The sequence below is a fragment of the Arctopsyche grandis genome, chromosome 10 (assembly GCF_051622035.1).
Source record: "Arctopsyche grandis isolate Sample6627 chromosome 10, ASM5162203v2, whole genome shotgun sequence".
Taxonomy (NCBI): Eukaryota; Metazoa; Arthropoda; class Insecta; order Trichoptera; family Hydropsychidae; genus Arctopsyche; species Arctopsyche grandis.
Window position 1 is genome coordinate 5,994,711 of NC_135364.1, and position 60,948 is coordinate 6,055,658.

A 60,948-nucleotide genomic window follows, 5' to 3' on the forward strand; every position below is an offset into this window, starting at 1 on the left:
TGACGATTCCAAATTATTTAATGCTAGATTGATGTCTTTTTGTAGTAGCCACACTGCGTGAGCGTTGGCCTGTTTGGGAAATTTATCTTTGAAGTATATGAGACACTCGTGAGCTTCTTTCGCCTTCTTCAGCTCCATCAAAGCCTTAGCTAGCCGGAAGTGGGACTTCACGTGATAGGGATCGTAGTGGATGGCCGTGTAACAATCTCTTATAGCAGCGTAAACGTCTCCAGCCCTGTCGAAAAAAGTTTCATAACACATTTTTTTTTAATACATACATACCGAGAAGGTATTTACAGGTAAATCCAATGTGCCTTTCTGGCCAATTACACCACAAGCATTACGAATACAATTATATTTATACAATATCATAGAGACATCTATGGAAAAATTCGATATCCAGCATATTTTTATAATAATCAACAAATTCGAGTTTTGCGAGAAACAGAATAGGTTGCCAATTTGGTGGAACCGTTTCAACAATGAATCCGATAAATTGGCAAACTTTGACCTAGAGTCACATATATCCAAGGTCTGGCCAGGGAATGAAACCATGACCTCTCAGTTGAAAGCATTACACGCTCACCACTGAGCTATGTTGCTGGTTGTATATTGTTTATGTAATAACTAGATATAGAACATCACATCGACTATTCACAATCTGATTGACAGTAAATTTATTTTCAGCGTTCGAGTAAAGTTTATGTTGGGCCCCTCAACCCATTGTACGCCAGCGTCTCACAGGTGAGTCGCAATGATTTCTCTTCCGAAACGTACAGTATTTAACGTTTAAATATCGTTTTACAAGCACCATCTATAGTCGAAAAAAAATCGACAATTTGAAGTTTTCGGAATTTTTTTTGAAAAGACTTCTGATCAGGGCTGCCATTTAATAAGTTACAACGAGGAATCTGAAACGTCAATCATCACACACACATTCGAAGTCATACTAAACCTCTGGGAGCCACACATTATGTAAGTCAAATCATTTTTTTTCTTTTGTATATTCAACTGTTTTAAAAATTGATGGGAGTACAGGCTATGTAATGCAATGTAAAAGCGGAAGTTCCATTTAAGATGATGCTTTCTATACATACATATTTTGATTATACGACATCTAGTTCACCGACAACTTGCTCACAGCGGCTTGTTCACCGACATATCACTCACTGACGCTTCGTTTACGGACGGTTCGTTCAAGACCGTTGGTTCACAGTAGGGGTCCCAAACCCGAATATTCGAATACTTTTTATATAAACTTATTTTTTTAGTTTCAATCTATAGCACATTTAGTTCTATTTGATGTTCCGGATAATGATTCTCTTAAAATTTTAATAATATCTTGAACTTCTTGAAACTAAAAATAAATAATTTAAGCTACTATTCGATATTCGAATATTTGGGATCCCTAGTTCACAGACATGTTAACAGATATTTCATTAACCGATATTTTGTTCATGGATATTTCGTTCAAACGTTTAGTTCGTAAATATAAAATAGCTCATTCACGGAGCTCGTAAGTGAACAGAGGAGGTTCGTTATCGAATCATTTTTTCAGGCTATTTTCATAATTAAATTATTATATCATGTACGATTGGCAAAGGCAATTCTTGAAAAAAAAATTCGCTTTTTAAAGCAATTTCAAAGCTAACCACATTAAATAGAATCTCCCGTTCAATAGTAATTGTTGAAAATTGTGTTTTTTAAATAATTATTTACCTTTTTGAATAAAATATCTGTGATCGACATATCTATGAACATGTCGTGAGCGAGTTGTCGTGAACGAACTGTCTGTGACACCATATATTTTGTATCTGAGTGTCTGAAGGGGGGAAGGGAGTGCTGTTTACCCTTGCTACACCATTGGTTAATGCCAACCACCGAGAGGTTGCCAGGTTCCGGCCCTGGGTTATTCTCAATGGAAAATAATTTATTCCGAGTATTTCTGCAGTGCTGCTAGTCAGACTTGAATATTTGTAACCTATCAGAGTTTGCCAATTTGTCTAATTTCATTGTTGAAGCGGTTTTTTATCAAATTGGCAAAAACCATCCTACCTACATACTATTTGATAATGATTTCAAATTTATAATCTATAAATTTATATATGTACAAGTTTAATACCATAGGTGTCACTTTGGGACAACCCGTAATGTCATCATGATATAAAATACACATTTGTACATATTTTTTTTAATAACTCACCAATTTCTTCTCATAAGTGCAGCGGCTCTATTTGAATATAAAACGGCACAATCAGAACACAGTGATATAGCTTGATTGTATAAATGTACAGCTGCCGTATAATTATTATCGTGGACTTCTTTATTCGCCTGTAAATAAATAGTTCATATAGTTAATATTTTACAATAATAATCAAGGATAATCCTTAAAGTCAAGTCAAGTCAGTCAATACCTTTTCTTTGATATCTTTGACATTCTTTGGTAGTATATATTCTTTGGAGACATTGGCGTCGGTGCTCACTGTACCGTTCTTGGTCTCCACTTCAGGTTTACCGACGTCGGAGTTTCCAGCAGCGTTGAATCCGTTCGTATTGTTAGCCATGATTTTTTCGTAGCTGTGATTGTGCTGAATTATAAAACTTTCTAACAACGTCGCTCTGCGGTTCGTATTTATATCGAAAAGATACACCTGCTCCGAGCCGAGGTTCACAAGCAATTCATTCCCGTCGGAGCTGAATGTTAAATAAGTGGTAGCCTTCTTTTGATGAGTCGAATCGTTGTCTTGCGTCGAAAGATGACCTGAAAGAATATATTTATTATATTGATCGATATTTTTGCTAATGTTTAAATCTTAAATGAAAGATGCGTTTAGTATATACCGGGTGCGAAATATTGAACACAACCACGAGGTATGTTGTTATCCGTATCCATTTGACTCGAACGGCAAAAGAGATTCCTTTCTAGGCCAGACATTGTAGGATTTTCGCTAGGACTAGAACTCTATTAACAAACATACACATTAGAATTGATTAAAATATATGTGTATGATATCATCAAATTGGGCTCACATTCTGTAATTTTGACAGCTTTATCATTCTTCTATCGTATAGTCTAACATAAAAATCATTTGCACCGACGGCTAGCTGTTCCGGACGCCTCGGATTGATAGCGAGGCATTTGGCTTCAGCATATCGGCCTACTTGATTCAGAAGATTCACTAATACGATCGGAGAGTCCGATTTGCACGTATGAGACGTTCGGATGTCGTGTTGTCTAAAAAAATAAGCCAAAAAATCGTAAAACAAGATGCAATGTGGAACTTATTTTTGATTTGTATGGCAATCTTACAAAATTAAGCCGTCTTCGCCGGCAGACCACACCAAGTTGGGGCATTCTGGGGTAGTGGTGAGACGTTTGACACGTCCGTAGTGACACGAGCATTCCGAGCCTATGTACGTGTTGTCCCGAGGTTCACCGACGACTTGCACTCGGACTGTGAAGTCGGCAGCGCAAGTCGCTAGAACGTGCGGCGTGATAAACTGAAAATGGCAAACGTTCCAAATGAGTAAGCGTATTTTTAATAAATAAAACTGGGGTTTGTATACCTTTACGGAACATATGTATACCTTTACGGAAAATATGTTTCCGTTGTGTCCTGTAGTTATGATGTTTTTCGTTTTGTATCGGAACGGGTCCCAAAGAATTATGCGGAGATCGTCGGAAGCGGATGCCAATATTCTGCAATGATAATGCCAAACCGTTATCAATTGTATTTCAAGCATAAAGAACAATGAAAGGCCATAGGTAAAATAATCGTGGATTCAGTGTTTTATTTTCATACAGTTTCGGTCATAAATGAGCTCCGTCATTATGAGACTATTTTCTTATATAGATTATTATTGTTAGTTGAGTTAGTATAGTCCTTGCCACATAACTTTGCCAAAAGCTGTAGATGCACAGAGTTGGTGCATTATGACGACATCAGTCAAAGCCAGTGGCTCATTAGACATTGAATTAATGGATTAATGTAGTAAATTAAGACAAGGAAGAGCGTTTTCGGGGCAAATCAAATAAGTGATTTTAAATGTATATGGATATTTGAAAAATATATATAAAGAATATATGACGGGCTGAAAACCAGACTGATACAAGTGACATTTTTAAAAAAATCTGGTTTAAGTGCTAAAATAATAGCATATATGAAAACCAGATTTTTTTAAAAATGTCACTTATACCAGTCGGGTTTTCAGCTCGTCATATAAACTAGATTTTTTCAAAATAATAATATAGGAATCTGCGTATTTTAGGTAGACTTGTTGCCACAAAGAGCTAACTTATGAGGCAGGTAGCTGAAGCGACAAAAGTTTCGGTAAAAAAATAAGAACAATCGTTCAGGACTTTGATAATAATGGGAAAAAGATAGCCATGAGTCCTCCGAGAAAACGAGGAATCGTATAAGGAAGTTTACTGTTGACGACTTTGACAAATCGGATAAAAGAAGATGTATATATGATTTCCATACTACACAAAAATTACTACCGACTATGAATAAAACGTATCCATTTATTGAGGATTCCATTAGATTTACTGGTTCCGAAATAACATTTTTTGTAGAATTGTCAATGAAAATTGTAATTTATATTATTTATTTTATGTTTATTGTAAGTTTTTAAAATAAAATAAGTTAATAATTTAACATTGCTTTTTGTATTTAATATTTATTAACCCTTTAAATGCTGACCAACGTCAAATTAAACAAGAATACTACCCGCTAAGCCTTTCCAGGAAGCATTAAAAAAAAAAAATGCATTGAACATGGGTTGTATAATCCGTATCATTCATTTGCCAACGTTTATAAAGACTAGTTTACACTGGAATTTCAGAATCTATAACTATAGCAGAATTACCCGATGGAAATCACTAACTGCTTAGTATTTTAAATTGTGGCTTGGTATTTAGATTGTGAGCATTACATTTTAACAACAATGAAGAAGATGGAACTAGTTTTGGAAAAATACATTCATTAATAGACTTTTTATGTCTATTTTATATTGTTGCAAGATACATTAGAGAGTCTAAATACACCTTTACAAAATTCGAAATCCTTGGCTGAAGTTATCTAGCTACATTTTTTATAACTGCTTTCTATTGAATTTCTAAATAATTCCAGTTGCAAATGTTGGCGAAATTTTCAGTGTAGCGGGCTTTCAACAGAAAAGACATCAGCACTCAAAGGGTGAATCAAATCATATTTATCAAACTTGAATAGTAATTAATTATAATATTTTTAGTTTGGTTTAAATTACATCAGTAACTATTACTGAAAATAGATTAAATTAAATAAATTAAACATTAAAAAAATGTAAACATTTCACAAACAAATGGTAGACGTTTGGCAAAATTACGTGACGAGAACTCAATATAGTAAATTTTCATTATAATGAATAACAAAATATGGAAATTTCCGTCATGATGAATTAATTCCAACGGCCAGAACAGAAACCGAATTAATTTCCAACTGCATCACAATGAATATATTCAGTATGACGAAATAATTGAATAGAGTCGATATAACAAGATTTGACTGTATACATGTGGAGTGATTGCTTGAAGAAATATTTGAACCAAATTTATCAATATCGCTCATCCAAAGTCCGATGATTCGTTTGAATGTTTAGAAGGTGATTGATTTTTTTTTTCTGAAATCTGAATGGAATCAATAGTATCAATTATTATCATAAGTGGGGAAGAAGATATGTAGTATGGAAGAAGAGGTGAGTGAGTGAGGAGTGTGGTCTCACGTTCCGTCTGTGTTCCACTCGAGGCAGTTGACGCATCCGTAGTGGCCTTTGAGATCGGTCTCGAGGCCGAGCCTGGAGACGAGATGAGTGGTGAAGTGCAGTCGCCGCTGCAGCCGACGGGTGGCCCCCAGAGTCTCGCGGTGGAGGAGACATCGCACCGACACCAGGTTGTCGGGGACTCCGCCCGCCCCCGCACCCACCCCCGCCCCCACCCCCACCCCCACCCCCACCCCCACCATCCCTAGCGCGCTCCTGCCCTCTCCAGCGTCCGTCCGGCCTCCAGGTGTGCGAGCTGTCAAACTGTGATGGACATGAACAAGCACAAGCACATGCACCTGCACCTGCACCGGCACCAGCACTGAACGTGTACCGACAGGCCAACACCACCAGCTGACAGCACCCCCACCCCGCCCCTCGTCTTCGTCTTCGTCTCTTGACAACAGCACTGCCAACTGTATCACTTCATGGCACTTGCTCTTGATTTCGGTTTTGACTCCTCTGTCGGTGGAAGAATCTCGATGAATCTAAACAATCGTCAAAGAAGAGACGAACTCGTCGCTAGACATTGCCCGAATATGTTTTCATCCGATTCAATTATGTTCCCCTTTCAGATTTTACTTCGAAAAGTTAATATCGATTTTAGTTTTATTTTATTTTATTACATTTTATAGGGCGGGTGATAGGTTTCGACCGATTCCCGGCCTATGGAAACACTGTTTGTGTTTGTAAGAGGATCGTTTATTCATGTTCAGTTGTTACAATGATAAATTCAGCCATTCATTTTTTGTGGTCGCTCTTGGGGTTTGGGTTTCCATGAAAAACGCTTGGTATACGATGCTGTGTTTATGAACTCTTTGACGTATGCATCTAGCATTTGGGGTCATCGTGTCGAATTAAAGACGGTCCGTCGTACATTAAATAGTGGTCAGCGTTTTCCTCTGATCGCTCTTACCCAGGCTTATCGCACTGCATCTACAGACTCACTACAGATTCTTGCGGGTACATTGCCACTTGACTTGGTCGTCCAAATAAGAGCTGCTCGAGAAAAACTTCGTGGTGGGTTAGATGCTTCCGTCTCAGGCGTTCTTTTCCGTGCTCCTAATCAGTCACAGTGCGATGATCCTCGATTCTGGCGAAGTTTGAAGTCTGTCATTTTAAATTGTGCTATTTCGGCTTGGCAACTTAGATGGGATTGTTCCTCTAAAGGTAGACAAACCTATTTGTTTTTTCCGAGGATCACTTCACACCTTGAGCGTGATTGGCTGTCGCCTAGTTTTTGGAGCAGTCAATTTTTAACTGGTCATGGCCACTTTAACGGCAAGCTCGCATCTTCGCAAGCTCATGGACTTGGTATCTGAGTCCTTTTGTCCGTGTTCTTTTCCGGAGCAGGATGCAGATCATATTCTGTGGTCCTGTCCTGGGATGGAGGCTGAGAGGAGGGTTCTGCTGGACAGCGTCAGGGGTTCTCTCATTGGCCCCCTACATCATGGGGATCTAATAATGAGTAAAGCATCGAAAAATTCGCGGAATGCTTTGGGAAGCTGTGTTCCCCTGGATGCTAATACTCCTCTTAATTGCAAAAGCATTTATGTGTTGATTAATTTTTTATTTTTTTTATTTTTTATATTATATTCTGTGAATGTGTGTGTGTGTGTGTGTGTGTGTGTGTGTGTGTGTGTGTGTGTGTGTGTGTGTGTGTGTGTGTGTGTGTGTGTGTGTGTGTGTGTGTGTGTGTGTGTGTGTGTGTGTGTGTGTGTGTGTGTGTGTGTGTGTGTGTGTGTGTGTGTGTGTGTGTGTGTGTGTGCGTGCTTATGCACGCATAATCATGCGTACATGTATGTTTACTTGAGGTGTGCGTGCATTCGCACGGCACATCTCAGGTTTTGTTTCCTACCGCATGCGCGCTTTATGTGTTCATGCGTTGTTGTTAATTTTGTACTTGGTTATGTACAGTGTGGTTTTTTTATTAGAACAGTGATGTGCGGTTGTTCTTGTGCGATATTCATGAACAACCGTCTCGTTCTCCGACGAAAGGGTCTCTTGGACTGTATTCGTCGGGGGGGTGGTGGCCTCATGTTGAGGGCTTTAAGGGTCAAATTCCGTGACCTTTAAAGGGGGCTTAGATAAATTCAGCCAGCAGCATAGAGGTCTGTTCATACCTAGTCAGCACGTACCGACTTCAGCAGGTATCCGGCCGTACGAAAAGTATTCTTTGGTACATTTTGTATGGGTATATTCATACCAACCGTCACGTTTACGCCACGGCAGGCTTACAGCAGTACCCGACATTTCCTGTTCATACCTTACATCAACATCCGTCAACGTATCGTATCCGTTTTTTTGGCCATCGTGGAAATATACATGCGAATTACGTGCCATGAGTCTGCCGCTTTGCTTTTTTGGACCAATTATCGATAGTAACAGTTGACAGCTGTTCAATCTTTCAACATGGTTTTGGCGCAAATATTAAAAAACAAAAAAAAAAAAATTTATAGAAATATTTAAAAAAATTTTGTCCATCATCCACAAGCTACTTATACAGTGTCCAAAACTCTCCTTCGGTTTTTATATTTTTTAACATGGGATGCACATCAAAACGCCTCCGTGCTTTTTTATTGCCTTCTTGAGCTTCTTCTTCCAACAAAAAAACAATTATACATAATTTTTCGTTCGATAAACGCTGAAACATTTTTGCTGACTTGTATTCTGACGCGTAGCTACGAATGCACGTGTATGTATTCATATTGTAAGTACTCGACAATACAACGTAAGCAATATTGCGCCGTATCGTCATAGCCTGTAATGTATAAGTAAGCCGATTTTGCCTTGCACTCCGCCAAAATGATGTAAGCGTGACGTGACCGCGACGTGTGGGTAGATATGAATAGAAATGTAATAGAATGATATATTTTAAACGAAGCCGTGAAGTACTGTTAATTATGAACAGACCTTTACTGGGCTGGAAAGATCACGTTCTGGAAGATTCCAGCGGGGTCGAGGTATTCTTTGTGTTCTATGTTTGATGCGTAGTTGCGTAGCTCCTTAGGAATTCCCGTTTACTCGTGATTGCGTATCTGGAGCGAGTTTATGGGTAAGCTGGACGAAGTATTTCGGCCACGGCTGACTTTCGTGTACTTGAACAGGACACGATGATGTCATTTGTACAGATTAAGTTCGATGAGGGAAATAGGTGATATCATCGACCTAATTTCGTATGGTACAAGTCGTGCTATATCCCTACAGTTTATTTATGTTCAGTTGTTACAATGATAAATTCAGCCAGCAGCATAGCTCGGTCGTTAACATAGAAGTAGAATGCATAGAATGGTCATTGTTAAAAAAAGTACCGTCTAAAAGCGAGCCATCGAAGAGAGAGGCAGAAAGTTAGTAGAGAGACAAGAGAGAGAGAGACGAAGTTTAGCAAACAATGAGCAAACAATGAACAAACTCTGCTGCGCAGAGTTTTTGTAGCAAAATTTTTGGAGGCTGAGAGCGATTCTATGCATTCCACTTTTATGGTCGTTAAGCTTCTGCTTAGCGTCGAGAGGCGCCGGGTTCGATCCCATGAGTTGACCTCGATTGAAAAGAATTTTTCTGATTATATCTGTAGTGCTGCTGGTCACACCTGGATATTTGTGACTCCAGGTCGATCGTTTCCTATCAGAGTTTGCCAATTTTCTCTGATTTCATTGTTGAAACGGTTCCCGGTAAAATTGGCTAAATATCCTTCCTACCTACTATGTCACCACTATTTGAGATTGATTAATGTACAATAAAATTTATGTACAATTCATGGTTGTCTCGTTAATTTGCGAGTTTTTCAGTGTCTCGTAATTCAGCGACTTTTATAATAAAATAAAAAAAATGCTGCACTGCTTGTAATTGGCCAGGAAGGCGCAATGGGGTTACCTGTAAGATCTTCTTGGTATATATGTAAAAAAAATGTATTTACGAAGAAGTTGAGCTTCGGAGGAGTGAGCTGGCTGAACTCCAAAGGTTCTTTCTGGCGTCTGGAGCTGATGCGTTGGTTTATATACGTTGTGGCTCGATGCGTGCCATGTGCAGATGTTTAACCAGTAGTTTAATCAATTTCAGTACCGTGCATTGAAATCGCATCGCAATAAAATTGTCGAAGAAGAGACGAACTCGAACTCGAACATGTTTTCTTTCGATTCAATGATGTTCCCCTTTCAAATTTTACTTCTCCTGAAAAGACGCACTTCGAAAAGTCAATATCGATTTATTTTTCAATGCTGAAATGAATAATAATAACCATGTTGCTTTTCCTTTCCGATATACTTTTGCTGAAAATAAGTACTTCGAAAGGTCGCGTACTATTAGGCAATGTAACGAACGGATTTACGCGCGCTTATCTGATCTCGCGATGGAAGATCTAGAGGGCGTTTATGTCGTTCTTTCAAGGGTCGGGTTATATGGAAACGTGGACTAACCTTGGGATAGTGTTATATTTATAGTCGGGGAGGTTCCTGACTGCAAATCGTCTTCGTTTATAACAGCTTCCTCGTGGCTGGGAGCTGGCTCTGCGGTCGTCTTCTCGTTGAAGCACCGCTGGTCGGGTCACAGCAGCGGGAGGAGGAGGCAGGAGACAAACTCCGTACTGCCTCGTGGCGTGGTGGACACAAGATGGCGATCTCTGGGCGTCTCTGAAGACGCTCGGCGGAGATGCTGGATAGGGAGGTCCTTCCCGGTTGCCGGCTGGTGGTAGAGAGAGAATCGCTCTCGATACTGCTCGAGAGGAGTATGGTGTTGGCGCGGTAAAGTCACTGGTGCCACCTTAACTATTCCTACCGCTACCAACTGAAGGGACACTCGGGGGAACATCGCGTTACAGCAACAAATTAAATGGCCATTAGTTTAATCCAGAGAATTGGAGCGGAGCAGGAGCACGGAGCACGGAGCAGTGGAGCGATGAGATTTTTCCCGGAGGAGCGGAGCGGAGCACGTAAAATATTCCGCGCTCCGAATATATTTTTATATTTTCCGAATATAAACATTTTATATTTTCCGAATATAAACATTTTATATTTTCCGAATATAAACATTTTATATTTTCCGAATATAAACACGCTCCGAATATATTTTTATATTTTCAACCTGGTAAACGGGTAACATCCCAAATGTGAATCGCTACCAGGATTACCGCCGCTACGAAAATCTCTAGCACGAAAATTCGGTAACCTGTCGCACGAAAATTCATCGCACAGGAAAATTGCCTTACAGAAAACTGACGAAATATTGCTCAGCAAATGCTTTTTTTTACGAGATTTGGGCAGTTCTGAACAATACAAAGCTTTTCTATATTTCCCTTCGCTTATTGGTCTGACACTATTCCTACATTCTTCCGATCGTTTTCAAACTTTGCCATTTTTTATTTATACTGACCATTTGTACATATACTGAACGATGGATACTGGCCGTTTAATATAAATACTGGCCATTTAATATACCTTCATGACGAACATCTTTACGTGTGAAAAATGGGCCCCACGTTGAAATAAATGTACACGTACAGGTATTTGGATACACCACGTGTTTGGCACAGGGCCGGCCCTGTTGTTTAGCGCCCCAACCATTTTTTTTGTCATGCACTAAACCCTCCAAATAATTTATTTTTTAATACTAAGGTAAACTTCTTTTAGATTCACTTCTCTTGAAAAGGCTAAATTAACTAAAATCTTTTGAATGATTGATTTTTGAGATAGATAAATTTTTTTCGGCTGGCAACTTTTAAACGTCAATCTGACAACTGCCGTCGGTGATTGCAGTACGTATTGGTAAAAAATATAGTTTTCGATACTTTTGCATTATCTAAAACCATATTAAAAATATAAAATTAAAAATTTCATTCATTTCTTTATATATTTAGAGTAAAGTGACCTTTTTTCAAATTTAAAACCAAAACATTTAAAATAACCTGCATGAGTAATAGTCCCTGTCGTAGGATATAAACTGAAAAAATTTTGCGGAGTATGATATCTTTTTTTTCCCTTTAAGTGAAATAATATAATAAAGTGCACTTATTTTATTCGTATGTTAACTTGGAGATTAGACGATCAGTGCTCGTCTGAATATCGATCGGAACTCAACGGAATGAGAGTGAGCTCAACAGCCGATGATGTCTCGCGACCGATCGAGCAATAGACGTCACTGCATTGAGTTTGTTTTAGTATAAAAGATCAGCAGATTAGCCTGTAGATTCGTTCGAAGTTGGCCGTCAGAAGTATTAGAGACGATGACAACTCATGGCCAGTAGCCTTGCTTGTTTGACTTTCCGCCCCCCACTCGTTTTTTATTTTTATTTTTTATGAACGTATCTTGTGTTTGAGCATAATTTTATAATTGATGTACATATATAATTGTTACAGGTGATCTCAATTAAAGGGAATAATTCTTGAGAAAAAATGGGTGAACGAAAGGGTCAGAACTTGTACTATCCCCCCGACTATGATCCACGAGTTGGGGGGCTCAACAAATTCAAAGGCACTCATGCCTTACGAGAGCGTGCCCGGAAACTCCATCTCGGCATTCTCATCATTCGTTTTGAAATGCCGTATAATATATGGTGCGACGGCTGCAATAACCACATCGGTATGGGAGTCAGATACAACGCTGAAAAGACAAAAATCGGAATGTATTACACCACACCCGTATATCAATTTAAGATGAAGTGCCATCTATGCAATAACCATTACGAAATAAAAACAGATCCAGGGGTAAGCGAAGCTTTTGGAGATATTTTTTTAATTAAATTCTATCAAACTCTAACACCATTGTTTTGATACTTTTCAGAACCTCGATTATGTTATAGTATCGGGTGCTAGACGACAAGAAAACAGATGGGACCCCACGGAAAACGGTCAGATTGTAGCAGACACGAAAGAAACGCAAAAGCGTCTTTTCGATGATCCTATGTTTAAGTTGGAACACAAATCGGGAGATGTTCAAGTTTCAAAAGAAGCCAAATCACGTTTGAACAAACTGTTTAACCGAAATGAAGATTTATGGAAAGACAGCTATGAAGCTAATTGTATGCTAAGAAAAAATTTCAGGGTAAAATTATTTAATACATATCATATATAATATATAATATCGCTATTCTGTCTGTGTGTATGTGTATCTGAGATAACGCTCGCCGTACTATAATAGTCATTTTCGATTCGACATATGTACATACATATGTACGTACATTACAGCTAAACCACTGCCAAAACGTATCTACGAATACAATAACAATACAACAACAAAACTTCTATATATACTGATCGCTAGTAATATTTCCGCTTGGCAGAGAATTTACCGCCATCTATTTGAATTTTTTTAATTAATTAATTTTTCTATCGTTTTTTTTTACATATATTGTTTATATGTAGTTAGTTTTTACCATTTTAAAAAATTATGTAAATATAAATATTAAATTAAATATATTTAAAAGGTATTTGAAAAAAATTCGACTGCGTGGGGATCGAACACATAACCGACGACACATTTCTTTTAATTTTTCTTATTTAATAACTTAATATACCAACACCAATGCGATGATATGTCATCAGGTACAACACTAGTACGAATATACATAATTACGAAATAAATAAACTTCTATATATATATGTATATATGTATGTATGTGGTAATGATCCTGGCAGATGACTTTGTTCAGGACCACGGTTGGGAGGTAGCGGGCGAGGTGAAGACCAAACACGTGCGTTTTCATTCATATTGTTTATTATGATGATGATACATGCGGTGGTTTGATGACCGGCCGCTCGAAGTACAGGTCTAACTTCTAATGGCGGTTACATCTCTGTCCCTTCCATCCCTCACCCCAAAATCAGTCTTAACATACTCCTTCTAACTCAGAGAAATGTAATAACAATAGAAGGGCCCTTGCGAATAAATAATTGCTGTCAATTTTACGCGGTACGTCTCTATAAATACGCTATCAATTTACTTATAAAAATGTATCTCATGTTTTTTATTGTGTATTTTTGAATGCATGGTGCAATTTTTACCGATGCTTGCCCATCTTGCGAGTAATATAAACAAACACAGAAGTTTTTATTGGACATATGTACGTCGAGCACCAAGCATCATATACGACTTTTGCTAAAATTATTTAGGATTGTCTGTGGACAATCGTCACCCGACAACAATCTGACGCCTAAAGTCACTTCTATTGATATAACATTTCTCTATTCTAACCCATAGCCCATACATCAGCCTTTTGTTCAATTCCAACCCTACATATCTATACTGTTTGTTACCAATGTTTCCTCTAGGAAAATTAGTTTCTGAGCATTTAGCCATCTATTGAAAATTTATTTAATTAATTCAGTTTTCTATTGGTGTTTTATATTGTTTATACATATGTAGATAGGTAGGTAGTTTTTACTATTTTATTAAACAATTAAATATAAATATTAAATTAAATATATTTAATAGTTATTTGTTAAAAATTCGACCGCGTGCGGATCGAACACAGGACTTACACATTTCTATTAATTTTTTTTTATTTAATAACTTAATATGCCAACATCCATGCGATGATATTCCACCGGGTACAACACTAGTATATTATATAAGATTATTATTCAATTTCTATTTTATAATTTGTTTTTTTTTTGTTAACAGGGTAAAAGTAAAGAACTTCAAAAGTCAGCTTTAAGGGATAAAATGCTGTTATCAAAATCTTCGTTGGATATACCTCTTCTTCCAGAATCCCTAGAAGATTCCAATATGGCTGCTTTGTTAGCTTTAAAACCTGCTGTAGATATAAATGAAAGACAGAGTGTACTTCGGCGTGATATAATCAATAGTTCTGCGTTGCCAAGTTCTACTGGATTGATAACGTCTTTTGGTGGTCTCAAAAAAGAAAAACTTCTACAAAGTAAACCACTCAGTCGGAATTCATTAGGAATAGCGTTAAAAATTCCAAAACCATTCAATGAACCTGAAGAAATTCAAAATATCGAATCAAAGGAAAGTTTAGATGATACTAAGGAATCTATACGAGATAATAAAAAAAGAGTTGCCGAGGACGATTGTAATGTTGAAAATAAAAAATCTTTGATTGCTCTGTGCGACTATGATTCTACATCTAGTTCGGACTGATAAATGTTTTTTTTTTAAATATGGTAATAAAAAACTGTTGCTTTTGAACAAAATATTTTATTGAATTTTTCCTTAAAGCTCTTATCATAACATTCATTTTTAATAGTTATACATAAACACTTTAAAAATATAATGAAGCATAAAGATCTGGAGTACATACATAATAGTAGTTTCAGTACAATTGTATTGTACAAAATAGAAATAGCGTTTATCAAAATATATTGCTGGGATTAGTAATGATACTGATCAAACGAAACAGCTGTTTTTTTTTTAATTGCTCGTATGTGTTTTTATTTCTTGCTAAATATTTATGAAAGTAATCAAATTTCATATTGCTCACAAAATCCTGTATTTTTTTGTTCAAAGGTCCATATTATTTATATTTTAATTAATCAACTTTTACATGCATATACGTATACAATTATTTATTGTATTACATTTCTGATTAATTTGTAAGCACTATTTTATTGTTTTGATCATTTATTATCAATACATGATAATTTTTGCTCAATTTTTTTCATATCTTTAAATTTATGTATGTATAGTTTTTTTTTTAAATATTTATCTCCAAAATTCTCGCTCATATATGTATGTTGGCTGAATGATATCAATAAATTATTTGCGAGTACCAAACTTTTTGTTCAAATTTATTTTAATATCATAAAATATAAATAAATATCTTGATGTGTACATATATATTTTTTTATTATAGTCTTGTTTGTTTGAAGATGACTGAAAATATATTATATATACGGAGTAATTTTCTATCAATTATATTTTGTCAAACGCACAATGATTGTGCCGTTGTAGGGAAACAAGTATTGATTATTTTTTTATACTCTTAATTACTACAAATCTATATTCATCAAAGAATTTCTATTTAATTTGACTAGATTGACAGTTTAGAACAGCATTTCCCAGCTCTGCATATTATAGAGTTTGTCCACAGGCGAAGCTTTCGAACCAAAAGTGCACAGGCATTAAATAGCAAGTGAAATGCCATACGTGGTGCAAAGTGTATAGTATGCCTCGTTGGGAAGCGCCGATATAAGATCAATTTTTTTTTTTTGTTCTGTACGACAAACATTTATTATACATACATATATATGACAACAGCGGCGTAATAATAATGCCATGGACCTCGATCTTGCAGTAAATTTCCAATCTATACATCACAATTGTTGGATTTCTTAAGGTAAGTTTTCAGCCTTCCAAATCAATCAAACAAAAAATAATGAAGATATGGTTCCCATTACTTCGAGTCCAATCACGGTGATACCGTTCAAAAAATAATTTCTTAAATATACATTTTGTGCTTCAGCTTACACTTGAGATGGACAATGCTTGTCCTCCATGTTAAGAATCAAAGCTGACTCCACTTTCAATTGCAACCATTTCAATACCTCAACATCGTCACATTCTATAACTCGTTCATTGTTTGTAAAATAGTTAACATTGTCGTCCTGCCAAGAAATAAAAATAGCATTAAACACACGATATAATTTAAATTAAGATTAAATGCTTTGAAAACAATCAACATGGTTTTTATATTCAACTTTGTTTGAAACAAAAAAGTTGTTTTTTTAGTCATGAAGCAAGTCAAAGCCAAACTTTAACATATTACAGACCTGTTTCACAGTGAAAATCAATTTGTTTTCAATGATGTTTGGCACCCCTATAACATCATCTGTTCGTATAACCCATTCCACTTGCCATGGTCCGCCTGAATTGCTCGTTCTGATCAAAAATACGTGCCTATAAACATGAAAAATAGATTAATTTTATGCTATTCGATTATTTGTATTGTTATCAAATGGCCGAATGATTTGAGGTGGGTCTTTTCTCCTCTTTCTATATTTTAGACCTATATATATTTCTTGCAAGCACTGGATATTTTTAGATATCTGATGGTAAAGTCCAGCCACTGTAACATAGGTATTTGTTCAGACTAATTGTCTGATAGTCGGCTTTCGTGGCCTTACGACCCACGATCTGGCCGATGTTTGCTTGTGTTAACCGCTCTGACAGCGGCTAGCCCACGACTTGCGGACCAACTGTCGCCGCGTAAACCAGCTCGAGACTGGTGATGTTTGACGATACTTGGAGAACAGCTCCAGTATCCGTCCGGTGTGCACCAGAGGAACCCTGGTCTGTCTTCGTCCCGAAGGCAGACAACTCAGATACGCGTGGGACCACCTAACCTCAAAGCACGCGTGGTTCTTTGTTAACTCCCCCCCCCTTTCCCCCCTGTTTGCTCTATGTACATTCAACGTGAAAATATAATCATTATGATCAGATTTACGACCTGTTTCATTGGTTTATAATCTCCCGCCACTGTCCCGTATCACACTCACACTCACACACTGAACGAAAGAGGGATACATAGAGCAGAGCCGATATCAGCAGAGACCAGACCGCAGACGACGAAGGCAGGCACCTTGGAGGAAAACCGCACCGAGCTTTACCACGAGCTCTACACTTCACGACATCAGGTGGCATCTCGATTGAGAACCCCTGGCGTCCGTACAGTATTATTGACCGGTAACCACTTGGTATACAGTCCAAGATACTGTAACGTGGGAACATAATGAGGATTATCTGCGCCTAAAGTTCATTCGGGGATGGAGGCTGTTTTGAGGCTGCTGTACAATGCTCTAGTTAGGAGTATCTTGGAATACGCTTCTATGATCTGGAATCCTTCCACTAAATCTCTATCTATGAAACTTGAACTTATCCAAAGACGCTTTCTCTGACTGCTTTATAAGGAGCAATATGGGATTTACCCATATCTATTTCCTTCACAATTCGTCATGGGTATGATCGGCTACACTTCTAAAAATAAAAATAAAATAAAAACAATGGAGACCGTCGGATTAGGCCGAACGGCACTTCCCGCTAGTTCTCAGAATCCGGACAAGAGCATGAGACTGTAAAACTGTACAAAATGGATAAACGAACGGATCGGAGAAGCTGTAGTGAGCACCATGCCCTTTAAAAGGAGGTACACTTGGTACATGGGGTATTCTGGAACGAGCGCTGGCTGCGCGTGGACTTCCTGAATCATTCAATAAATCCTGTGTAGTGACTTTGGCCTTTCATTTGGATCCTCAAAACCCTAGGCAACAATACTTATCCTTGTTACATGCTTGCCCATTCTTCTTGGAGTAATGATTATGTATTGATAAACTACATTATACTCACTGGATAGTTAGAAGGAGGGTGATTCTAGCATTTGGCGTCAACGCTGCATGTGCAAGATACAAATCTGTATCAGCAAAGTGACCACGTCCCAGTGAGGATAAGAGTCTCAGTCCGAGAGCTTGATATGGAGAGTACGGTTTAATTCCCTAAAGACACGTATATGAAGATTAGAATACGCACATAGTGTTAACCACACAACTTTTCAATGATTTTAGTGCACCTCATATGGATGACAGTATCTTGGGAGACGAGCTCTTAGTACAATCGGTCTTCCCCGTTCGGCAGCTCGGCGTAGGGTATCCAAAGCTAATGCCGTTCCACCGGCACCTCCAGCTTTTACTCCCATGGCTGCTACTGTACCACCACATCCTTTGACGACTCCTTCCACGCAATCGTTTCTACTTCCTGTAAAGATTGTACATTCGATGTTATTGACACAAATGTATCATAATTAAGGCAAACATCATTCATTGTTATAGTGTCTATGAAGTAGATAGAGCTACATGCATGTATAATTACCTTCATTCGGTACAAAGTCTTCATCAGCTGGAGTGTGGTATGATATTGACATGAAAAATTGTAAAATTTATAGAGAAATTACTAAAATGATATGATTTCAAGCAGTTTTATGAGAAATGTAAGCTATTGAACAGTTCACATGGATTCACATGCACATTCACATTCAATAAGATAGTTATTTTAATTATTCAATATTTAAATATTAAATTGGGAAGAAAATTTAATCATATTTTTAAACACTAAACATCAAAATCATACAAATCATGCTTTCCATTTAAAAATAATTCATATATATATATTTTTAATTATTGTTTTATAGAATCAAAAATATAAAATATTTGGGTTTGGTGCAAACGATCGACAAGCGCCAGACAGACTGAACTACAGATTAACTGGATGGCTGCTTTAAACGCAATTCTCGACTTCACGAATGATAGATTGCACATCAGATGACGTGTAACCTTTCGATGTGCACAGATGCAATTATTAAAATGGTAATTATTAAAATTGAGTTGGATCTTTCTGGCGAGTTTAATAAGGCAAAATTCGGAACTAAAGTATCAAAAGCACAGAACGTATACAGGGTAGGTGTATGTCGGGACTTCGGGTAGATTTCGCTTAGTGTAAGTGCGAGCAGTGCGCACGCATAAGGTACACGTACCGTTAATCTGTGGTTCAGTCTGTCTGACGCTTGTCGATCGTTTGCACCACATCGAAAATATTTAGCTTCGAATCTTACCTCAAATTTGTTTGAAGAAAAATTTCAATAATAATATACAAACAAAAAAAAGTGCACAAATCTACTAATAAATTAAATACATACATGTATTATAAAATAAAAAAACATTTCATTCACATTTAGTTAACGAATTTAAATATTTTCAATACATTTACCAAATATTGGTTTCATTATGATTCCACTTAAGCCGAGTGCGACTCCCATTATGTAAGTTTGTCCGGCCAAAATCAACGATTCAGGCAAATCACTAGTTTTTTGTAGGCCATAATCTATCATACATATAAAAACATTGCTGTAATAACTTATGTATTTATTTAGGTATATAATAATGCTATTTGAATCATTTTAACGATTACCGTATTTTCGCTTTCTCTTGTATTCATCATCGAACGACAACGTCATTGCTAGATCTCCCAGCGATTGATTAAGTAGCGATGCTGGCTTGGAAGAACTACCAATAGTATGTCCAAACAGTGACGAGGCGCCATATGCCAATCGATTTGCTACCTCTTCTGGCCCTTCAGCTATTCCCTTTTTGAATCAATGAAAATATTGTATACTTTGTATATTAAAAAATTAAAAAGAAAAAAGATACACGAATCCTTACCATGAATGGTTCGTAGAACAAGTTGCCTAATCCTCGAGTGAAATCTGATATCAAACTATACGGATTGCCCAGAACGTCCAAACCCAAAACCAACACATAGAATTGTTGTATCAATTGATTGTAGTAGTGTTGATAAGCACTTGAAAATATTTGTGCTGATGACATTGTTTTGCCTATTATTTCAAAGTATGCCATTCTGAAAATCATGTTATAAATATTTGCATAAGAAATAGTAGTTTCAATAAAACTGAAATGTTACTAAATTAATATTGAATGTAAATAAAAGAAGATAGAATTAACTGGTTTACATTGTTTTTTGATGTTGAACAACCGTTTTTCTATATATATAAAGGTCTGTTCATACATATCCAGCACGACGCGTATCCTGCAGGTGTCATGCAAGTGCGGATATTATTCTTTGGTACATTATATGGACGTATTCATACTCCATTCGCGCATGCGCATTTACGCATTCATGCGCGTCCATATAGAATGTACTAAAGAATACTGTCCGTACTTGCAGGATACTTGCAGGATTCGGGTCGTGCTGGATAGGTATGAACAGACCTTAATAGGTTGTGGCTATTTGCAGGTACTATATCTGCGAATTATTGGCTATTTGCAGGTACTATATCTGCGACATGCGCAAAGCCTTCTGCGCATGCGCGTGAACTTATAATCCGATTATAATTTATTACATTTAATGTATGCTAGCCTTGTTTAATCAATCATTCTTTATACACGAGGCAAATAAATTTCGCACGTTATTATAATAGATTTATATCCTTTAACTATGTAGGTATTATACGTTGTATATGATAATAATTATCTAACAATTAATAATATTAACTCATTTGGATTATATTTTTTACTCTAAGTCACTTTACGAGTTCGAACTAAATTTTAAGAGGTTTAAAACAAAATTTTAACAGTGAATACGCTGACAGTGACAGTTCACGCGCATGCGCAGAAGGCTTTGCGCCTGCCGCAGATATAGTACCTGCAAATAGCCAATAATCCGTAGATATAGTACCTACAAATAGCCAATAATTTACAGATATAGTACCTGAAAATAGCCACAACCTATATAATATGCAAATAACTAAGTTGAATTGATGATTTTTCTATATATATATATATATATATATATATATATATATATATATATATATATATATATATATTGGAAATTCAAACTAAGAATATATGCAGAATGTAATAAATTTTAGTTAGTTTATTTCAGACACTTACTTGAACTTCACTCCTTTCATTTCCGTCAAACATGAACTCCACGAGTTGAACAAGAATTCCAACAAATCGCTGTTGAACAGTTTAGGTCTGTTCTCTTTCTTGGAATTTCCTTTATTCGGACTTGACACGCTGTTTTCTCTAACGTAGCCCCTCGACGATAAACTCAATTGTATTTTCACTGGCGACAAGTGCATGTACTCTATGATAGCGACTTTATTATTCTCAACTATCTGTTTGTTGATCATATTAGTGATGGGCACGTGCACCAATGCCAAATCAGTTCTGAGACGCAACGCCGGTTTCTCTTCAACGGTCCACTGGTTCAGTATATCAAACACGTAATTGACGAATCCCCTATCTAATTGAATGCAGAACTCTTGTACCAATAATTTTATATACTTGTAGACTTCTTGATTAAAGTACGGCCTGTTTCTTTTCAGACTTATGTATTCGACACACGGACGAGTTCCAATCTTCTTGGCGACGTGCGATGGCAATGGTGCTGGATATAGTACAGAAGGAAACACCGCTTCGTACAGTTGATTGTCGATTTGTAAGCGATGTATCTTCACGTGGGAGTACGTTTGATTCTCTGATTTTCTGTATTGTATCCATAGAGCGGGATAATAAGTCCGACGTAGCTCACCGAAGAAAGGTTTTGTCATCTGCATCTTTTCAAAATCGATATGTATGTATTCTTTTAATTGACACTTCTTCTGATCCAGCTTATACTTCTCTTCAATCCACGAGGTGAGATCTAAAGTTAGCAGTTTCCATTTATGAGCCACATTGATCTCCCATTTGGCCGGTGAGTCGGTGAAACTCATGTAAGTCAACTCCTTTATCCCCATATTGCTCTGCATGCACACAGATATACCCAAGCCGACCAACGATACAAATATTTCATAGCTACACCTTTCAGAGTCGATTCTCTGTCGGTACTGTTGTGCGATTCGTTCCTCTTGAGTGAGCATGAAAACTCTCTGATGATTCTCCAAGTAAGATACCCAGTACACTACGACTTTGTCTTTTCGAGTTTTGTTGACTTTGGAATTGATCTTGGGTGGTTCTGGGAAGTCTGAATCTTCGCTACTAGATGTTTCAGGCTCCGGTGATTTTGGAGTCAACTTTTTCAACGTAGAAGAAAGCTTTGATGTAACACTACTCGTATTAGGCAGAGGAGATTGTTTCACCGTGTGAAAACTCACTCTCTCTTCTCCGAATCTGGTAATTTAACAAAAATTATAGTACATACTGCGATTAATACTTCGGCCTGAAAATGAAAAAAACATTGTATTTACCCGTCTTTATAAAAGTCTGCTCTGAAACCTTTGCCTTTGTTATTGTATACGTTCCATAATAGTACTCTGTCTTTAGTGGGATCGTCCCATGTATATAGAGTCGATTGATTTGGACTAAGCAATGCAACTTGCCCAGAATCGTTCTGATGTAATTTTAAGAATATATCTTCACAAAGATTGTCAATTCTTACGGGAGCATCTCCTTGTTTGTATGGTAGAAATGTTATTGTAAATGGCTTATTTATTCCTCCTGCTACATTAACGCAAAGGGCCGACTGAAATACAAATGAAACGTATAAGAGGTTAATAAAAAATTATACATACATGTAGAAATGATTTTTAAACGAGCCGAGCCGTATGTATGGTTGGCCAAACTGCTAGGGATAAAGTGTGTGTGGTATGCATGGGAGAGACCGGATGCGTGTTGTTATGGTCACTTGTTGGAGAGCAAGCCCGAAGACATGTTACAATAAATAGTCTGACACTTAATCTGTGCGTTTCGCTTGGAATCCTTCACATCCGGATCCTATATACATATATATTCGATGCGGTGCAAACGATCGACAAGCGCCAGACAGACTGAACCACAGATTAACGACACGTGTACCTTATGCGTGCGCACTGCTCGCACTTACACTAAGCGAAATCTACCCGAAGTCCCGACATACCTACCCTGTATACGTTCTGTGCTTCTGATACTTTAGTTCCAAATTTTGCCTTATTAATCTCGCCAGAAAGATGCAACTCAATTTTAATAATTACCATTTTAATAATTGCATCTGTGCACATTGAAAGGTTACTCGTCATCTGATGTGCAATCTATCATTCGTGAAGTCGAGAATTGCGTTTAAAGCAGCCATCCAGTTAATCTGTAGTTCAGTCTGTCTAGCGCTTGTCGATCGTTTGCACCAAACCCTTATATATATTATACATAATTAATTATTTTCTAATAAGAAAATTTCACACTATGTAGTCATAGATTCTTTTATGCGTAAATAGAATCAGTAAATAGAAAGAGAAAGTAGGTATTATAGCATGTGACTTATTATATGCAACCGGAAAGTGATACCTCACTTCAGCTATAATATGTGTGCATGTTTGTTTCACTTAGCATCTTTTAGAATACATATAAAGTAACTCTTGCGATTTTTCATGTATTTTTCACGTATACTTCCATACTAACGGACGGACATTCACCCGCATCGAAAGTGTCAACATGAAGATGAAAAGTGTCCATATTATATTTTGTTCGTTGATAACTATCATATTATATAAACAAATTCTCTCTAAACCAATATTAAATAATTCTGAAAGTGGACTAGACATCATCGAAAAATCTTCTGTGTATGTAAAAGAAAATCAATTACATTCTAATGGTAATAAACGTTGGAAACGTGGTTATTTTTATGGCTACGAATACAAAGGACCGTATTCTCCTCACGATTCAGATAAATATGAATCAGATGCTCCGGGGCCAAAAAGTATTGACGATACATTGAAAGAAGGTGGTTATGCTGATCCTGAATCCGGACCTGATGTTTTTTCACAGGTGAAAGTATGTATTTATTTTAATAAATATTTTTTTTAATTCTGTATGAATAAACATACCTTCATGTGTTTTGAAAAAAATTAAGGATACCGATGAAGTGTTCCTGACCACATCAGTTCCAGATTCTCCTGAGAGTGGCGTTGAACAATATGATGATCCCCCATCATATTTTTACGACCCCCCAAAAATCCAGGTACTTTAAAATTGTTAATAAAATATTCTTATTATATGCATCGTATCATATTCGATGTTTATTTTGGAAAATTAGGAACATCAAGAAGAACCCGCTACTGAAAAATCAGTATCACCACCGAGTACTTCATATGGTGTACCAATATTTACAGTGACAGTTGATAAAGATAATGAGGATGGGGATATAGAACCAAACCAAGAATTAATATCTATAGCTGATAAACATATCAAAGAACTTGCTGAAGGAAAAGCAACCACCGAAGAGGTATACATTATACATACACATATATGTACATATTTGGGTTTCTGTATTCCCGTACTTTTTCAATTCCCGGGACACGAGACGGACCCTGTGATTGTTCCCGGGATTCCCGGGATCCCAGGACACATGTTAAAAACTTTTTTTTTTCGATTTAATATATTTTTTATTAATAAAAAAATATTTATTTATTTACAAAATATAAAAAAAGTAAACAATACATAATATATCTATTAACTGGAAACAATGTAATTATAAAAGTAAACTTATTTAAAGTAGCTTCTGAAGAATACTAAAATATTTAAATGAGAATCCGAAAGCTTATTTCTAGATTTGGTACAAAAATTTCCAGAAATGGAAAAATATCTTTCAGTTTCAGTCGAAGTTGAGAATATTTTACGATTCTTTATGTATTTGATTTATTATTTCCCTTCGTGCAATCTTGAAAATGTTGTATATTTTCAATATTTTTTTAAATCCCATTCCCGGGCTTCGAGATAAGAATTCCCGGGATACGGGACAATAAAATTCCGTGAATTCCCGGGTATGTTTGTCCCGGGTCGACCCGGGTCAGAAACCCTAATATGTATGTATCCAAACATATTTAAAAAAAAAAAATGATATTTTTTAAATGCAATGAATGAAATATTATTTATAGGCAGTTCATAAACATGAAACCTCAACATTGAAAGCTAATCAAGAAAAAAGTGCTAAAAAGGAAGTTTCTATATTAACATCATACGGAGCTCCACTTTCATCTGTGAGTCACACATAAAAAATAAATCAAATTAAATTGCATATGATATCATTCTAAATTCTATATTTTATAGGTTACTGGATATCCTCCGTATGAAATAGCAAACAATGAACCTGAGGAAAGCAGTAAAGAAAAGCCAGGAGGACCCCCTGCAACGTCGTATGGTGTTCCTGATAAAAAGGTACATTACATAAAATTTAAGCTACTGCCAATCATTTTATTTTACATACTATAGCCGTGAAGTTGCGACGTTCTTTGAAGGGCGGGTTAAAGATCAAGTCGGGGTCACCAGTTATAGGGCGGGTTTTGGGTTTGAACCGTTTCCCGGCCTATGGAAACTCGTTTATTATGTTTATGGAGATCGTTTATTTTTGTTTAATTTTTTTTATTAATTTTGTTTAAATTTAACGAAGATGTTGAGAGAAGTGAGCCGGTTGAACTCCAGAGGTTCACTCTGGTGTTGGGAGCTGGTGCGTCGCTTTATATACGTTCTGGCTTGAAGCGTGCCGTGTGCAGATGCTTTGTCTTCGTTTCCAGGACACGTGTGTTAGAAATACGTGTTGACCTGTTTTCGAGGCACGTGTTTTATAGCTATGGGGTCAGCGCCAGGACGTCGTTTGAGAATGGGTTCGTGTGCCACACGTAAACGACTTTTTAGGACACGTGTTACAATTTCCTGATGACATCACTGTTGGGTTTCGTTCGTTTTACGATCGAGCGATGGAATCCTTTTTTCTGGGATGGTCAAAGGGGACGTTGCCCTTGAGTTATGCATGTTTGTACAGGAGCGACGATGATTGGTGTGAAATGTATGAGATCACAGGTTTTGATTCGTAATAGCACAAGTCGTGCTATATTCCTACAATACTTCTAATAACCATGTACATACACTTCACTTTCACAGATAACAGGATATCCAAAGTATGTAATAGCAGGCGATAATACCGTTGATGATACCGACGACAAAGATCCAAAAATAGGAGGACCTCCAGCTACCTCTTACGGAGTTCCAGATAAGGTTACATCCATATTCAATAAAATTAAATTCATTTTAAATACCTAGCATACATATATAGATGTGAATTAATTTTCAGACAATCACCATAGGTAAAAACGCTAGCCCGGCGCCGAGTATTGAACATCTTCACAGCAAAAAAGAAGATGCAAAGCCTTATGATTTAGTGCACAGTTCATATGGAGCACCATTAAAATCTGTGAGTGATTCACAATAAACATTTAAGTAGTATGTTTAGCCTTACTTATTTGTTTTTAATTTTCAAAGGTTACAACGTTGGAAAATGTTACGTTGCCCGAATCAATCGAGATTCCTGATGCTAAAATTAAAACTAAATTCCACACAGATGATGAAACGTCCACTTCCATAAAAGAAGTAAGTATTGTGTGTGAATACTTCAATATTCTTGATTCCGTTATTAATAATAATTTAAAAAAAATTTAGGATAGTGATTCTGAGGCAAAAGCATCATCAAAGAATTTTATCACAATTTCAATGGAAGATTACAAATTGGTTAGTGTATGCATGGAAAAATCACATAATTCTGCATTTACGTTAAAAAAAGACGGAAGCCTCGTTAAAGAATAATGATTTGGATTAAGAAAGTGTTTTATAAGTTTATATATTTTTTTACTATTTAAATTAAAATATAAAAAGTGAAGACTGATTAGTGTTTATGTGAATGAAAATCATCATAACTCACCCCTTTATCCATCCTCAAGATCGAATTGTGCGCCTCGGTTATGGGAAAGTGTTGCGAGACAAGAGAAGAATCCCTATATTTACAGTGCAACTTCATGGAATCCGTTTCTGGCCAAAAGGCAACACATTGCGAAGGAGCCAAATCTATCCAAAGATCAGCTCTTTCGTTCTCCTCCATGAATCTCAGATTCTTTTTAGTATCATTAGATACCAAAAAGTATGGCAGAAGAGTTATGATCCTGGTCAGTTGTGGACACAGCTGGGATAAGCTCACCTATACACATGAAATGTTAATTAACTGCCATAAAATATAATAACGATCTATAGAGTATAATTATTATACCGTCATCAGTATTCGATATTGACGGTTTCTCTCTCGATGATTGCATATGACTAGACCAGACGCTCCGACAGTCTCGAGTCCAAACGCCGAAGACCAGGAGCTTTGATAAACCCGCAATCGTACACGCTTCTTCCTTGTGGATCTTTTGTAATTGAACAGTAAAGGTTCTGATCCAACACATTCATACACGACGTCTGATAATGATCCCTAATAATATAAAATAATTAATTGTATGTTACAAGGAAAATAAACAATGTTATAAATATTTTTATAAATTGACGACATATAAAGGAAATCCATTAACCGAATTAGTACATTGTTTTGAGTAAATTGTGTTACAAAAAAAACTAAGTTGTTTTTTATTAACCAGCAGAATAGACTAGTGGTTATCATACCATGCTTTGAACAAAGTGGTCCCGGGTTCAAATTCCACTAGTTTCTGCTGGCCAGACCTTGGATTTGTGATTCCAGGTCGGTGGTTTTCTATCAGAGTTTGCCAATTTATCTGATTTTTATTGAAACGGTTCCAACAAATTGCCAACCTTACCCATTTACCCACTTACCCATTAATTGATATGTATTTATGGGGTGACCGTAAAAAAGTCTACAGTGAAAAAGTCGAAAATGTTCGTTTACCATGCATACATATGAAAAATGGTTAGTATATATAGATATATCAGTGGCGTGCGGTAAAACTCTCTATCCCCCCGTCGTACATCCTCACTTAATTTGCGCGAGCAGGATACAACAGGAACAAGAGGAACGGGATTTTCCTCCCGTATCCTGCGCGCGCACATTAAACAAGGCTGTATGACAAAAAGAGAGATAATTTCACCGCATGCCACTGATACATAGTACCGTTTACCATGCACCATTTTTTTTGATCTTTCGACTTGGATCTTTCGATTTTCGATCTTTGCCTTCCGATATTTGCATTTTCGACCTTTTCACTTTCAGTGCCGTGAGGTAGACCCGTATTTATGTACTTTGTATACTACTAATAATATTTGTATCCAATGTACAATGTTTCTGGCCAGGAAGGCGCATTGGGGCTACCTGTTAGGCCTTCCTGGTATAAATTAAAGATAAAATAAAATTACCTTTGAAACTATTGTTTTCTTTAAATACCTATTATTATAAAATCAATTATTTTAGTAAATGAAAAATTAGTCTAATATGCACTCACCCTGAGCTGTAAAGGTAAACCAGTCTTATTTATGATCCAGTATGGAGCGTGCAAATATAATTCGCATCCTTCAGAACGGTCAATTTTGATATTCAATCCCAATTGCTTGTTTCCTCCATCCGTATCGCAATCAGTGGTCATAACCAGAGTTTTCTCATCAAGTTCAGTGCTGAAGTTAAAGTTTCCAGTCCACGGTAGACTCAGATAGTTGATTTCAACGATAACACGATGCGATTTCAATATATTCAAATGGTAAATGTTCGTCTTTTCGCCGGCTTCTATGCGAATTTGAAAGTCAATGTTTGGTATTTTGACTTCTACAGCGTACGGTAAGCGATTATGAATCGTGAACGGTGATAGAAGTCTTATCACATAGTTTGGTATGGTGTGAGATGATTTATTCACTCTACAACCTAAAACGAACACAATTATAATAATTCTTTACAATTCTTAACATCTCTTGATCAATCAATCCAAAAAAAATATTCATACCTTCAGTGGTGAATACACGTACTGAAAAAGCAGTTGGATCTTTGTCCTCTTTGGGCAAGCAACATAAATTACTAGCTACGTTCAAATCGCCTGATAATTCTGGCCACCAAAGTCCTTGAGACGTCACTTGATATTTGCTGATGCAGAAAATATATAATATTTTAAAATCCTATTAGAATCAACGAATCAATCATGAATGTTTAAAGATCACTCACTCGACATAAGTTGGCTGCAAAAATAATTTGCAATGATAAGCAATATAGAGAGGTACGTTGTAAGTTTCATCCGGTTCCAAGATATGTATTCTCATTGTACCCTCAAACGGGTTGATCTGTTCTCCCATTAGGTCAATTTTCAACACTTCCAAATCAGATTTTCGATAAAATATACCGATAGCATACGATGTTTCGTTTCGAATCTGGAAAAAAGTAATACTTATAGACATACTGCATACAACCTCATATATAAAATCTTAGCACATTAGATTACTTGAAGGGGAGATCTCAACAGGATTTTTTTATTCTTGTATTTGGAATCGGTACTCAGCATCACGTGGTATCTCGTATTGTTTTTACTCGGTTGAAGTGTGTGCAGTTTGTTGACGGCTCTTTGCGGACAAACTATTGTCAAATCGTCAAAATTTTTCACTTTGATCTTAAGTCTTTCATCAGTTATTTTCCTGTAAAGTTGAGAGACTGGATCTAACGGAAACTGGAGTGTTGGACTGAACATCGGTTGAGGCGTAGGTGTGCGAACTTCAGAATTGAATCCACCTTCAAATCTAAATAAAATAAAATAAGTAGATTAAATTTGACACAAATAGAAGAATTTGGGGTCTGACGGCCACCGAAGAATTTGATAATTACGTTTCCCAGTCGTGATCAGATCCTGGAGAGCTCAAATTTCTTCCATCTATGCTGTTCGCTGGACTGCTGGGACAACTATAGTCTTTATCATAGTTGGCAAAAGCTATTACGCGATCATTTCCAGCAATGTCCATTTCGGTGTGTGATATCAATTCAACTTTGGATCCAGGTCCTTAAAAGTACACAAAATATTAGTTTGACATACAACAATATATATACATTTCCAATGTACATAATACGACGACACATACCGATGTCATTAATCAAATTGATGAGGCTTTCAAAGTCGACACCCATGACATTGTGATAGTCAGACATGGGTATATCTCTCTGGACAAAGTGGGTGGCCAGGCCGTATAAAACTTTCATCGATTGTGGTGTGAGAGTCAAGTTCAACATGTCTCTGGAGTCGATCATTATGTAGGTGGCCATTTTGTCTGTCGTGTTTTCAGATTCGAGACCAGAGTCGATGCTTTCGGCCTTCATTCCCAAGTTGAAATTGGCACTCTTCTGCTCATTTCCAGCGCTGTCTGTCATCGTGAAAGTCTGTGGTGATTTTTTGAATTTGACTCCAGCCTGAGGTGATGGTTCTTGGTCTGAGTTCTGATCTGATTCGTTGGCCGATTGTTCAGCGCCTGACGAGTCGTCGCAGTCGCTGTTCTCTCCATCACTAGAGTCACTTCGAAATGTTCATTTATCAATTAATTTCTAATACTAGCTAGCTATTTTTTTGTGCTACCTTTATTAATAGAGTGTGAATAGATAAAATTAGCAAAGGTGAGCATGCACGTAAAATTCTATCTGCGAATAAATTAGCAAGTATCTAAATACGATAAATTTCGTAACCAAAGACCATCCGAGAGACATGTCTATCATAGGGCTGCCATAATTGTCGAGATGCCGACTGGAACAATTGGGAATTGAATGATAAATATTAAAATTAAAGTCCTTGGCCATTGAAGATCTTGAACAACTTTTGATTATTTAAAGTTTACTTATATATGTATATATTTCGGTTACTGAAAAATTCTAAATACTATTATAGGTGTTCTCCAAACCGAATTCGGGTGTAGTTGCACGTGCAGAGTGCATATATTTCTCTTACATTTCTTCAAATATGGGAAATATATTATATTTTACATATTTAGTACTACACCCAAAGAAAACTGATACACTTGTTTCAGACAATTATACCTTTATATTGTAATTACAGATATAAGAGTGAAAGCACACAGGGAAGAACGGCATGTCGGGTGCTTGGCTCCGCGCTGTGGGGGAGTCTCGCACATTTTTTCAAATGTCGGATACACCGTTATCGATCACTGTCAAGCAAGAATAAATACAAAGATAAAATATCACCAAAAACTCTCCAGGGGGTGATATTTGGGACTGTGTACCGTGTATGCTATAGGAATGCTGCGTTTTTTCGCATGTTAAAAAGTATCTAAAAACAACCACGTATAATTCAGTGTGTTTTCGCCCTAAATCTATCAATATATAAAATAACTTTTGAATATAAATTTTTTTTATCTAAAAGCGAAAACGATATCTTTGCATTTATTATTTCACTTGAAAATTCGGCAATGTATCACATTTATTTTAAATTTGTACTAAAAATTGAAATTTGTGATGACGTTTTTAGCACCTCTAGATTTTAAAGCCCGAGACCGTTGCTCCCTTCACACGGCTCTATGTATACGATTAACCAGCAGGATAGATTAGTGGTTGGCATATTTGAACAAAATGGTCGCGGGTTCAAATCCTACTGGTTTCTGCTAGCCTGACCTTGGATTTGTGACTCCAGGTCGATCGTTTCCTATAGGAGTTTGCCAATTTATCTGATTTTCCATGTGAAATGGCCATAAACCTTGCGCAGAGACGAGATTGGCTTTGGCGACTTGAAATTCTCACTTGTCCTTGAACCCTTGCGGCCCTTTCACATTTAATTGTTTTTCTTTAGTAGCTTTTATCTAACTAGCTAGATAGAATACCGGGACTAACGACTCGTTTACCAGAACATGGGGATACAGATCTATAAACCGGGATATGTCCCGGTCTACCGGAACGTATGGCAGCCCTAATCTACTGACAAGCCTTTTCTGGTATGGCCATTTTAAATGTTACTTTGATAAAATATATATTTATGCAACCAAACTCTACACTCTTATATCAATTTTAAACAATAAAGGCGAAAAGTACCCAGTAAATAAGTGCCCAATGGCTGAAGCGAGCTTTTCCATGGCACCATCTTCATTTTCAGAATCGGAACCGTGATGGAACGAGGATATGTAATGATCACTTCTGTCTATAATGCTCGTATCCATATTGACTTTACTGTCACTTCTGTGTCTGATGAACATCATTCCATTCTCCAACTGCTCGTTCTCATCAGCTGACGTTTCGCTATCACTATCAGTCTTCTTCTGCAGAGAAATTTGTCTGATCTTATTCCTATCTCCATCCGTTTCCGTGAACGACGTCTCATGATCCAACTTACTCGAAAGCGGATACGACTTGGCCTGAAATAGAAGCAATCAATATATACCAAGTAAAGTTTCATATAGATTATGAATCAATTCATACATGGAAAACTTTGATGATGATCTCCCACGGTCTGTAGACATTTTCCTCGCATACAATCGGTTCAATCAGCGGCTCCCAGGTGTCGACCTTTTCGTTGAAATATGAAGCTTGTAAGTTGATCTCGCACTTGGAGTGCATTTGCTTGGACCAATCGTGCATCGTCAACTCAACTGAAGACTTCAGCATCAGTACCGGTATTCTGACTTTAGTTTCGACTTCGAGGAGCACTCGAATACTGGGAATGACCATTGTGAACGTCTCGCTGGCTTTGGTCGAAGGATACGAAGGTTGGCTGTAGTACAATGCATCGTCAGTGTTGACCAAAACGTACGGTGATATCTTTTTCGGAGACCAGAGATCTTCGTTTTCGATCTTCTCGAAGGACTTTTGCGATGTGAAGTTGAAAATGTTGGGTTGCTCTTTATCGTCCAAAGGAGATAAATCTGCCAGTACATCTTCAACGATATCTACAACAAAATATTACATTGAACTTTGGAGTGGATAAACAATTTGAGACAGTTGAAACTTTGAATGACCAAAGCCAATGTGTATTACTTACAGAAAATGTTTTTTCGAAAACTATCTCCACTAGTACGAGTTTTTAGGTCGCAATTTTACCGATTTAAAATTCAGCACACTTCCAATTAACCCTTTTAAACGAAAGCAAAAATAGTGTGGCCAGAGCACTATCCCAAAAAACATGTTTCAATAAAAAAATACTCAATATAAAATAGTATTAACAGTGGGAAAAAATCCCAAGTGAAAATACGTACTTTTGACTTTTGATTTGAACTGGACGACTACATACATACAGATTTTAAAGCTGAAAAGTACTACAAATGAAAGATAAAATATCTAACTATAGATTTCAATATTCATTTTGAACAGGAAATTGAAAGATTTTGAGACATCGACTGAACAACACCTAATATAGAAAAATCGCGGGATTTAAAAAACACATATATATCTCCGAATCTCGAGACAATCAACATTTTTTACTACCAGATTCGTATTCACTGGGTATATATCTATAAGAAAAGTCATATTTAGTCTCTGAACCAAAAAAAGTCGTTATTTGTCGAACAGTGTAATTATAGCTTTAATTTTAATATTTAATTTAATTTTCATTTCGATATTTTGTACGCCACGAGTCCCAACTAAGTTTGCCTTCGTTGGTTTAGTGCGTACGCACCATTAGAAAAGCGGTCATTTATTGATATATTTACCAGATTTTTATATAAATAAAATAAATAATCACATACCTGTTACAGTATGGACCGTAGTCTCAGAGAGATGCACATCGATGGCCGAAATGGAAGCTGTAACTTTAACACCCTCCTCAATGTTTTTGAAAGATTTTGAAAATTCAATATCGCATGGATGCAACACCAAATAAGGCTGGGTATTCTTCAGTTTGCTCTGGAGCTTTGACATTATTTGCAAACCGGACAATGACACTGTGAAATTTTCTCTGTAGGCGTGGTGTGAATAATCTATCAGGATTTCGGTCCTGAAGAGCAGAGCGTGCCCAGTAGTTTTAGACAGGTCTGAGAAGAACATGATTTCCGGCTTGCGGAACTGTACCGATATGGACAAACCGGGCGATTCTTCGATGGTAGGAGTTCCTGAAAATACAACAAATAAGTATATAAATTCATATTTTAAAATACCATCATTTACTATGAATAAATTTACCTGTAGAGAAATGACCACTTGTTGAATCAGCAGAACTGGGGGGCCTTAACGATCGACAGTTGTTATTAGATGAAATTATGTCATGTTTTATGTTCGTATCTCCGACGTATCCGTGGTTTATTACACCACCTTCCATACATTTATCTCCTGAAATTTAATATTAACTTCTCAGATATTGCTAAAATAATATACATATATAAAAACGGACGCGATGTATGTTTTTTTTGTGGATATGTGGACAAGTATGGAGAATAATAAAAAAAAAAAATTTAGAATAGTCAGGGCTGATGAGAGGGGGGGGGGGATAAAGTTCCAGGGCCCAGACTACTCAAGGGGCCCTGTGTCGGAAATCGTGCTTGCTATATCATATTTTCTTATTAAGTTATTTAAAATATAAGAACCAATATATAGGTATGTTTCTAATAGTTCTGATGAATTTTTTGTATATTAAAAAAATATGTATAAGATCATGGGGCCCGAAATTATTAATTTCCCAGGGCCCGGGATTTCTCCCGTCGGGCCTGCCAGGAGTATATGTTGTGCTTAGAGATATTTAATAAAATAAATACACGCGAGCGAGGCACACAACCAATCAGCGAGAAGTGGTCCACATGGACCACTTTACGTTTGACCAATTAGAGCAACGACGATACATTCGGACCAATGGGTGCATTTTAAGCATCCGCTATTGTTATGCCGATTTAATTTATGCACATACATTTTTTATATCGGTGAACGCGATATAAAAAATGCATGTTTAATAATAATAATAGATCACACATCCACACACATTCATTCATCATTTCGAACGAGTGAACGGGTTGGATCGATGAACGTGTAATGCGCGCACCCAGCTTTTCCTATTAAAGGTCTGTTCATACCTATCCAGCATGACCCGAATCCTGCAAGTATCCTGCAAGTACGGACAGTATTCTTTAGTACATTCTATGCCAGCAGCATAGCTCGGACGTTAAGCTTCTGCTTACCGTCAAGAAGGTGCCGGGTTCTTTCCCTGAATGAAAATGAATTTTTCAGAGTATGCTGTTGGTCAGACCTGGATTTGTGACTCCAGGTTGATCGTTTCCTATCAGAGTTTGCCAATTTTCTCTGATTTCATTGTTGAAACGGTTCCCGGAAAAAAAAATTGGCTAAAAATCCTTCCTACCTACTATGTCACCACTATTTGAAAAATTTTATTGATGTACAATAAAAATTTATGTACAATTCATAGATGTCTCGTTTATTTGCGAGTTTTTTCAGTGTCTCGCAATTCAACGACTTATAATAAAAATGCTGTATTTGTATTTGTAATTGACCAGGAAGGCGCATTGGGATTTACCTGTAAGGCCTTCCTGGTATATATGTAAAATAAAAATAAAAATAAAATAAAAATAAATAAAATATGGACGCGCATGAATGCGTAAATACGCATGCGCGAATGGAGTATGAATACGTCCATATAATGTACGAAAGAATACTATCCGCACTTGCAGGACACCTGAAGGATACGGGTCGTGCTGGATAGGTATGAACAGAACTTAATACGTGCGCGCACGCGCCTATAAATTACCTTAAATTATATTTTTATATAACACATATCTTTATTTTAATTCGTGTATCAATTCCTTTCTGAAACAACCTGTTCGAATCAATGGGCAAAACACTCGTTGTAAAAACTAAACAAAATTGTTAAAAAGCAATAGAGAGTATAAAGTGGACGCAATTAGAATTCATCCTTGTAAAAATCATTTTTGTTTTCAAATTTTAAATACTATTTAGTGGTTGTTTATTTACAAAGGCCCGCCCCCACTCCGTAAAAAGGTGCGCACGTTTAGACCGTCTACTGATCGTCGCTTCTGCGCACCTTTTTCAAAGGGTGTGGGTAGGACTTCGTAAATGGAACGACTTCTACTTTCAATGCTCACTACTTATTGTGATGTAGCTAGTTTTAAAATTGAAAGAGCTAAGGAGGCTCAACTTGTAGACTCGGGACTTAAATTGATCAAAATGATTCAGTTAAATAACATCAATCTACAAACCAGGAAGGGCGTCCAATATGAATCTTCCCAAATTCATGAAAAACGGCACTGAAAAATTAAGACGAGTCTTTTCGACGTGAACGTCTATGTTTCGGTCTCCTGCTTGATTTTGACGGAATGTCAAATCTATAATCGGTGGAGTTGATACTGATATTGTGCTGCAGTCGACTCGTTTCTCTCCAGCATGAGATTGGAACATCCTAAGACAAGTAAGTATCGTCATGTCACTGTATCGTGCAAGTATTTGATTATAAGTTTGTGGTTTTTACTTTTTTATGACAATAGAAGTGTCTGGTCGTATGTCTTCTATCAGCAAACTCTGTAAATTTGCCTTTATATCTATTGATTTATCTGAAAAGTAGTCCAATTGCAGCGACAACTCTCCAGTTTCCAATTTGGCCAAACCCCTATTGCAATCTCGCACTGGTGAACTCAAAACTTCGTCAATATCCGTGAATAGTTTCAGCTCTATCCCGTCCAACGAGAATCTTAAACGAATACATTAAATTATGTATATATAAATAATAAAACAATTAATTTAAAAAATATTTTTTATACCTGAAATTGGCTTCTTTTCGCAAGGGTTCAGCTTGTGCAAAGAAAGCTTGCAGTTTTTTCACTGAAACGTCAGAGTTTGCTATATGATCGACAGGAGAACCGGAACTACCTGTTGGTATCGATCCTACAATTCCACATAAATAATGAATTTTATATTTACTGCAATTAATCGAATAAAACATAGCAAGCAAATATACACACCAACGTATTGTCCTTCAGTAAAGTTGTCAGTACATACTGCTAATAAAGTAGACAAATCTCTTTGTCCCAAATGGACTATAATAGTATCCATAATACCATCTATTTCAAACAGTAAAATATCTTTGTGCAAAGTACCAACACTTGGCATTATTTGAGATATGATACCATGATATCCGACAGCTCTTTTAATATCAAATCTTATCGAAACAGGTTCGAGAATCGGTTCCTTGAATTTCAGACAATTTATATAAGCATCTTTTTTGCATAAAAAATGTACATTTGAATTGTTTCATTTTACCTGAACTTCTAAAGATCCAGCCAAAGTCATAACTGCTCTACTGAGAGTCACAGAGTCCAATTTTATCAATAGGTTATCAATAACTGGATTGTGTATTTGATTCATAGAAATATTGCTCTTGTTTAACATCTGTTGAGTGATATCTTTGAAAAAGTTTTCAACAGTCAAATCACCTAAAATTTTACATGAAAATTATCAAATGAATTGAGTTTACATCTTAAAATTATAACAAAAAAAATCCATACCCATATTTAAAACGATCAAATTTGGAGATGTGGATTTTTGAGGTAGTAGAAAAACGGGAGCATGAATCTCTAAAGACACGTGCAATCTCGTTTTCCAACTTTTCATATTAGAAAGTTGCATGTCAATTCCTTTTTCAGCATGTTTGATAGCTTCATTTGTCATTCCAGATGGAATAAACGGTTCTATGAAGTGCTGAAAATCAAATTTAGATTTCAAGATACAATGTATTTTACTTACATAGGTACTTTAAGTGAAGATGAATACCTGCAGATCCATAATAATCTTATACAGTAATACAACGTGTAGTCTTCCGACGTATATTCTGAAAGATCCATCTGATTTGACATTATCACATTGCATCAAGTCACTGTCTTTTCCTGAAGTTCTGTAAACTCTTGGATTGTGACGTACATATTTCATTTCGACAACTTTATCTTCGTCCACCCAAATGAGCTGCGATTTAAAGTTACATTCATCTATACATATAAAACTGATGTACATAATACTGTATTTAATAATGTAGTAAATAGTAACGATACCTTTGAGTACAAAGTCATATCTGAAAGATCATCAACGGTGAAACTATTCAAGAATCCTTTCAAAATCATCCTTTCGTTCGCTTTGTATACACAATCACTTTCCAATCCTCCGAATTTTATATCCAAAAGGTCTGTGTCAGAATGAGAAAGCTTTACACGAAGTTGGGACAACCTGAACGAATAGCTGAACTTAGTAGCTCCTGGTGGAATAGGAGGATCTACTCCTGAAGTTTGGAGGAAATTTAGCAGTGTCACGGTATGAGGTTTCAGTGCTTTTTTCACTTGAAGTGTATCTCTCGTTTTAATTCTATAAAATGTAATTGTATAATCAATATAGATGACTATGATATTCAATATTATTTAGAGAAATTGCTTTACTTCTGTACGATGAATTCCAAATATTTGAGAAGTGTTTGCCACGCCTCTCTTTGGAACGAAACAGTAGCATTGCCAATGTCTATAACCAAAGATTGTTCCACACTGTGGAAGTGGGATTTAAAATCAGGACAATCAGCTCGCACCTGTAAGTTGTGTATAAGTTTTGAACTTGTAAATATATCGTATTGAAATTGTGCTTAAATAGATTCTGACCTTTCTGTACAATATGTTGGCAATCTCTTCAGAACTTTCAGTGGTAATTAGTTCTAAATATTCTCCAGACATTCCTTGGTGCAATTTATCAGTCAGCATTAAAGAGTGTAGGCTTATTTGGAGGGCTGGACCGTATTTCATTAGTGCCATATCGACGCATAGCTGAAAATATTAAGACAAAGAACAAGGAGTATCCTGAAAAATAATCAAGAAAGCGAACAGACACAGAAGTACATCAAGAAGTCAAGAACTCGGTGGTTACCCGGTCTTCTGACATACATACATACATTATATGTGTCATGACAGAAATTACCCCAAGGTGAAGCATATACATATGTAGCTAGACTATTTTTGTACATAAGTACTAAAAGTTTTTCAAACATAACAGGACATATGTAGAATACAATAGAGACATCTATGGAGAGTCAATAATTTTTTTGATCCACAGAAAATTTGCAAGAATTATGTAGGTAGCATTTTATAAGATTCAGCGAATTCAGGATGCTAATAAGTTGAATTTGCGAAACACTGACGGGGAGGATATCGATTTATTAGATCCGTCACAACAATTAAGCTAGAAAAATTGGATAATTCTAGCAGGAGACGGTCGATCTATGTTTTTTATTGACTTCAAGATCTTGCCAGCAGCGTATTTGGCCGGGTTTGGAACCTACGACCTCTCTACTGATATGCAATACCTCTATAAGTGCAATTGCTATAAAAAGAGAAATATTTTATACCTTTCCAAGACGTAGCATCATATAAGGTCTATCACTAGCATCCAAAGATCGGGATATGTTTAAAACGACTTCACCTGTAGTTAAAAAGAAACATAATTATACTAAATCTAGTTGAGTAATAAGAAGTACATATATATGTACATTAAAAAAATAACTCACCGATGACAAATCTAAGTAAAATACTAATAGAATTATTGGGCGAGACGTTATCATCGAATCCTGGAAGATCTACAGTTCGGGCCCAAATTTCAACATCATCATCACTATGATCTTGCGAAGCGAATGACCTTTCAGAATCCATGAAACCGTTTTTTGCACTGGCCTTATCAAAATCTGTTTCCGTATCCCTGCAAATATTTAATTCATAATTATCCCTTATTAATAATTTAAAACTCAATATGCATGTAACATTAACAATCGCGTTCTGCACACTTACCTATTTCGATGCAAATGTGCAATCACCAACTTCCTTTTCAATGTCGCCAATTGGTTATATTTCAAATCGGGACATATCTTATCGTTAACTAAATAGGATAGAATATCTTTGTCTGCACCATCCGAATTGAAAGCCGTAACAGGAACCGTATTGGAAGTCGGAAGTGGAAGATTGTCCATAAACTCCAAAAGGAGACCGATCCTTCGATCCGAAAGATTTACTTTGAAACTTGAAATTGTCAGGTTTAATTTGTGCCTGAAATGATATTTATTTATTTATAAAGGTATATACACATTTTTATCAACACGACATCTATGGTCAACATTGCACATAATTATTATTCAAGGCCAATAATAAAAATCCACCATTAAATATTACAATCACCATAGAGACATCTATGTATAAATTTTTGCCAAATTTTTAAATACTGTAACGTGGGAACACGAGAGAGAGAGAGAGAGTATTTGCTGTCTAAGTGCATTCGGGGGTAAACAATGGAGACCCCCGAATTGGCCTAACAGGACTCAGTAAGTGCCGGCTAGAATTCTCAGAACCCGGGTGAGAGTATGAGACTAACTTAAAACTGTACACTCATAGACAATATATACATAAATGGATCGGGGAAGCTGTGGTGAGCAACGTGTCCTTTATAAGGAGGTACATACGCCAAATCAGATTATTCTGGAGCGAGCGCTGGTCACGTGTGGACCTGAATCCTGAATCATTTAATAAATGCTGTGAAGCTACTTTGGATCCTGAACTCACCCTTACGCAACAATATCAACAAATTATGAGATTCTGTAAACTCAAATTTTGCGAGAAATAGTATATTATTACCAATTTGTTGGAACCGTTTCCAATGAAATCAGATAAATTGGCACACATATTCAAGGTCTGACTAGCAACAAAGCTAGGAATAGAACCCGTGACCACACAATCGAAATAATTACATGCTAACCACTGATCTATGTTGCTGGTTAAATATATAGTATAAAATTAACATGAAAAAATATTTAAAAATAGTTAAAAGTCCATACTTTGGCAATAGTTTATAATCTTGTTTAATACTGTTGGAGAATACAAGTTGAGCCCTTATTTTTGGAATCAAATGCAAATCAGAATCAGCTAGCTTTCTAGAATTTCTCCACTCGTCTCCAGAGTCTGCAAATAGTACCTGAAAAATATTATTTCTAATTTAAAACTATTCTTAACTGTTGAGATGTGATTAAAAAATTATATTAATAATACTTGTATGTTGGAACAATCGGCATGGAAACGGTCGTAGAGTCTCTCTTCGAGTTCCATACAAGTTGCGTCTTCCAATTGATTATTTGATGGTTGCAAATCAGATTTGACCAAGATTCTGCCCAAATCTACTACTAATACGTTGCCGCTCCTTTAAAATGAAAAATTTTAATTATTCAAAATATAGCAACTGCATCAGTGGATGACTGCACTCAATAATTGACCGAATTGGATATATGTATATATGTACAGAAAGCAAAAGAGCTTTTTACATATCTAATGTTCGTGTCCTGTCAAAATCGCGCGGTATAAAGATATGCCGACATAACTGCGCCAACATAAGACCGCAGTGTCAAAGCCGTGCGTGACATAACAGCGCGATACAAAACCACGAAGTGACAAAAGAGCGCGACGATAAAAGTGTGCCACGAATATTTGAAAAAAATAAAATATGAATAGAAATGATGCGTTTTCGAATTTTAGTCGTGGCATTTGATATATTTATGGAAATGAAAAATAAAATATAATATACATAGTTTTTGAAACGAGTTCACATATATAAATATTGTCAATTTTTACGGTCTTTTTCAATAAACAGTAAATCGTTAAATACCGACTATGGAATCTAACCAGGAATACCGACCATGGAATCTACTTGGAATCAATCTACCCAGAACTGTCTTTTCACCAACGATCAAGATTATTTCTAGATCAAATATCGATAGTCGCTTTACTCAGACTTCGATTTGAAATTTGAAAAAACAGCCAAAAAAGTTAATTGAAAAAAACTTAGATAATTGTGAGATTTCATTCGGAATAAAATTTTAATTATTTCTACTTAGTTAACCTATTTTTACAAGCTTCTTATTAGCTTTCTTTCGCAAAAATTGAACTAAAATTCCTACAGTCTTCAAATCGTTTTGAAACTTCCATTTAAAAAGCCATGAAAAGCCATTTTGCGTGGTTTGGTCATTAGATACTAGTTCCTTTGTTTTTTACTTGATCTTTTTTTTTTTTAATATATACCAACAACCTAATATGAGGCTTGTAAAATCCTGTTCAAAAGAGCAAATGGTGAAAATACTGGAACGTACATATGTACTCGTTGTCTGGTCAAACCCCTTGGGTCTATCGGATTTGCCTACCCCCAAGTATGTTAAATAAATAAATATCAACAGAAATAATTAGTTTCACAGAAGGCTCCTTGTACACGTGCCTCACAGATGCGAGAGAGAGGAGGAATTAAGTACGCGCCGCGCTCAACGGTCAGTGTGAGAATGATATCCGCCTTGGGATGACGGCTCTACTTCAGCCGTTATTTTTTTATTTACTTATATTATATTATTCGACGTTTTATACATGATAAAATGATTTTATAGCTAATTACAATAATTAACCTTGCAGATTTTGCATCATTTTAACTTTAAACACACATTTTTAACTGGACGCTTGGCGTCCAGCACAGAAGCCGGTCGATTTTTTAGCACAGCAAGGCAAGTGTTAAACAAAATTAGTATGTGAACTACATATGTATATGTACATATAGCCTATTTCAAAACCTGAAATGGTAAATAGTCGAAACAAATATTGTTTGCAAAAATACATTCATGCTAAACGGTCAATTATTGAATTTGCCTACATAAAAACATAAAAAATTTATATGTAGAATCGTTCTTACTTTTGTAACGATCCGCATTCTGGTATGATGATGTAAGGACCCTTCAAGTCCATGTTGACATTTATCACTTTGTGTCTTACGATGACGTAATTGATTAGAGATTTACTGAGAGCGGCAGCTTTCTGAAGCTTTCCTGAAATAATTTGCGTGATATCTCGCATTGCCATCGATCGTGTTTGGAAGAAATTTATTATTTCAGACAGTGCGTGCTGAAATTCAATCATTTTATACATTTAGATACTTGGGTATGTGTGTCTGGCTTGAAACTTGTCATAAATTGCACACTCATACAATACCTCGTTGTAGACTATTTCTATGGGCTCTAACGAGCAAGTCAAGCCAAAATCGGCTTCAGCATTATGAGGATTTTTCTCAAAGTCAATCGAAAGAAAATTCGTATTGGTATTTCCCGTATAAATATTGTCGGCCGTCACCAATGGAACCAAATCATTGTCAGCATTAGCACCTTCGATTACAATACTTTCAGCCCTTGCTGAAATCTACAAAAGCAATCCAATCAAGCACAATTCTCATCCAATTGATGTCACAGACTGTTCAGTTAGAATTTAATTGCTTTGCAGTACATAACCGTAATTTCTTATAGTAAATTCTCATCACTAACCTTAAAAGCCTTAGCGGCTGGTCTCGTCTCCAGAGACGCCAAAAACTGTGTCAACGTTAGAACCAGCACTTCTCTTCCTCGATTCATCAAACTTAGCGATGAATTGGCCAGTGTTAGATTTATTTTGTGCTCTGTTTTCAAATGAACTTATTAATAATAATTAAAATTGATTTAAAAATCTCAATAAACATCAGAAATAGACTTACCAATGTAAAGTTTAGGCTTCTCTGGCTTAGAGCTTCCTTCAACATATCCGATCAATTCGCAAACCCTCTGCTTTTCAGGACTCGAGAGATGACTCCAAAGTCCTTTGACCTTTTCGGACTTTACGCAAAGATCTACGTTTCTTCTTCCGAAACTGCTCGGACATTCTTCTTGGATTGGACTGGGCGTGGATACTCGCCACCAATCCAATTCGCTCTCTTTAACTTGTATGAGATTGGGTTCCTCCAACTTCAACTAACGGAACAAAAGCTATTAAAGTTACATCCCCTCTAAAACAAGTCTCGTAAAAGTTTATAAGTTAAAACTTACTTCAAACTTGGCTTGCTCCCTGGCTATCACCACGTTTAAAATTTCCAGGTTGTCTTCACACTTTTGCAGGTCCAATTTGAGCTCGGTATCGTTGGGACTTTTCAAGGTGCTTTTGTACGTATCCCTGTACTTGTGGTAGTTTTCTCGGTGAGCTTTTATCGCCTGCCACGTGCAAGGTCTCACCCTCTGCTCCAGGACCGCTGCGTAGAGATACAACCACCACTTCTTTGTGTTCTTGTTGACGGGCACTTTGGGATGTAAATGGCGATACTTTCGATTCGCGGTTATCCTTTGGAATGAGTCGACCAAGGAGCAAACAGAGAGGTATTGTTTCCTCGAAACTTGAGCAGCACTGTCTTGGAGTACTGCGTCGACCAACAGACGGGGAACTCTAGCCTCTCCCGATCTGTTTATTATTACTTTGATCTTGCACGTCACTGGCTTCAATACTATAACATTTGATCATATCGTATGAATATTTTTATCCTCAAGTCATAATAATATATGTATAGCAAATAAATGTCATCAGGCCAGATAAAATAGTTAACAGATGCTATTATATACATATAGTGATGATCAAAAATTAAATATAGAGAAAATCACAAGTAAAGGTCTATTATATACTATTCACGAATACCCATTCCCACTCCAAAGAAAAGATGCGTACGCTTGGATCTTGTATTGATTATTGATTTTGTGCACCTTTTCCGATGAGTGGGGGTGGGCTTTCGAAAAATATTATAGAAAGGCCTCTACTTTGTAAATCAGTTTGTAGCATCAAAGTTACCATCATTATCGACCAAGACCACAAAAGTCTACTATTTATATAGGCACTTTAAAACAAAAATTAAGTGCCTGTATAAATATCCAAAAGACAAATATCAGAAAATTACACTGAAAAACAAAAATAACGGATCGGAGGCTATCGATCTTTACTAAATTTAACCCATTTAATTCGAATGTGAAAATGATTTGTGTTGCTTTCTTCTCGCTTATGAAATATGAGCGTTTTTCAAAAATGCGCAGCTTTTTATTTACAGATTGTATTGTTGTGCCGAAAGTGAGAATTGAAATCAACACTCGGATATTTTTTCTATTGATTGCGATTTTTTATTGTTTAAAATACTTATATTATAATTTATTATCCAGCGAATTTTTAATGTCGAAAATATACTTTTTTTTACACATTTCTTTCCGTAATATTTTGAGCTTATTTCACAATTTTTTTACTTAACCACGTTTATAAGCAGAGATCGGTGGCCTAGTTGCTTTTACCCACAAAAAATGGTTCACTATTGTCAATTATTAATGTCAACCTTTTTTTGCTATTTTTTTATTTAAATATTTTTCTTTTTTATCTAAGCGTACTAGTTCGAGCGGTAAATTATTTTAAATAAAAAATGCGGTTACTTATGGTTATGACCATATGGGTGAAGCAAGAGCAAAATGAAGAATGGAGAGCGCATCACTCCATTCTACTCGCTCATACTCGCTTGCAAGCGATGAGCGCCCACCTAGCCTAGAACATTTCATATTTTTATTTGAAATAATTTACCGCTCAGATAAAATATGAATACGTTCAGATAAAATAAAAAAAATTGAGATTAAAAACCAACCTTTGTAAACGTAGTGAAATATATTATTGGTCCAATAAATGCATGATAGCCATTTTGAGTTTTGAAATTCGCTAGATAATTAATTATACGTATTTTAAAGCAATTAAAAGTTAAAATTAATAGAAAAAATACCTATGTATTGATTTCAATACTCATTTTTGGCATAGCAATACTAATCCAAAAATTGCGAAAATATTTTAAGCGCTCATATCTCATAAACAAAAAAAGCCAACAAAAATCATTACCATATTCGAATTCAATAGGTCAACCCTAACAAAGATTGATTAGTCTCCGCTCCGGTAATTAAAAAACGTGATTTTTTGTTACTCAGTGTAATCAATGCATACATAAGTACTCACAAAACTCGAAATCTTCCTTGTGCATGGAAAACTTTTCGAGACCACTGATCATGTAATGCCTCCAACTATAGAACTGCGATTCAGTAATGCTTATAGTTTCCTCGTCATCTAATACAACAGCGTTTGGATTCCAATAAAATGATAGTGACTCTACTTTCATCATCTGATATACAGTATTAGAGCCTTGAGGTGTGAGCGAAGGTTTCCACTTGCTAAAAATTAAAGCACTTGCAATGATTACACCACCTCTTACATACAATTTGTTCATGCAAATACAATGATTCAGTACTTGTTGGTGGTTTCGATGGACATGCTTTGGAGGCAAAGTCCACACGCCAGAGATCCATCCTTGCTGCTGATCGTGTCCTCATATCTGATGTGAACGTTTCTGATGAATATTTGAACGTTGTTGATGATTGTTGTGAGAAGATTTTCGAAAAAGTTTTGCGGTCCACCCAGAACTTCGCCCTCGGATTCGAGGTCTTGCAGAATCTTCTTTTTGGCAGCCCTGATCAGTCTCTTTTCTCTGTCGCCGTCGAAAAAGTGATCAGAGACGGCTGGACCGACGAGGATGAGGATGTCTTGGATGTTGACGATGACCGGCTGCGTGTACAGCCCAGTCCAGGGTATTTGAAACGAGATCTGACCGATTGTGCCGATTTTTACGTCGATCGGAAGGTTCAGTTCGTACTGTGAACATTTTTGGTATTTTAATAACACGGAACGTTGTCAAGCGATTATGAGCTAGTCGACCGGAAATGATTTATTGCATGAAAAATTAGTTTTATAACTAGTGCTTAGGATATTCAAACTATCTATCGAGCATAAATCATTTTCCAAGACTGAATTGATCAACATATTCAGAGCCGAACACAGGCGCCGTAAAATAAAGGGCGCCTAAAATATTTTGAAAAATGTAAATAATAAATATTAAATATAAATATAATTAAATAAAAATACATAAAATGTTAATAAATATTTCGATGACTGAAGAACGAAACATTAATACACAAAGGTTCTTATAAAACGTCATGCTTTCGCCTTTTATCGAATATCCTCGACGAGAACCAACCTATAGAACAGGCAGGGTTTAGGGAAAATTTCAACACAATGGACCACCTCCAGGTAGTTGGAGAACTAATCGAGCGCGCCAACGAATATCAACGGCCATTGTGCCTAGGTTTCGTCGATTATGAGAAAGCTTTCGATACAGTTAGCCATAATGCAGTACTTAACGCTCTACAAACACAGGGAGTGCCGGAACCCTATGTGGGGCTGTTAGCTGCAATATATAAAAATGCCACAGCTTCGGTTAAAAAATTTTCAGGTATAGATAGATTTAGCATAGGAGTAAGACAAGGAGATAAAATCTCGCCCAAGTTATTCAATGCGGTGCTTGAAATAGTTTTCAGGAACTTGGAATGGGACACAGCCGGAGTAAGCATCAACGGTCACTTCTTGAGTCACCTTCGGTTCGCAGACGATATAGTTTTAATAGCTCGTGATTCAGCTGACCTACTTAACAGACTAACACAGCTGGACAGGGAAAGTAGAAAAGTAGGATTAAAAATTAACGTAGATAAGACCAAACTAATGTTCAATACTTATTGCATGCCTGATAGCATCCCATTAGATGATAAACCAGTAGAAGTAGTAAATAATTATTTCTATTTAGGTCAAATAATTGACATGTCTGGTAGTAAAGATGAAGAGATAAAGAGACGTATGAAATTAGGATGGAGTGCATTTGGACGGATGAATGCTGTTTTTAAATCAAAAATGCTACTCTGCCTGAAGAAAAAGATCTTTGATCGATGAATTTTGCCAGTGATGACGTATGGATGTGAAACTTGGACACTGAACGCCAAGATGCTACATAAAATCCAATGCACTCAAAGAAGTATGGAACGCTGTTTGCTTGGCATAACGAGGAAAGACAGAAAGCGGAACACGTGGGTGAGAAGTATGATAAGGGTAGTGGACATAGTGGATAGAGTGAAGAGATTGAAATGGCAATAGGCGGGTCACGTAGCTAGGAGGATGGACGAAAGGTGTACAAAAGAAGTGCTTGAATGGTACCCGAAAGAATGCAAAAGAGTAAAAGGAAGACAGCAAGGAAGATGGGTGAACGAAATTAGGAAAATGTGCGGAATGAGATGGAGTGTTGCGCAAAACAGAGACGAGTGGAAGCGTCTTGGAGAGGCCTTCATCCAGCAGTGGATGGCGAATGGCTGTAAATGATGATGATGATGATATACATAATATTTAAAAATCATTTTACCAATTTTATTATGAATTTGAATATTTCTCTTAGGCACCAATTCACGAGACGGCTCTGAATCTAATATATAATTTTGTAAGCAGTTTTGGTTAGGAACATCGAGAACAAAACAAAGTTTCTATGACGACGATTCGATATATTTTTTTTAGATTCAAATAAATTTTATAAAATACAAATGAATATTTTCTTATTATTTTCGCAATGTTTAAGCTTTTTATATTAAAAATACTGAGCGAAGCCGGGTAAAACAACTAGCATATTATATAAAACATTATCTAGCATTCAAAATGTTTGAGCATGGAAAATTAGGTGAACTATCTAACTTACTATATCATATAAAAAAAATGATTTAAAAAAATTTTGACCATCTCAATTTTATTCATAAAAATCATTCATTATTAAATAACAAAACGACAGCATTATGTTCTCATTTTCATCATTCAGGTCTGCTTGTATTCTAATAGCAATACCTCTACATATATTTTATACAGTTGTGGACAAATGTATTAGCCCACTTGTAAAAAGTGCTTTTGACCGAAAATACTCGAGTGTTTCAAGCAGCCACTTCACAGTTAAAACACTGCCAACAAAATGTACGAATATAACATCGAAAGAAAAAAACTTCTTTATATACTGTTTGCCACCAATGTTTCCTTTAGGAAAATTTTTCTCTGAGAACTTAGCGCCATCTATTGAAAATTTATTTAATTACTTAATTAAATAGTTATTTTTTCAATTGGTGTTTTATATTGTTTATATGTAGGTAGTCAGGTAGTTTTTACCTTTTTTTCATACTAAACAATTAAATATAAATACTAAATTAAATATATTTAAAAGGTATATGTCAACACATATGCGATGATATTTCATCGGGTACATTAAAATAAATGGAATATTATTAATGGATATTATTAAAAAAATATATGAAATTTTCCTTTTAAAAAAACCAAAAAAGAAAAAAGAAACAGAAACGGAGTTGATTAAAACGTTAGGAATTGAATAGCTCGTTGGTTGCGTAAATTCTAACCGCCAGGAGGTTGCCGAGTTCGAGCCCTGGCTTGACCTTGATTGAAAATAATCAATTCCGAGTATTTCTACAGTACTGCTGATCAGACTTATATTTTTGACACCAAGTCGATCGTTTCGTATCAGAGTTTGTCAATTTATCTGATTTAATTATTATTGAAACGGTCCTCAACAAATTGGAAAAAAACCATCCTGCCTACTATTTAACACCACTATTTGAATATGATTTCAAAATTTATGATTTTTAAATGTATATATGTACATATGTACAAGTAACTCGTAATTGGATCATGGGAAAATATAAATAGTAAAAAAACAACGCGACGCAACCACACGCTAATAGGATACGCGCTAAAAGTAGAGTTGAACAATAATAGAATTCTCATCAAGATGCAGGTATTGGCTGTTTCAAATATTTACTTATAAGAGTATTTTATTTATAAGAGTATTTTCAATCAAAAGTGGCCTAATAAATTTGTCCACGGCTGTAAATAGTAGGGCCGCGCCTAGTAGTTCGGCCGCCTGTGTGCAAACTAAGATCAGCGACTCTTTAATTTTGGCACGTAGCATAATTTTTTTTTTACATTCAATTATCATCCACAGAGTCATCTTTAGATCTAACAATAACTGGAGGTTTGCAATATAAAATTGGATTGGAAAAGCCAATTTTACAGGAACCGTTTCAATTAAAATCAGAAAAATTGGCAAATTCTGATAAGAAACGATTTATTTTGACGAACCAAGTTCTGGCCAACAACGAGACTCTAGTGGGAATCGAACCCGTGACACCTTGCACGAAAGAATACAACACTCACTACTAGACCACGCTGCCGGTTAATAGAATATAAAAGACCTAGCTCTATGCGGACCGAAGCTATACCTGCTATCCCGTTATTTCCCTCATTTCTTTCGGCCGCCTTTATATTTCGGTCGCCTGTGTGCGTTGCACAGATTTGTACATATACATATAGGGTCTGGGTTACTGTATCGGAAGTCGAAAGCCGAAAGATCGAAAAGCAAAGATTTAAAATAGTGTATGCATGGTAAATGGTATATATATGTACATATATGGTAATACTATCCGCTCATGGTAAACGGACTATAATAAAAATATATATAATAAACCGAATGTCGCTAAATATGTATGTTCGGACGATCAACCAGTATAGGGAACCAATCATAGCCGAGTAATCGAGACACTGGGAAGCGTGGTCCTCGGCGCGAAGCCCCCGGACTGCTGGAGGCATCGGGGGTGCGGGGGGCGAAGCCCTCAGGCCACACACACACACACACACGCATTAATTCATCATTTCGAACGGGTTGGATTGCTTGAAAGTGTATAATGTGCCACCTTTATTATGATTAATATTACGTGCGCGTGCGCCTATAAATTATCTTACATTATACTACATATAACTTTATTTTTATTCGTGTTTCAATGCCTTTTCGAAACCACCCGTTGAAATCAACGGGCACAACAGTAGTTTCTCATATTGTCATAAAAATCGCGAAAAATCTAGGTTTTTCGACTTTCGAACAAGTCACTTTCGATACAGTGACGGCCACCGATACATACATATGTATATAACTAGGATTTGAAACAATTACAACAAATAAAGGTATGGTAGTTAAATATAACAATTGCTATTTTCATTCTTTATATTGAAATTTTTTTATAAATATATTTTTCTATTTATGTACATACCTATATATTTTGATTATTTATTCTATTCTCGTATTTTTCTTCCAATAATGAGCTCTCTGACTATACCTTTTTTATATTATACGATCTCCTCATTCAAACAGATTTGTATTCTAATCAAATCTCACAGCAACGGCTTCTCATTCATTCTCATTTATGTTAATATATATTTTCATTAATTCAAATTTATACGATTTCGTACAAAATAAAATGCAGCACTTCATCTATAACGCATCCATAATGCCACATTTACACAAATACGTCTAGCAAACCACCATACATACACCAGCAAAACAAAGGCTGTGCATAATAGATGTAAACGACTCTGCAATTTGTCCACGACAAAAACCCAGCAGGACATTCAGGCTTGGAAAATGAACTCAACTTTCATGTTCGTACATGTTTAGTTCGGAAAAATAGAAATTCAATATTCACAACGCTACATTTTATACATCGAATTGACTTACCAATGCTTCAGGCTTCAGCTTCAGATCCGTCAAGTTGACGTCCCCGGAAAATATTCCGATGTTGAGATTTTCCGTGTCTAAATCCTGGACATATTTGCCCAGGAATCTGTTTAAGATTCCGGCAACGACTCCTTCGAACATCTTGATGTTTTTATTATTTTTTTCTATGTATGTAGAATTTACACGCACACTATCACTTCATCTTGACGCTTTGCCGACACTAAAAACGAAAGAATTATTATTAAATCGTGCTAATAAATTATTATTTATAAACAAAAGCAGTAGACCTGCCACTAATTGGAACATTAATCACAGTGTTTTCTGTCAGAATGTATCACAGTATTTTCTTATCTACATATGTACATATGTATCTTATCTGAATCGATAAAGTTAACGATTTGTATATGTCGTGATACGAGTGGGGATGATGCGCTTTGTTTGTGATATATTTTAATAGTGCATCTTATCATATATAAGCAATATAAAACAAGCGTTGAAAACAGTGATTGATAGATAGATTGGATCTGTTAATATAATATGTATATACTAGGGATCCCAAATATGTATCGACTTCAACTATTCGAATATCGAATAGTAAATCAAGAGCTATTCGAATATTCGAATATATTCGAAATATAAAAAGAAGGTAATTACATATGTACTAAGCATAAATTTTGTTGCCATTGAATTCCACCTCGTTTTTACATAGGTTTTTGAGCTCTTTTTCCTATTATGCTGTAGATTAACATTAGAATAATATAATACTATGATTACTAACCAAATTAAATTAAATTGTAAAATAGAAAATTATCAGTAGATCAGTAGCTATTAAAATAGATATAAGATGTATTGTGAACATAATTTCGTAATAATAAAAAGCATTTAAAATCAAAATCAAACCTCGTTTTTACAGCCAATAATAATTTCAATTTTTTATTTTCTTTTTTTATTATGATTTCTTGTAAAAATTTATATTTCACCGGTGACTTCTTAAATATTCGTATAATTTTTCTGATGCTTACTAAAATTTCGTAGAGATTATTATCGATCGAAAAGTGATTTTCTTCAAACATTTCCGTATTTAATGAATAAAAATCCGTTTTTTCACATGTAGACAATTCAATTTCTTCATTATCTTCATTTTTATCACAATTATCCCCATTATATATTTCATTTTCTTCATAATCGTCGGCTTCTTCGTCATCACTCTTTTCGTGTTGATTTTGTGTATTTAGTTTATAAAAAAATATATACACGAATAGTATTATAATAGTTGATGAAATATGCAAATAACGAATGGCTGAAAAATCAGACAAATAATTCGAATACTGGAATATTCGATTGGGATCCCTAGTATATATGCGTTCTCGGAGCACAAACGTGAAAATGATTCATTGAGTATGCATTAGATTTTCACTCTAGAGGAATTGAGATTAAAATTTTCCAATTTATCTAGCGTCTGGTGAATGTTCATATACGTATTTTCCAATGAACTTTGTGTGTGTGTACGTAAATACATATGTATATAGATGCTTTGCGGACATTCTCAGAATTCCATCTGCTGTGATAGTAATGAAAATAAAGAAAAATTCCCTTATAAATAATGCAATATCATTTGTAAGTACGTTTTTTCTCTGTCATAATAAGATACTGCGATTGTTCAAGCGTGATCGTGCATAAGTACGTTTATATGAGAATGTAACAAAGCACGTTTACTTTTATCCCCAGCTTCAGTGATTATATAGAAAGCCATTCTATTTTTAGAGTAATTTAATATCCCTTACAAGACGGGCCCGGGAAAATATCACCAAGGTTACGGCGACAACAAAGATATTTTCTTTTTTTTATTCGCTTCAGATAAATCGAATTTTTCAATACTCGTCTATTTTTAAAACAGTTATGCGACGGTTAAATACATATATACGTACAATATGCGCACATCTCTTGATTAGATTTTGATTTATATTCAATAAATGAGATGTTCGGAATAATCCTATGTTCAGAATGGTTAACAGCTTGCTCAATGTATATATATATATATATATATATATATATATATATATATATATATATATATATATATATATATATATATATACATACATATATACGATACGTATAATTACAATATGTTTGATTCGTTCATTACGATATTGCATAATATTGATCGTAATGAAGTCTGCCATATGAAAGTATTCAATGATATATATTACTAATTTCAGCCGAATAAAATTAGCCGAATGGTTTATTTCATATATACATAGGTGTATATTTCATTTTTATTGTATTGGAAATGAAAATGATTGGTGGTGATTTTTTTTAAATTTTGCAATATGTTCGACATACAAATTGAATCCAAATAGCGTTGTATGTACTTAATCGATGGGAAAAACCCATATGTTTACATAAAAAAGATAATTCACCAGTATATGCATAATATTATATAATACAAATTATCACGATCGTAAATTGTCCAAAATTATGTGCATTGTGTAATATTAAATATTAGATGAATATTAAATAATTAATTATTTTACTAACATTATAAATTAAATATTGATAAACTACTGATACAGATACTATGTATGTTCGTATATGTAGTTTCATATTTTTAAAACTTACTTAAATTTTAAAAATGATTTTTTTTTATATTCTTCAATTATTTTGATTTATTGCGTATAATTGTAATTTCTATTCAATTATGTATAATAAATATGTATGAATTAGAACAAGATTTAATGCATCGTATGTCAATCGTAAGTACATAATATGGCCATCCATATGGAACAGTCCAATATTGAATATTACCGTGAAATTAATTTTGAAATGTAGATAAAATTCATTACAAATGATATAATTATATAAATATTTATATTTATCTTGAAAAAAATGGTATTTTTCCGTCAAATAAGGTACCCTTATGGAATGAGACATATTGTCAATTCGTTTCGACTTATTTCGATTAAAATTGACATAATGTATAGGATTAATTTTTAATTTGACACTTTCGTAATGAAATCATCCAGTGATCATAGACAGATTGTCAATCATATGACACGTGCTCGAAAATTCAAATTAAACGATGCAAAAGTGCATGCATCCTACCTTTCAAGCGGAGGACGATTCATTTCTCCGGATTGGTGACATTTTCATCATATTTTGGGGTTAGACTGACAGATGTGGGGTAGCTGAGGGTTTTCGAAGCGGCTATATTCGTCGAGGGTTGAAAACGTACTGGAAAATCGATTGCACGGGGGGCGGGGAGGTACGGCAATGTGACGCAAGTATGCTACGAGCGTGTTCGGGACATGCGCCTGTAAACCTACTCAATAAGACGTCTCTATAGCAATAAATTTGCCAAAATTTTAATGAAATCTAAAAATAGAACGTGTGATTGATTTTTTGGCATTTTAAAATTATGAAATATTGCGTCACATTTTACCGAAATACACACCTGAAGTTGGCCATTCGTGCGCTGGTTGCGTGGATAATTCGTTGCCCATCTGCGCACTGACCTTCCTTACGACGTTCCCGTTTAGCGAGATTAATCTATTGAAGAATATTATTAAGTATGACAAATATGCCATACTTCCTCTATATTATTTTTACGATCAATTGTTGGATAGAGGTCTTAAAGTATTTCTATATTTTAGGTTTGCGCTCAATACGTTTACATGCGCTCATACATACATATAAAGAAGTGACTTGTTCAGTACAGTAAAGATTTTACTAATCAATATAGCCGATTCTTAACAGCACTGTCGTTTATTCCTTAAACAGAATAATAATAGCCGATGAAAATCTACACTGGAAAAACGTAATTTTCCATAATGACGTGCAAATTCGTATATGACCGTTTAATGTTTTTTATACGACGAATTTTCACAGCGAGTCGTAATTATTACACACACACATGAGATCAGCAATAAATCGAGATAAATGATTTTAACGCCAAAACGTTTTTTACATCCGTTAAAATAACCTTCAGGTACAATGTATTTACATACATATTTCAACCGTACAAATTCACATTGTATGAATATTTTCATTCATAGAACCATTATGAAAATTGACATACGCGTTGAACCGTTTACGATCCATAGTATTATATTATAATAGAAAATATACCCGGCATCGCCCGAGTATATAATTACACGTTGCTAAGGTGTAATAATATACAATTAAATAGTGCCCATAATTGAATAATTTTGGGTTAGACCACACCGAGTCTATAATAACAAGTCGACAACTAATTTTGACTTTGGGGACACCGGAATTGTCCAATTAGATGCTAAGGTCAAACTAACATAATCGAGTAATGAAATTATCATAATATTTTATATCAAAAAGTAGAAAAAATCCTATTGTTATATAATATGAAAGATTTATGTATACACAAGCGTACGAATACACTTACGGATTAAAGGCATTGGAGTGTTGTATGATAAGTGGGATAAAATGGAGGCTTACGCAAAGAAAAAGCTCCGTTGTGAAGCTGCGGGGTGTTAACAGTTTCGTGGCAGGGGCTCCAATTTAATAATTAAATTTCACATGTCGATACATTGAAAGTAATTTGTCAAGCTGTGACACTGAACCGATAAAACGTACTGATTTTTTAACAACAATTATCGTAACAAAGCGACGATCGTATCTTCCCTGCAAAGCTACATTTAACGACAGGCCAATTTTACATATTTATAAAATATATACATATATATTTATATAATAAAAACCTCGTCAATCGTAGGATTTGTGCCACATTTTAAACGCAATTTCAAATATCAACATGCGTTCGTGCGCTCTCTTGCTTGCCACCGTTTTTGTAGTGTGTATTTTTATATTATTATACTTTAAATTAAAATGTATTACTAATATATTATTTATATTATTATATAGGGCACGTACGCTGCCGATTCGGATAAGTGTAAAGACCCACCGGATTATGTGAGTTGTTATTGTTTAATATGTAGGAGTTTTTGAATGTTTTTAAAATATAAGTTTTAAGTTTTATAATGAGACTTGCGTAAAATTTGCATGCTATCGCATTCACCCGTAACTCTGACCGCAATGACCAATCACAATTCGTTTCAGTTTCGCATTGGATTTTGGTAAATAAATACAACATTGTTCGTGCGTATAGTCGGTGAAATTTTACTTTTATTTTGTACTAGTATTGAGTTCATGTTTCGTATTTTGAAATATTTACATTAATAAAATTTTAATATACAAAAGTAAGTTGTTGATATTGTTGCGTAGGGGTGGGTTGAGGATCCAAGTAAAAGGCCAAAGTCGTTTCACCGCATTTATTGGTGATTAAGGAGATCCACGCACCGCCAGTGCTCTGTACAGAATGTCTTGATATGGTTTAAGTACCTCCTTATAAAGGATAGGTCGCTCAGAGCATCTTCGACATCCGGTTACTTCCCTATTATTTAGGCATGTACCCGGATATGTATTCCCACGACACTCACGAGTCCCACGCTATCACTGTCACTTCTGAGAAGGGACCAGGTGCCGTTACTACGCCAATTCAGTGGACATTATTTACCCTACTTGCACTTAGTCTGGAGATAATCCTTGAAACCAATTATAATGGTCACACAGTCTCTGGGATGCTACTCGGCCTAATCCGATTGCACTTACTCGGCGGTGTACATACTTAACAATATTATTAATTTATTTATGGAATACGTATATATTTTGTATTAATGGAAATTTATATTTTTTATACGATAAAAGTGATTGTCAATGTCATGTTATATACAGGAAAGCTTACAGTATTATTTTAAAAGACCTTGCATTGAATTATATTGTAATAATATTATATATGTAGTTAAATAAGAAATAATTAAATAAAAGTAAAGAAATTATTTTACGTCCTTACAAATTTTAAAACACATTGCACGAATGCGACAGCATGCTTGGTTCTGGTAAGTCTCAAGCTTGGATCTCGAATATAATATATATATTACACATTAAAAAAAATGTCACTTATATTTCAGCACGTGGAAATGTGCTGTGATGGTATGGACGTACTTCTTACCGAAAAAGACTTTGACGATTGCAAGTTTGCAGAAAATATGGTGGATGGTAATTTGCCTCCGGTAAATGCTTTTTCATAATTAGAGTATGAGTAAAGGTGTGGATTAATTCGGCAGACAGGTTTCTCGCAATGAATCTGTCGTAGCAGTTTCTCTGAGACTGGCAACAAATTTGCCAATATATAAAGCTTTTTTTCACAACACAATACTGAAAATCGGCGTTTGATGGATGCTTGGTTCAATATTATCAATATTATCAAACCATGCTTTTTTGCTCTCTGAACATTTGAACATTTGAACATTGAACATTTGAAAAGCATCCATGGATCGCCTAAGACTAGACAATACGATCAGTTAAATGCGTGGGAGGACTTTTGGCTGTAGGACATTTGGCCGAATGGACATTAGGCCGACGGATATTTGGCCTTTTATGTATTGAAATTAATCAGAACTAAGATGTTTTTGATTAATTTAAACAATTAAAAATTTCATATGGCCAAATGTCCATCGGACTAATATCCGTTCGGCCAAATGCACGTCGGCCTAATATCCGTTGGGCCAAGTGTCCATTCGGTCAATAGTACGTCAACCATTGAATGATTCTATTTAATTTGGTTTTTCGTTGTCTTTCATGAACTTGAAATATTATTAACTAATATACCAGAAGTTATATTTTTAAACAATAAGCTTCAAACAGATCTTTAATTGCCTTTAAGTCAGATTTGTCTTTCCTAGTCACAATAAATGATAATAGCTAACCGATTAGCTATTGAAAACAGTTTATTCCGAGTATTTTTGTTGTGCTGCTAGCCAATCTTAAATATTTGTGACTATCAGAGTTTGGTAATTTATTTGTTTCATTGTTGTAACGGTTCCTCATCAAATTGGCAAAAAAACCATCCTACCCACTTTTTGGAGATGACAATTTTATCTACTAGCTAAACCCAGCATGCGTTGCAATGCCACAATAACACATGCAATTCCTGTTCCCGTTCCCGTTGCAATCCCGTTCCCGTTCTCGTTTCCATTCCCGTTCTCATTTGTCGGAAAAATGCAGGCAGCGAAAACATTTGAAATTATTGCGTTGCAATGCCACTCATTCCCATTTTTCCCGTTTCTGTTCCCGTTTTTGGGGGATTTTTTTTACAGTAAGCTTCCTGGACATCCATAAAACAAATTCTAAAAGTTCCATCGTAATCAGTCGAGTGATTTAGGAGCCTATACGAGACAGACAGACAAATAAATTTATATATTTACAAATTTAGTACCATAGATGTCGCTCAGGAGCAACCCGAAAATGGCACCATGGGAAAATATATAATTGGGTCCACCATTATTAAAGTATTAAATTAAAAAAAAAAAATAACAAAATCGATGGTGGATATTACAATATTTTTTTATTTATTTTTCTCCACTCTCTGAATTTTTTGACCAATGTGGTCCAAACTTAAACTTAAATAAATAAATAAATGCTGTTTCAAAAGACCCTACGACAAATGTTGTGGTTAGAAACCCTTCTAGAGACTAATCTCACGACAAATTTCCCATGAGTGCTCACTTTAACTCATATTTATTATTATAAAGCATTAGTAACATAAGTAATAAGAACGTGGTGTTTTTTCCAGTGCGACGTATTCAATTGTCTGTTCAAAAATCACGACATGATGATTGGACCCGATAAATTGAACAGGCCGAAAACCAAGGAGTTGCTTATGAAATCTTATGGCAAAGAGTGGTCTTCCGTAATCGAGAATTCTATCAAAAAGTGCTTCAAACTGTTGGACGATCAGAAGAGTCCTTGCGAAGCTAAAACTTTCATGCTATGCTTCTATGACTATACTACACATGTAAGGAATTCATTCAGTATTTACATACTATGATTTTCACTGTTGAATTGTTTGGGTATTCAATTACATACATATGTATATTTATGTATTTACAGGCATGTCCAATAGAGCATTGGACAGACACTCAAGAATGTAACGATGCGAAAGCATTCGACGAAGTGTGTGGACATCGTTCTTTATATGAATAATCTAACAAATTTATAACATGCTGGATTTCAAATAAAATCAACAAAACATTATTGTTTTAAAATAGTATATCAATAAATATTTTCACATTCCAATGACATTTATTATTATTCAAATTATGTAATATATGTATGTCCTAATTCTGAAATGAAAACCTCATAAATCTACTAATGAGGTCAAAAATGCGGCTGTTTCGACCTACAATGTATGAACTTTCAATCTAAGATGGCCGATTATTACTAACGAAGCTCTTATTACTTTATTTTCATTGAAAATGAAAACATCCTCATAATTTACAGCCTTTCGTGATTTGCTATTAATTCTCATCCATATCCATCTCATTCTCATCCCACACATTTCTTTAATTAGATCCACACATCTTGCTTACGGCCTTCCTTTCACCCCTTTATATTCTCTCGGGTACCATTCCAGCACTTATTTTGTCCAACTTTCTTTGCTTCTAGCTACGTGACCCACCCAATTACCATTTCAATCTCATTACTCTCTCCATTATATTAACCACCCTTTGTCATACTTTTCACCCACGTATTTCGTTTTCTGTCTCTCTTCGTTGTATTTATTAAATTGCACCAAACGAAAACATTAATCTAATTTGATATGACACCGGTTTATTTATTACTACGTAATTATTAAAAAAAATAGTGCCAACATCAAAATAGTTTCTAGAGCAATTAATAATGTATACATATGTAGATATGCATTCAGTAATATGTACATTGAACAATTATGAAATTAAATTTTTAAATCAAAAAGATGGAACAGGAAAGTGGAAGGAGATGCAGAATTAAGATAAAGAGAAGAGATTAAATAAATAATATAAACGAACACAACGAGTAAAAAATGGATCAATATGGGCAGAAATCTTATTAATTGAAGAGCAGAATCTATGTTTGTAAGAAAGGAAAAATAGTGTTCTGGCCACACTATTTTTTGTTTTCGTTTAAAAAGGTTAGTTGGAAGTGTGCTGAATTTTAAATCGGTAAAATTGCGAGCTAAAATCTCGTACTATTATTTACTCGTATTTACACGAATCTGAATTTTATTAATAAGGATAATATATTAAATTGTCTTTATATGAGAATTAAATAAAATTCCACTTAGAAAAATCATATTTCGACTATTCTTGTGGATTAGTAACAAAAATTCGTTTATTTTATCGAGGTAACCCAGTTATCAATAGAATTTTATTTATTTCTCATATAAAGATAATTTAATATATTATCCCTATTAATTCAATTCAGATTCGTGTAAATACGAGTAAATACTAGTACGAGATTTTTGCTCGAAATTTTACCGATTTAAAGTTCAGCACACTTCCAATGAACCCTTTTAAACGAAAACAAAAAATAGTGTGGTCAGAACAAGTTTCAATAGAAAAAACTCAATATAAAATAGTATTAACAGTGGGAAAAAATCCCAAGTGAAAATACGTACTTTTGACTTTTGATTTGAACTGGACGACTACTTAGAGAGATTTGAAAGCTGAAAAGTACTACAAATGAAAGATAAAATACCCGACTATAGAT

General features: G+C 35.5%; 4 protein-coding genes across 22 annotated transcripts in view; 2 read left to right on the forward strand and 2 right to left on the reverse strand.

The window, feature by feature from the left end:
- Positions 1 to 6,320, reverse strand: part of adp (WD and tetratricopeptide repeats 1) — an 8,866-nt gene extending 2,546 nt beyond the window's left edge. Inside the window, exons 1-8 of the mRNA XM_077439696.1 lie at positions 5,764 to 6,320; positions 3,589 to 3,700; positions 3,311 to 3,501; positions 3,031 to 3,235; positions 2,842 to 2,962; positions 2,415 to 2,761; positions 2,204 to 2,331; positions 1 to 235 (exon numbers count right to left, since the gene is read on the reverse strand). The exon at positions 1 to 235 is cut by the window's left edge and continues 10 nt beyond it. Coding sequence (XP_077295822.1) covers positions 1 to 235; positions 2,204 to 2,331; positions 2,415 to 2,761; positions 2,842 to 2,962; positions 3,031 to 3,235; positions 3,311 to 3,501; positions 3,589 to 3,700; positions 5,764 to 6,002 — 1,578 coding nt within the window. The 5' untranslated portion in view covers positions 6,003 to 6,320. The remainder of the gene's footprint in view (positions 236 to 2,203; positions 2,332 to 2,414; positions 2,762 to 2,841; positions 2,963 to 3,030; positions 3,236 to 3,310; positions 3,502 to 3,588; positions 3,701 to 5,763) is intronic.
- Positions 6,321 to 11,482: 5,162 nt separating this feature from the next.
- Positions 11,483 to 15,585, forward strand: LOC143918071 (coiled-coil domain-containing protein 130 homolog). 19 transcript variants are annotated; one of them, XM_077439750.1, is made up of 6 exons: positions 11,521 to 11,558; positions 11,651 to 11,751; positions 11,829 to 12,029; positions 12,150 to 12,497; positions 12,574 to 12,834; positions 14,413 to 15,585. In XM_077439750.1, exons 4-6 carry the CDS (start codon positions 12,186 to 12,188, stop codon positions 14,890 to 14,892), a joined length of 1,053 nt encoding a protein of 350 aa, XP_077295876.1. In that variant the 5' UTR covers positions 11,521 to 11,558; positions 11,651 to 11,751; positions 11,829 to 12,029; positions 12,150 to 12,185; the 3' UTR covers positions 14,893 to 15,585. The 19 variants fall into 19 exon arrangements, with proteins under 19 accessions (XP_077295868.1, XP_077295879.1, XP_077295876.1 ...); XM_077439749.1 differs by having other exon boundaries at positions 11,651 to 11,721; positions 11,834 to 11,940; XM_077439760.1 differs by having other exon boundaries at positions 11,542 to 11,558; positions 11,651 to 11,721; positions 11,829 to 12,068.
- Positions 15,586 to 15,964: 379 nt separating this feature from the next.
- Positions 15,965 to 51,468, reverse strand: LOC143917661 (intermembrane lipid transfer protein VPS13A-like). Its single transcript, XM_077439243.1, is given in 46 exon segments — positions 15,965 to 16,355; positions 16,521 to 16,647; positions 18,094 to 18,239; positions 18,314 to 18,498; positions 18,613 to 18,639; positions 19,507 to 19,620; positions 19,708 to 19,882; positions 19,959 to 20,154; positions 21,210 to 22,433; positions 22,511 to 22,785; positions 26,986 to 27,258; positions 27,328 to 27,534; positions 28,514 to 28,926; positions 29,006 to 29,142; positions 29,221 to 29,423; positions 29,495 to 29,786; positions 29,872 to 30,043; positions 30,123 to 30,550; positions 32,071 to 32,390; positions 32,455 to 32,921; positions 33,717 to 34,079; positions 34,150 to 34,296; positions 36,189 to 36,388; positions 36,458 to 36,676; positions 36,747 to 36,870; positions 36,948 to 37,173; positions 37,246 to 37,418; positions 37,491 to 37,683; positions 37,756 to 37,944; positions 38,031 to 38,337; positions 38,409 to 38,551; positions 38,622 to 38,783; positions 39,362 to 39,435; positions 39,521 to 39,683; positions 39,794 to 40,052; positions 40,835 to 40,944; positions 41,010 to 41,193; positions 42,721 to 42,929; positions 43,017 to 43,220; positions 43,343 to 43,473; positions 43,549 to 43,801; positions 43,877 to 44,325; positions 45,852 to 46,087; positions 46,089 to 46,141; positions 46,143 to 46,541; positions 51,328 to 51,468. Coding segments are annotated over 46 exon segments (10,833 nt in total). The 3' UTR covers positions 15,965 to 16,214.
- A 4,623-nt stretch (positions 51,469 to 56,091) lies between these two features.
- On the forward strand, positions 56,092 to 59,460 carry LOC143918278 (uncharacterized). Its single transcript, XM_077440065.1, has 5 exons — positions 56,092 to 56,152; positions 56,224 to 56,271; positions 57,330 to 57,431; positions 58,994 to 59,215; positions 59,311 to 59,460. Exons 1-5 carry the CDS (start codon positions 56,114 to 56,116, stop codon positions 59,401 to 59,403), a joined length of 504 nt encoding a protein of 167 aa, XP_077296191.1. The 5' UTR covers positions 56,092 to 56,113; the 3' UTR covers positions 59,404 to 59,460.
- The last annotated feature ends 1,488 nt before the right edge of the window (positions 59,461 to 60,948 follow it).

Excerpts from the sequence above, each read along its gene's own strand:
- LOC143918071 (XM_077439742.1), top strand. The coding sequence starts at position 12,186 with ATGGGTGAACGAAAGGGTCAGAACTTGTACTATCCCCCCGACTATGAT. Across the intron at positions 12,498-12,573 it reads AAATAAAAACAGATCCAGGG|AACCTCGATTATGTTATAGT; the intron begins GTAAGCGAAGCT and ends GATACTTTTCAG. Across the intron at positions 12,835-14,412 it reads TGCTAAGAAAAAATTTCAGG|GGTAAAAGTAAAGAACTTCA; the intron begins GTAAAATTATTT and ends TTTTGTTAACAG.
- LOC143918278 (XM_077440065.1), top strand. The coding sequence starts at position 56,114 with ATGCGTTCGTGCGCTCTCTTGCTTGCCACCGTTTTTGTA. Across the intron at positions 56,272-57,329 it reads GTAAAGACCCACCGGATTAT|CACGTGGAAATGTGCTGTGA; the intron begins GTGAGTTGTTAT and ends CTTATATTTCAG. Across the intron at positions 57,432-58,993 it reads TGGATGGTAATTTGCCTCCG|TGCGACGTATTCAATTGTCT; the intron begins GTAAATGCTTTT and ends TGTTTTTTCCAG.